A 72,089-nucleotide genomic window follows, 5' to 3' on the forward strand; every position below is an offset into this window, starting at 1 on the left:
GTGACATCTTGCATAAAAATGTAATTATGTGCATCCATCCCCTCTTAGTCAAAATGAGGCAAAAATACGTTCAACAAATTTTTTTTGTATTGATCCTGCCCCTTTTCCGCTAATAACGGACCACACCATACAGATGCATTATATTTTGTTGTTTGAATGGTGCATTCGTCGCTCAGCTTCTCGGAAGGTCGTCTTCTGATTTATTGGACAACATCTGTCATTGTCCTTAGAATTGTTTCGTCAGAGAAACAAACCTAAAATGAATGAAAAATTAGTACATCGGAGGTTATCAAGTATTTTTTAGTTTAATATTAATATTTAAACAATACCTTTTTCCAATCATCAACAGGCCATTACTGATGTTCCTGAGCTTTTTTTTCATTTTTTATGGGATTTCGGCTCTTGTTACGCAGCGTGTTAACAGGGCGAAAACTGACCGTGAACTGATTATTTGTTTCTTTCATCCCCAGTTTCAAAATTTTCGGTTTTTTTCACCACCACATGTGGGTTGCTATTCAATCTATCTACCAGTGTTAAAATAAATACGTGTTTGTCAAATTTGTCACAAGTTTCGCAAATTACGCTAGTGGTAAGAACAACCTGTCGTGGGTCTGTATATATATCACAGAATTTCAATCAAAATTCTGCTGGACTATTTACATAAAATCCATATATTTTTAGTGTGAAATATCGTCGGTTTAGTAGCAGAAAGCTTCTAGTCAAATATTGACTGTTTTAACCATTGATGTATAATACACTAGATCCGCCCTCACGTCTTATACTGGTCTCCCTTTTGGCGCATGCAAAATACATGGCGCATGCACAGTTTCTCTCAATAGGTAGGTAGGTACCGCTGCAATAGGGAAAAAAACCCAACTTCCCCGCTAGTTAAACCCCTCGCACCCCTCAGTTAGTGAAGACAAGATCTCCGACCAAAATCACACATCAGGGCCCATCTATGTGTATTATACATCAATGGTTTTAACCTACATGATAATGCAACTCGGTAGAAAAAACAACATGATTCATAATCGATTTATTTAAAAAGATTTCAAAAATACGAATTAAATTATTTATATCCTCAATTGTTACTAGTGAAATGCTTTAATACATTTCATATAGTAATTAGTTTGATGAATAATGATTTAGGTCACAAAATAGAAAGCTTTAAACTTCTTAATATTCGAAAAAGTCGACTTTCTCAGAACAAAGATTTTTGACTTGAAGCTTTCTACCACTAAATCGACGATACAAACCGAGATATTCTATTTTACAAATTTTAATATACTATTTATAGAAATTCCAAATACATCACTCTCAATTTCATTTATATAAACAAATAATCAAAAAAATTTCCCATTGATAAATACAATATTCGTATTCAAAGTAATACTTTACTTTCTAAGAATTGTAATAATTTAAGATATGATCAAAAGATAGATGACTTCACAAAACCGAATTCAAGTCACTTATATTATTAAACATACAAGTTTTGATTCGATAATGCTATTTATGAACGCTTAGTAATATTCTCAATGGTATTATGTACATGTATTAAAAAACTGGAATACGGTATGTCCTAGTTTTGCAAAGAATACAATTCGACATTAAAAAAAAACGAGTAAATTGGTTCACTTCCAATAAACATGAAATTATATACTACACTCGCTAGTATTATAAATATATATTATTTTAACGAATTATACATTGTGATGATTCCGATTGTTATTGTTACGTCAAATCATTCCGTTGAAGAAGGAAATCGAAAAGTTGGCGGCTTTGGCACACCTCCAGATATCGGTTGATTTGTCTACAATTTGCTTTATTTACGCGCTCGTAAGTTTACCCGTCCTTAATTCACATTTTTAAAATTCGCAAACTCGGAGATCGCGCTCGCGACCCGACCAACCCAATCCGCTACAACCTCGCAATTCACAATTCGAATCGGAAACCTCATCTTGGAAAAGAACCGCATGCAAATTCTTTCAGGCCATTCATTGTCTTTGATTTTTTGCTAGAGAGAGAGAGAGAGCGGACACGCCGTTTAAAATTGTGAGTCGACAGTGTGATTATATATCGCGGTTGATGTTTGGATATTGGGAAAGGAAATGTAAACATTTACAAGATATCAACATGACGCTATTTTTAATTGCACATCTGAGACACTTGCGGACGCTTTTAGCCGTGCCGTCTGTACCAAAACAAAAACACTAATCTAATGCCAGGAATTGTGGTTTTTCCTAATCTAAACAATACGCACATTACGATACCCGCTGCTGGGTATCGCCGAATCGAGCCAATTATAATGATATATAAATCTACCGCATTGTAATTCGTAAAAACTTTCCTCATTCAATCTTATGCAGTGTCTATTTCATGCTGGCGTTAAAATTCTACTGTAAATGTTCACGTCATTGTATATAAACCGTATGCTAAATTATTCTTGCTTGGGCGACGCCGGGTACATCGACTAGTAGCTAATTTATTTTATTTTTACATAGATATATACCGGGAAGGCTTGACAGGAAGACTCCAATGCGCCTTCCTGTGGACAATTAATTACAAACGATGCAGCATTTTATTATTACATACATCACTGTATTTCCAGAAGTTGAAGGAAACGAAGTAACAGTTAATTAATTACAGAATTAATCCATTGAGACATCTATGGATTTAGATTTTGTACATAATTTTTACAAATTATACGCACAATAAATACAGAAGATTTATGACAGCAGGAAAGATGATTTATTGCCAATTTTGAGGAACCGTTTCAACAATGATCAGATAAACTTGGCATACTCTGAAAAGAAACGATCGATTTGGATTCACTAATAACCCCTTAATCTAACCAGCAGTATGGCGGATCGAATCCGCTAACCACTTGGTGCTAAACATGCACGCTACTATGCTGCCGAGCCAGATTGTGATATTTTCCACCTTAATGATCAGATTATTTTAATCTATATGTCTGGTAGTCTGCACTCATCGTTATTTTCTTAATTGGATGTGATGTATGAGTGAATTTTGATCTTCTCTCTTCCATTTGGGCCTTACGGGGATGTTTTGTATTCACAGGTAATTCTCGTACATATGTAGTACATAGATTGGTGCTGACTGTTGAAGCAAGATATTCCCAATTATTTAACTATTATTATAATGTATTTCGTGATTACTTCTATTATTATTTGAACTTTTCGTGCTATTATTTTTTATTTCTGTATAATTCTTATATTTTCGACTATTGTGACGCATTAGAAATTCCCGTAATGGCACAATGGTCTAAAATTTTAATGAATAAATGGTCCAATATTATAAATGTATATGGTTTTAACCATTTCCTGTCTGTGATAGTTGACTCATTTAAATTAATATGAAAAATAATCATTAAAATTTGATGCCAATTTAATTAACATACAAATATCTTAAAGACATAACTTTGCTCGCTAAATAAAGTATATAAAATTATATCTATATTAGTTTGAATTGGGTAATTTCAGTCCCTAAATGAATTTTCCCAAATTTTAAACCCAATTTAGACTAGAAAAAGGGGGGGGGGGGGATGAAAATTTTCGGGAAAATCGTTTCAGTCTAGTTTATGATATAAAAAAATATTGACTAAATATATCTATACAAGATTAGCTTGTTTAATAGTATAGGAATATAAAATGAATACAGAAATTGAAATCAATAATTCGCAAAAATTACATATATTTATATATAGATGTATGTATAATTTTAAGAAGCTAGAAGAACGGACCAAATAAGTGCCCGAATGGTACCCGAGAGAGTAAAAGATTGCAAGGTAGGCCACAAGGCAGATGCATGGATGCAGAGATTAATCAGGCTGTAGTAGCTCATTTATAATACCAGTGATCAAATGAAAACAAAAATAGCATGCATATGTACTCTACTGGGAGGCTGCAACCCGCAGACCATGTGGACGGCATAAATAGCATACATTTGTACTGTACTGGAAGGCCTGCAGCCCACAGCCCATATGGACTAGCCGACACTGTTGAAATTAGAATAATGTGTGGGATGAGATGAACGAGAGTTGCCCAAAACGGAGATGAATGAACGCTTGTTGGAAAAGCCTTTGTCCATCAGTGGATGGCGAATCGTTATTGATCGCAATTGATCATTCATGTCAAAAATGGGGTCTGTCTATTAATATCAACAAGACAAAATCAATGGTCATATGTAAAGAAAAGACGGATCCATTAAACCTGAATGAGCGCGGACAAATGATTGAACAGGTCGAACAATACAGTTACCTAGGAGCAATGATCAATACGGACGTCAGTTCCGAAATGGAGATAAGAAGAAGGATCGACATAGCAAGAAATGCCTTCGGCAGCATGAAATATGTTTGTGTTGTCGAAGGTTGTCTATGCAATTGAGTCCTGCTCTCCTATGTTTGGTCAGTGTTGCTGTATGGATGCGTAACGTGGACGCTGTTAGTGGCATCCATGAACAGGATAGAGTCCTTTGAAATGTGGTGTTACCGGAGGATGCTAAAGATCTCGTGGAAGGAGCATGTAAGAAACGAAACGGTCCTCCTGCTTCTTGACACGGTGAAGCGCCGTAAGATGGAATGCTTTGACCACATTATTCGCGGCCCCAAATATCGCCTTCTACAAACAATCATAGAAGGGAAAATAGAAGACAAACGTTAGCTTGGGAGAAAGAAGCTCTCTTGGCTCTGGAACATCAGGTCATGGATGGGACTCGGTCTCGAAAAGTTATTTCGGCTTGCCCATGATAGGGAAGAATTCACACGGGCCATAAACAATGTCTGGCCATGGTAGTCGCTTACGTCCGAATACGGATTCGGCATTAGAAGAAGAAGGATGGCGAATAACTCTAAATGATAATGATGATATCATGTTAAGCCTAAGTTATGCTCCTCAAGTCACGACAAATATGTACATACATATATACAAAATCTTAATATAGCTTTAATATAAACCATTATAATAATTTCATTAGTTGATCTGCAATTTTATTATTATTTAACCTAAACGATTATCCTACATACATTATGTGTTTAACATGTACATTCTGATAATGCCTAGTTGCGAATGAAATAGTCATACGTAAGTACTGTAAATTAATATCGACATTGAAAATGATTTCAGACGATCAACCGATCGATCCGTACGTTTCCATCGACGCCGACGAGCATCACCTGGATAGATCGACGACCAAGCCCAAGACCTCCGATCCGGTATGGAACGAATACTTCATCCACGACGTGCACAACGTCGCCAGGTAAATACATATATATATAAGCTCACTCGCATTCGACAAAGTATGTATAATATGCCGTGCAAATATTTACTCACCGTGTTTGTGTTGTGCTCCTTTTTCCTCAGTTTGGGCCTCACGGTGTTTCACGACGCGGCCATACCCCCGGACGACTTTGTCGCCAACTGCTACATACCGTTCGAGGATCTCATGCACAGAGACAAGGAGGCCGGTGATTTTTGGGTGAGCTAGCTAGCACACGTCACATCACTGATTTATCTGGCGACGTCGTCGTGACTGTTTTCGTTATCTCGTTGCCGTTTCTAGATTGTGAAATAATAAGTATTTTATGCCGTCTCTCTCTCCGCGCTATCTTGTTTACGTACCGTTGGGAAGATTTGCAATTGTGCTTTATTTTATTGCCGTATTAACGGTAAGGTGATTCAATACACGGTGTTTCCGATTTTCTTGCTACGACTACAATTCGACTGATTACCGAGAGTGTTGGACGATTCATTGCATTTTAGTATCGACGTAGATCGTTAATAATTTGTATGATTGTCTTTTACTGTTATATTTTATAGATAGAATAGCTATTAAATAACCAATTAAAAATCATATACAACAAATTGATTTACACCGACTATTTACTTCACACTCTCCTTTGAATGTTGTGGAGAAATACATAGACGATGAATCCGACACTCGGAGCAAACCTTCTGATAAATTGTTTTCTATCACCATGTACGTAATAGCATCGATGTCTTTGAACAAAAAAACGGTCATGCAGTTCAAGTTGTATCTACGTTCTATTTAAACATATTCTATGTTGTGGATTCGCGCTCGGCGAAGATGTTTTTCGCTCCTACTTCCATGAATTATTTGAAACGCGAAAACATCTATAGCAAACAGCCCAAGAACAAATATTTAACCTTACACAACGAAGTATTCAGAAGCTAAAACGATTAATCATCGAGTGTAAGTGTGTATAATATTACATCATTTTTTGCACTTGATTTCAGGTGGACTTGGAGCCTGCAGGTAGACTGCACGTCCGCATAGATTTAAAATGGAACTCACAAGGTATGGATTAGTATATGAAGGTCTTGTTTTTTTATTACTAAGAATCGTCTGCAAATATAATATGTACTAACAACGCAAGTTGACGCTTTAGAATGCCACCTGGTCGGGAACTTGCCTGTGATGCTGTCAGTTTAGCTCTAATTATGTTTATACAGTATCATAGAGACATATATGGACAAATTCGACTATACTGTTGCGTAGGGGTGGGTTCAGGGTCCAAATGAAAGACCAAAGTCGCTTCACAGCGTTTATTCAACGATCCGAGAGGTCCACACGGAACCACCGCTCACTCCAGAATAATCTGATCTATCATGTGTACATCCTTATGAAGGCACAGCACAGTTTCCCTGATCCATTAATGTGTCTATTGTCTAGGCACTTAAAGGTCTACCCTGGCGAGTATATTGTTTACTCAGGCGCTCGCCCAGGTCTGTGAGAACTCCAGCGTATCCTTTGTTCGGGCACTTACTGAGGTCTCGTTAGCCTAATTCGGGGTCTCTATTGTTCACACACGAATGCACTTAGAGAGTGGATACTCTCTCATGTTCCCTCGTTGCAATTTATAAACATACGTTTTTACAGAGTGGGTAGCATATTTATAATATCGGCAAATTCGAAATGCTATAAACTCGAATTCGCAAGAGACTTGTTCCATCTGGTGGAACTGTTTCAATGAAATCAAATAAATTTGCAAACTCTGATAGTAAACGATCGACCTGGAGTCCAAGGAATGAACCCATGACTATTCAGTTGAAAGCATGACTCACTATGCACTGAGCTATGTTGCTGGTTAAGATCTTGAATGCCGTGGATTTTATTTTTCAGTAGCATTTCATTCGCCACGTCAATTTCGCTTATTGAATAAATACTCGGAAAGAAAGCCATGTTCTGCTTATTCTGCATAATTTTTTATGGGGAGACTCCCCGTAGATTCTTGAAATTAAATGTAGATTCTGTCCCCGTATATTCATGAAATTAAAATCCGTATACATATTTGGCAGTTTTAGTTCGTACTTTATTCGGATCTGGCAGGCCGACAGATCACGAACAATATACGCATACGGATTTCAGAAACCCCTTTACACGTCCAATTGTAAAATTTGATTTAAAAAAGCTAAATTTTTGTAAAAACAATTATGTAGGATCAGTTAGTTATCAGAAGACATAGGCGCAGTGAAATTAAACGGTTTTAAAACATTGTTTATTACTCGGAGAGCCACAACGATCTAGGCTCATCATTCATTTTTATCCAGAATGTCAACCTAATCATTCTTCTATGTTATAAAACCAAATCCCACAACTGGATACATAGCCAGCAGTATGACTCAGTGGTAGCGTGTATGTTTAGCACCAAGTGATTATTGGGTTCGATCCCGCTATACTGCTGGTTAGACTTGGATATTAGTGATTCCAAATCGATCATTTCTTATCAGAGTTTGCCAATTTTATCTAATCATTGTTGAAACGGTTCCTCAAAATTGGCAAAAAAACCATCCTACCTGCTGTCACAAATCTTCTGTATTTAATGTAAAAATTATATACAAATCTGAAATCCATAGATGTCTCTATCATCAATTAGTTAATTAATTAATTGTTAATTTCGTATTCTCCAGCTTAATGTGATTTATGTAATAAAAAATGCTGCATTGTTTGTAATTAATTGTCTAGGAATGCGCATTGGGGTCTTCCTGTCGAGCATTCCTGGTGTAAAATAAATAAATAAATATCAATTTTCGTCATTGTGCTCTTCAAGTAGCACAGACCCCGGAAATTTGTCCCCTTTCCCAGATACATATCAGTTTTCGTCAAAATTGGGCTCTTCAAGTAGAAACAGACCCTGGAAATTGGTCCCCTTTCTTTCACCCAGCTCTGGTGATGATGTCCGACAAATTGTAATCGTCTGCTAAACATCTTCGATAAGAAGATCGTCAAGCTTGTGTGTTGGTATCAAAAATGCTGATTTCAACGGAGACTTTATTGTAAAATTGCTGGAGACAAATTTAGATCGTAAAAACAAAACTCTTGGTTGACAATAAATTGTTATCAGTTTATGAGAAAACGATTCTTGTTAAATAACACTCTCTTATATTTATTTATTTTTATTTTTAAATGCTTTTTATTATTACGATATTATGTTCACAATACATCTTATATCTATTTTAATAGCTACTGATCTAGTGATCATTTTCTATTTTACAATTTAATTTAATTTGGTTAGTTATCATAGTATTATATTATTCTAATGTTAATCTACAGCATAATAGAAAAAAGAGCTCAAAAACCTATTTACAATCCTTATAAATGTTCATAATACATCTAATACATAATATTAATTAAAGACTCTCTTAAGTCGATGACTTAAAGCAGATTGTGTTTAGGTAATCTGTGTGTTATACCTGAATGGTATAGACATTTTGTTGTAATCACCGAGACTCTTCACAAGTGTGTTAGTATGGTTATTAGTGATTCTGTCATAGAATCTACTGGTTAGTTTGTTAGTAATGTCTGTAACAAACGGAATATTATATATGGCATGCAGTTTTTTCAAGTTAGTATATATGGGTGTATTATAAATTATTTTTAGGGATTTATTTTGTATTACTTGGAGCTTGGAAAGATTAGTATTCGAGGCGTTATTCCATAGAGGTGAAGCATAGGTTAATAATGGTAATATGAGCACGCGATATAATTTTATTTTATTTTGAGTTGATAAAGAACTATGGCGATTCAATATTGGATATATTGAGGATATACCCCGCATCGCCTTGCATTTCGCTGTCTCAAACACTCTTATATGAAGAATTTCATTTTGACGATTGTTGGATGCTGTTCTGATTTATCGCCGGTTTGTTTTCAGCGGAGAACTCACAGTCGTCGGGAGTCAGCTCGACATGTGGTTCAGGCGGGGGAGGGACGGGAAGCGGTGGAGGTGGAACCACGACAAGCACCAGTGGAGGAGGAGGCAGGGAGTTCAAGGAGCGGGCGGGATTCAACCGCCGTCGGGGCGCTATGAGACGACGCGTCCACCAAGTCAACGGTCACAAGTTCATGGCCACCTTCCTACGTCAGCCCACCTTCTGTTCGCACTGTCGAGAATTCATTTGGTATGTGTCTACGTTTCGTGCGTTGATAGGCTATTTTTCATTTGTTGTTTTTTTATTTTATTTTTTTTTGACATTGAAGTATTTTACATTAGTCAGTTAACAAACTTGGGTGATTTTTCAGAGGTGTGCTTTTTTATATATATATATATAGTAAATATGGTCACTAATTTGAAATGAATTGTTTTATTATCTATTTGATTGATTCTGGGGGGTCAGTTTCGCTTTGCAATGAATGCTGGTGCAGGTGACTAATAATAATAGCCGATGAATACTTTGAATTGCGTAAGGGTGTTTAAATTGAATTTTTACTGCATTTTTCATATTATATTTCATCGTTGTATTGTATATACAATATTATAATGTAATGATTTCATTTACATATCGGATGTGACATATATTAAAAAAAAAAAAAAAAAAACACTTATTATTTAACTAACCTTTGTGTGTTTGATTGATTTTTCATTTTTGTTTTATTAATTGCATGTTTCGAATTATACATAGTGTCCTATTTACATGTAAATGTGTCATTTTTTAATTGTATAATTTGAATTGTGTTCTGAAAATTATGAAGTATATACATTGAATATAATATTTATTGTGTATTTTTAATACTGTGTGTTGGGAATAAGCATGCTCTGGGAAAAAGCAACAGTAATGACTTGGGGCTTTTATTTTTTTCTGGTTTCAGGGGTTTGGGCAAACAAGGTTATCAGTGCCAAGGTATGTAACATTAAATATTATCGTTTCATGTAATATTATTGTATTATAAAATCGACAATTAATTCATTGATTAATTCGACCGTTTCACGAATTATCTTCAATCTCATCCGTAATTGCTTTATTAAGTTTTTTACTAAAAATTGTAATATGTATGTGGATAGTTTTGTTTCTGGTCGTTGTAAGTGCATGTCTAATGTGTCTGATATCATGGTTTAATTGCGGGAAAGTTGTCCCGAGGCGCAACGAGTGTAATTGCAGTATAATTGTCGTTTTATATGCATTTATTCACAGTGATAGTTTGATCAGTAGACAGTTCAGGTCTCGGATGTTTGATCTGGAATTCTTATAGAATCTGTCTCATCTCAAATTGACTAATCTTTCATATATCTTGAAAGCAACCTATTCAATTTTATTTCAATATATCTATCAGATACTGAAAATGCTTTCCATGATGAAGTCTAGTATGTATTCAATATGCAATAAATTATATCTAAATTGTAATTATACTCCTCTATTAAGTTATAATTAAATTTAGAACTTTCATGCCCTATTTTAGCAAATATTTCACATATCTAATGAAATACACACAATTTAAAAATAAAAAGTAATATAATTTATAATATAAGACGGTATATTTTAAAATGCTAAAAATACAGGTCTTCACTCGTCAGCATGCTGTTTTACTTTATAAGATTTAAAAATCGTTTAAAATTACTTCGACCTAAAACAATACTAAAAATCTCACCATTCATAAAATAATAAACTTGTAATATCTGCACTATTATTTATTATTCATGCAATTAACTATAAAACGATATTGTTTTCGCTTATGAATGCACTCATTCTTATCATTTGGTTGTACATACTGTACGTTAACACTTTCATTATTGTCGAATTTTTTTAAACTAGCATTCAATTCAATGAATTTTTAATGATTATAAATGTTGATACTAACGATTCCTTAATTTTTAGTGTGTACATGTGTCGTCCACAAAAGATGTCACGCCTCCGTGGTTACCAAGTGTCCTGGAATGAAAGATGAGGTAATTGAATCGATGATGATGATAATGTTGCACTCTGGTCGTGTACTGACTCGTGTGTGTGTGTTTGGATTTTTAGACGTCGCAAACATCCACCAGCGGGCAACGGTTCAGCGTCAATATACCTCATCGGTTCGTGGTGCACTCTTACAAACGCTTCACGTTCTGCGATCACTGTGGCAGTTTGCTCTACGGACTCATAAAACAGGGATTACAATGCGAAGGTATGCGCTTCCTGCTCGAACTTGTCGATTTGATTTGATTGGCGTGAGTCGGTGGTGCTGAGTGTTTTTAATTCCGTTGCAGTGTGCAGCATAAACGTTCACAAAAGATGCCAAAAGAATGTCGCCAACAATTGCGGTATCAACACCAAACAGATGGCGGAGGTTCTGAGCGCGATGGGAATCTCTCCGGATAAACAGACGCCTCGGCGATCGAAGGTGATCACGCTGTTTATTGCCCTTTGGCTGTTTGACTGTTGCATGGCTTTTTAGGTTTCTAACGTTGATATTGCAATTTTCAGTATCTGAATCAGGGTGCTGGCGGCGACGGTGATGGTGCCACTTCTGCAGAACAAGATTCCTCTAAAGACGGCGATAAAAGAGATGATAAAGGTATTCGTCGGTGTTTTCAGACGCGTCGTTTATATATGAATTTTTTGAATGTGCTAAACAATGAATTGTTTTTATATTTTTTTTAAGGATCGTCTGAATGTGCTTTGGAACGTAGTGATTCAGGAAAAGCTAATAAAGTAGGATTGGACGATTTTCACTTCATCAAAGTGCTAGGCAAAGGTTCATTCGGAAAGGTCATGCTTGCCGAAAAGAAAAATACAGACGAAGTAATGACATCATATTTATTTGCTATTAATTTAGAGACCCGTATTTTTACATACCTTCTTTACGTTTCACTTACGAGTACAATTCAGGAAAAAGTTTGCCTCTTATCCGATCGTTTTCATACTTTGCCATATTGCTCATTTTGGTCATCAATATAAGTAAATGGAACGTCCGCCATTACGATGGTGCAAAAATATCGTGTAAGACGCGTTTGAAATCTGCCCGGCGAGATAGTCGTTAACGTTTATCCACCGTTTGTTCATTAGTTTTAAACATAGATGGCGGTAGTAAAATAAAATTATTGGTATTTTTATTCAAAATAATAATTTTTAGTTTATTTGTTGTTTGCTTTAAATTGTGTGTATGAAATTTATTTTTATTTTTCAAATTACATGAATATGAAGTCGATGCTAAAACTAAATCATTCTATTCGCTATAATGAAAACTAAAATTTAAATTAATAGATTCTAATAATAAAAAACCTTGTAAAAATATGGGTCTTTTACGTGTATTGTTTATTTTTTTTTACGGACAATGGGGATTGCACTGTCCGAATTGTCCCCATTGTTCGAAATAAATTTATATTATATATTTTTTATATTATATTATTATTTGAAGATCTTGTGGATTGATTTTAATGTGATTTTGTTCGATTCCATTTTAGGTTTACGCGGTGAAAGTATTAAAAAAGGATGTAATTATTCAAGATGACGACGTAGACTGTACGATGACGGAAAAACGAATTTTAGCATTAGCAGCGCGTCATCCATTTCTGACTGCTTTGCACTCGTGCTTTCAAACTCGAGATAGGTTATTTTTTGTAATGGAGTACGTCAACGGCGGCGATCTAATGTTTCAAATACAGCGCGCTAGAAAATTCGACGAACCTAGAGCTAGGTTAGTGGATTGAATCTCGAATATTTTACTGGTCTGTGGAAATAGTCGGCAGTAAACGTATGGAGATGATATAAAAAAACGAAAGACGTCTGGATGAATGAACATTGTTTCTGAATTTTGTATTGCGATGTGCTTAAAAAATGTTGTTAATATATTGTATGTCCATTTTTGAATTTTAAGATACAAACGTTCGATATGAACTTAAAATTCGATACAAATTCAAAAATGGACATACAATATTTGTGCACCAAGCCATCGATGTATATATACGCTTGAATAATAATGAAGATGATCAAAGTAGCCGATTGAAGAATTCGAAATAGTTTGTAGAATTATATGGAGCAAGTCGAATCTGATGAGGATAGTGTTTTGATTTGGATCTGTGAGTATGGTGAAGAATTCAAGGATGGTTGTGTGAATGATGGATATATGAAATAAAGGAAATATATGGAACACAGTGGATGAAGTCTTGAAAATGAAATGTCGAATGTAAAACGTTGACCAGCTAATGCGGGAATTGTCTCAAATTATACATTGATTGGGGTTAACTTAAAGTTCCGCTGAGGAATCGAAGCCAACTAACTGGTCAACGTTTGAGTTGGATCTCGTTCAAATGCAAATATTATTATATGCTTGATTGTGTGCAATTTCAGATTTTATGCAGCGGAGGTGACATTAGCTTTGCAATTTTTACATAAACACGGTGTAATCTATCGAGATCTAAAACTCGACAACATACTCTTAGATAACGAAGGTCATTGTAAATTAGCCGACTTTGGTATGTGTAAAGAAGGAATAAAAGGTAATTTAAATTGTTTCCTTATTCTATTTTTTATATATGTATTTATAACGCGCACAATTACACGATTCAAATGTGATTTCAGACGGAATTACAACTACGACATTTTGTGGAACACCGGATTATATAGCGCCTGAGGTTTGTTCGTCTTTAATTGATCCCGTTCTCTATTGTTTTTATTAACCCTTTGCCCGCGGCAATAAATATAGCGAACAAGCCCTGTACGCGGCACCTTTTTTTGCGAATTTGGCAATCGAGTTTTCGACCTTAAATACAGATTTTAATATTTACTCAAGTAACCAGATATGTTAATTAACACATAAAGTATTATTTTAAATAATAGAATACATAATATATCTCGTAGTTTTGGCTTAATTGTCAAATAATCATTCTTCATACAATTGAGACGTATCGTCGTCATTGTTCAACAGACGTGACGTCACATAAACGAGGTTTCAGTGTGGTTCCAAAAAAAACTAATTTTGACTGGTATATATTCATTTTAAGCAAATTGAATAGATGGCATTCAACTCTCAGTAATATATTCAACCAATTTTGAACCTTAAAACAGTTGAAATAGGCGCATATAAGCCTCAAAATCCCGTGCAAAATTCAGAAATTCTATGGAAGACAGCCGCGCTACAGACTTGTCGCCCAAAGCTTCCATAGAAGACGGCCGCGGGCAAACGGTTAATACTGTGTTGTTTATAGATATTACAAGAACTCGAATACGGTCCGTCGGTCGATTGGTGGGCGCTCGGCGTGCTGATGTATGAAATGATGGCCGGCCAGCCTCCGTTCGAGGCCGACAATGAAGACGATCTCTTCGAATCTATTTTACACGACGATGTACTCTATCCCGTGTGGTTGTCTAAAGAGGCCGTATCTATACTCAAAGGTTTCATGACCAAAAATCCTGCCAGACGTCTCGGCTGTACCGGGAGCAATCAAAGCGGAAGCTCGCCTTCCGGAGAGGCTGCAATCAAAGCGCACGCATTCTTCAAAGACATGGAATGGGAAGCGCTGGAACAACGCCGCGTACGGCCTCCTTTTAAACCAAAAATTGTACGTACTATGTGTATTTTGTTGTGCAAGTATTAAAAAGATGAGTTTTGATGGTATATTTGTACGTTTTTATTTTCACAGAAAAATAAGAAAGACGCTTTGAACTTTGATGCGGAATTCACGAAAGAAGACCCAGTACTAACTCCTGTATCGGCTGACGTTCTTCGATGCATAAACCAGGTGAAATTTTCATACGAGATGAACCTTTTGCACGAGTGTGGTGCAATTTTATTTGACCGTGTGTTTTTTTTTTTTTTTTAGGATGAATTCAAAGGGTTCTCGTTTGTAAACAAAGACTTCTGTCCACCTCGAAGTACGCCCGATAAGACCCCTCAGGGTTAGAATGTTGTCATCAGTGCAGTCATCGCACATCATCACTCATAATATTTCTCTAATTGTAAATGTTGAGTTTCGATTGAGTCTACACTTTGATTCTTTGATTTTTCGATATTTAAAAAAAAAATATTCAGTTTTGAACCTGAATGTTGTAACTGTGTCATATATTTTACACTGTCTCTTTCTGCAAGGATTTATATAGTTCTTGTAATAATAATATACTAACTTTTCAATCAGTTCAGTTTTATAGGAAGATTTATATATATAAACGGAAGGTTTTTTTTATTATTATTTTGAGTATTTAACTCGAAAGAGTAAAAAATTATAGTTTATATATATATATATATATATATATATATATATATATATATATATATATATTTATTTAAAAAATGGTTAATGCGTATTTTTACTCGTATGGCACTGCTTTTGTGTTTTGTATGTAATTTTGAAAATTAACTTTAAAATATCCTCACCTCCATACAAAAAGGGCTATATAGTTTCCAGCCTGAATCACTAGTGGATTATACGACGTTTATAAATTAAAGGAGAGAAAAAAAAATAGTGTCCACATTACGTGTAAAGTAATTTTAGCTTTTGACCTGTTGTGTATTATTATTTTTGCATATTATTCTTTGTATATATATATATAAAGTGTGTGTTATTTATTTACGTGTACCGTTACGTATTTGATTGGATTTACGACACCGTCATTCAGGTTTTAACGTTACAACGTAGTTTATGATTGATCTTACGTGCACTTTTCGGTATGCAATGCAAGCTTGGTCATCGGAACTGTCGATTGCTGGTTCGTTCGTTCGGTAAGATTAGAAGAATAGATGTCGTAATGTGTAAAAATTATGGGTCGAAGTATTATTGTGTCAAACTAGTGAATATTTGAGAATCAATTATAGTTCTCGTTCTCAATTTTAGCAGGAGTTCTCGTCGCCGAGCGTGCAATGTAGTGAAATATATTTTTTTATCTTCGTCACAAATTTTCGGTGATACTTTTTCCTAAGGAATGATTTATTCGGTTTTATTTTTTATGTTTTTAATTTTTGTTGAACATTTCGAATGTGTAAAAAAATCAATTTTCATATTGTTTCTACCATTAAAAGGAAAAAAAAATAAAGAATATTCCATCTTTGTATATATGGAAGAATAATAACCCCATTATATCTAGTAAATAGTAAAAAAATGTTATTGCTTAACGAGCAATGTCAGTTTTAAGATGAGTCCAGATGGTATATTGGTGATGATGGATATTAACAATATGTTATTTAAATATATTTAAATAATGATAATCTTTAAAATTCTCTAACTAAAGATGTAAAATGACACATTTTGATTATTGTAAGTAGCTCGTAAGGTGTACTTGTTTCCCTTAGCAACAAGTGTATATCAAGAAAGGTAAAACATGGTCTCACTCGTGTCTCGAAGACAAAAAAATATATATATTATACATAGAATAATTATTCCTGAAACTATAAATACATATATATATATATATATATATATTTAAAATGGGACTATCAAGAAATTTAACTGGCTTAATAATGTATTTATGTAAAGCTTATTTTATATTTTTTGCCGTGTTTATAGAGATTCGGCCGGCAATTCATCATTGTCATCGAATTAAAGTTTGAATTAATAAATCCGCGTTGAGATTCATGCTGCGTATTGTATTTTATTCTTGGTTTTTTCGCTCGCATTCAACGTTTGATAACCGTGAAATTTTTGATAGTCCTAAGCTGATGTTACTAATAGCTAACTAGAAGCTTTCTCTACCCGTTACGATAGTATGTGTAATAGAGGAAAAAAAGGGCCGTTATATTAATGAAAATTACTAATAATGGAAACAAATCAAAACAATTGATTCAATATGGCCAGGCCGTCCTGAGCCGCTGCTCCACATTTTCATGTGTTTTTTGTATTCATTCAACTCTTATGTGGATCTCGTAATGTTTTTCTTTGTTCTTACAGTATTATTTTCTTCGTTTGTTATTATTCTCTTATGTGTTAATTTATTTTTATGATCGTTATTGTTTTATTTTTGATACGATACCTGCTTTATACTATTAGGACTTGCACACGTGTGAAACGATCTGTCGTACGATTGTTCGGTCGTAGCATCAAATGAAGGACAAAACTGTAAATACTGTTTAACTTAATAGTCCGTATGGGATAATATTTAGATTTAATACCGATCTTGTGTGGCCAACGGGTTCATTGGTGTATTTTTCCATTAATAATTTTTAATAACAGTTTTTAACTTGTAATACAACCTTCAATACGAACGAATATACTCTAAAAAGTCTTTCCGTCAAAGAATTATGTAGATTTTAAACCTTTCTAACCACACCTCTCTTCATTGATTTCTCCTTCTCAATGCCTTGTTCAAATCCGGACGTTGGAGACCACCTCGTCCATTACTTGAAGATCGATCGGTCGGTCTTCAGCAGCTTGGAACAGCTCTTCGGCGCTCATATCAGTCCACATGCGCATATTTCGAAGCCAAGACAACTTCATCCTGCCAATCCATTTTCTATCTTCTATTTTTCCATGGTTATCAAACGGAGAAATTCGTATTTTGGACCACGTATCATGTTGTGTCCGAGGTACTCCATCTTTCTCCGCTTGATGACAGAATCAAGTTCCCTGCGTCTCTCTATCAGGCTGAAGACGGCTTCATTTGATATTTTCTCGGTCCACGGGATCTTCAGCATACGCCTGTAGACCCACATCTCAAAAGCTTCGATGCAGCTGATCATCGTGGTCTTCAGAGTCCACGTTTCACATCCATGTAGTAACACTGTCCAGACGTAGCTCTTCGCGAATCTCAAACGCGTATGAAGATTGAGATGCTTGTTTGTAAGCGCCGCTTTAAATTTGATAAACGCTGTTCTAGCCATCTCGATGCCGATTCTTAGATCTTCATCTGGGTCCATCGCTTCATTTAATGAGGTACTCGGGTATTTGAATATTTGGACTCTTTTCAACACCTCTCCATCCAACGTTAGATTGATTTGCATATTAGATTGAGTATTAGAAGGGTTTAAAATTATGTATTTATGTAACAAGCGACTAATTTTTCATAAGGCTCTCCTAATATTAAACAAGTTGGTCACCATTGATATGTAATGAAAATTTTGATTTTTTTTAAGTTTAGAGATAATGCATTTCCATATGAATATGTTTGACAATCTGACCGTGCAAACTGTCCGTTTGATTTCATTTGGCGATTGTTTATATAACAAATTTGAGACCGCTATAAGTGTACGTGTCCGAATGGGCACGCTTGATGCTGCCTTAGACTTATAGTCGGAGTGAGTCAGCTGCCTTCTTGAAGCGACGAAACAGTCGTACGACAGCTTGTCGCAGGTGTGCATGATATCTTCGTTTAGTTTCTCGTCGGATCTGTGTTGAGGCTGGCCGACCGGGCGAATTGTGCACTCCGACTGCGTTGTATCGGGTCTTAAATCTAAGAGTGATAAATTTTTTTCGGGACATGTAACGCAATCGACCTGTCCACGATTTGCTCGGAAGGCCGACTCCGAACCCCCCATTACATCGTTCTGACGACACTCGAAAACATAGAAAAAAAAAACCAAAAAGTGCTCATATGTATTTATAATTTGAAAGAGAAAAGAAAAAAAATGAATCAAATAAACAAACGAGTATATTTTTCGATGAAGATTACACAAATCATTCACTTTTTTTATATTTTACAAATTGAAATATAACCTAGTATATTTTATTGAATGTTTGATCGTTCATATTATTATATTATATATTACAATATAAATAAATTTTATAAAAATTTCCCTCCCCCCCCCCCTACAGAAATAAACTGCTGTATATTTCGACTAAAAATGGAAACATTACATAATAAATCAATTCTATGTCAAATATTGTATATATATATATATATATATTTATTCTGCAAATTTGAATCAATTATTTGTTGTACATGCAATTTTATTGATTGTTGTCAAATGAAAAATTTTATTATTACAAAAACAGCAAAAATATTCATATATATATATATATATATATATATATATATATATATATATGTATGTATTAAATAAATATAAAATATATGTATTTATGATTGAAAAATAATAGGGAATCTCGTATAAAATTTAATTTTACGACATTGCGAGTAAAAATAATAACCTTGTTATAGTTAGTAGTTTTATGACGCTGAATTGAATTGTGTTACTTTATATATAATAATATATGAAGTTCAATGATTATTCACAATGTGGAAATTTCAACCTGAACTATGCATCCGGCTCAGGGTGAGCATTCACATAGAGATTTTTGTGCAGATAAGCTGTAGCCGTTTCTAAACGACTGTCGAATTGTTTGCCAACTGATTAGGCTTTTTGCCACAATCGGTCAGGCAATTCCAGTTGAATTCGTTATTTTCACTGTCACGATGAATCGGATGTGACGTGGCCGTACCCAGGGAGAAATGATAATTCTCTCTTTTAATTTTGTCGGTGAAACTAGACAATGGTTTTTTTTTTTTTAAAAAATCACGAATTCGAGACATTGCCTCGTAGCCTTTCTAACTACACATATTACGTAGCCAGGCACTATGCGAGAGACTTACATGCAGATCAATCTCCCTATTAATGCTCATCGATGCATAGACAGAAAGAAAAACAACTACATTGTAACTAATCAGTAATCCGCCTCCTCCTAATGTATATATTAATATATGATATATTGTGCTTGTTTTACACTCGTCAGTTTTGGAGCATGCAGTCGGTCTCCCCCCCCCCCCCTCCCCCCCCCCGAGTATAAAAATAACAAATATATAAAATCACACGCAAACAAACATACGTTTAGATAATATTTTTGTGTTTAGCGTACGTCTATATATATATATTGAAAAAAAAAATAGTATTGGCTTTTATGAACTTTTTTAATAAGGATAAATTATGTACGAATGAAGAAGACGTGCGAACAAATACGTACACACGAACGCAAAACGATTATTATTTTTCTTATATTATTGTTGTATATCTTTGAAAAGGAAGAACACGCGTAGACGTTAACGATAGTGATTATATATATATGTATATGAAAATGAAAAAGAAAAGCTGTATAATTTATTGGTTGTAGCTATTTGCAGGTACTATATATGCAAATTATTGGCTATTTGCAGGTACTATATATGTGAATTATTGGCTATTTGCAGGTACTATATCTGCGACAGGCGCAAAGCCTTCTGCGCATGCGCGTGAACTTATAATCCTATTATAATTTTCGGCATTTAATGCACGCTAGACTTGTTTAATCAATTGTTCATTATATTATTCTCTTATGTGTTAATTTATTTTTATGATCGTTATTGTTTTATTTTTGATACGATACCTGCTTTATACTATTAGGACTTGCACACGTGTGAAACGATCTGTCGTACGATTGTTCGGTCGTAGCATCAAATGAAGGACAAAACCGTTTGTTTAACTTAATAGTCCGTATGGGATAATATTTAGATTTAATACCGATTATTGTGTGGTCAACGGGTTCATTGAAGTATTTTTCCATTAACCTTACCACCGCGTACGACTACTATACATATCCTAGCGAACATGCCCTCAGCGCGTGAGACACGCATAGATGTCTTGGAAGTTCCAACCTGTATAAGAGCCGTCTATTGTGTTAAAATTTTATAACTTGGTTGAAAATATTACTAAATGTATACTTTACCAAATTCAATAGATGGCAGTAGTCAAAAAAAAATTCAATATAGGCTAAAATAATTTATAAAATATTACAACCTATATTTATAGTCGAAAACGCGATAACAAAATCCGCAAAAAAGCATCCGCGTACAGGGCATGTTCGCTAAGTTTGGTGACGCGGGCATAGGGTTAATAATCTTTAATAACAGTTTTTAACTTGTGATGCAACCTTCAATACGAACGAATATATTCTAGAAAGTCTTTCCGTCAAAGAATTATGTAGATTTTAAACCTTTCTAACCACACCTCTCGTCATTGATTTCTACTTCTTCTCAATGCCCTGTCCATATCCGGACGTTGATTATTTGAAGATATCCTCATCGGTCTTCAGCAGCTTGGAACAGATCTTTGGCGCTCATATCGGTCCACATTTTCGAATATTTCGAAGCCAAGACAACTTCTTCCTGCCAATCCATTTTCTATCTTCTATTTTTCATTATTTCTTGATACATGAGGCGAATAAATTTCGCACGTTATTATAATAGATTTATAGCATTTAGCTATGTAGTTCGCGGCTTGTACTTGTATGTGGGTATCATATACGTTGTATATGATGATAATTTTCTAACAATTGATAATATTAACTAATTTGGATCATATTTTTTACTCTACGTTCGTTCGTTCGAGTTCGAACTAAATTTTCAAGTGGTTTAAAACAAAATTTTAACAGTAAACATGCTGACAGTGACAATTCACGCGCATGCGCAGAAGGCTTTGCGCCTGTCACGGATATAGTACCTGCAAATAGCCAATAATTCGCAGATATAGTACCAGCAAATAGATAATAATTCGCAGATATAGTACTTGCAAATAGGCACAACCTTATTATTTGTATTTCGAACGAAGTGTGTCGTCGCAGCATAATCTGATAAACAATACAAATTAGCGTAAGAAAGTTTTGCACTTGCCTGTAACGTCACCTAGATTTTAATGTTTCTAATTAGGTGTTCATTTATAAATTCAAATATATTATTATAAATATGTATGCAGGATTTTCTAGCCGCACGCTGTGCATTACTTAAAATAATTAAGTCATTGATGCGTCTAATGTCTAATGTCAACTTAACCTTAGTGTTTGTTTTTACGTAGGGCTCGAGTGAAATTTCAACCGTTGTGTTTTTAGTCAATGTTGTATGAATACCATTGAATAGTGGCAATATATTTTTCTAGTTACGTTATTTATTTGTTAGCCGCTTGATCGATTCAAACTCGTCGAGGGATTAATCTCCACGAACGCTATTCACAGAAAGTGTATGCCAATACTTGTCTAGTCAAATTCTTTATTTTTCGTCTTACTCTAAATGAATATCGCCTAGATCTATTTTTTTTTTGTTGATTTTAAGCGTCACAAATCTTCCGTCGGCCGATTTGCAAGGTGCGGATCGGATAATAGGAGAATTAATTGAAAACGGACAAATGTTTATTTTTTATTATTGAATTATTTCGTTGATGTTATTAACTATGTGTATTATTTAGTGCTAGTTTAATTTTTTTTAGTATGAAACGTTAGTGCCAATAAATTAAATCATAATGTTTTAACTGGAAAATGTACAAATTTGATACATTTTTTTATATGTGTAAGCGTATTATTGTTTTTTTTTAACAGGTGTTCTGTTGCTTGTTGTATCTTTTAGTCACGAAACTTTTGTATACTATGGCATTGCTTTTATGTATGTAGATCTACCATTATGTGTTTAACCTTTCCACCGCGTACGACTACTATACATGTCCTAGCGAACATGCCCTCAGCGCGTGAGACACGCATAGATGTCTTGGAAGTTCCAACCTGTATAAAAGCCGTCTATTGTGTTAAAATTGTATAACTTGGTTGAAAATATTACTAAATGTATACTTTACCAAATTCAATAGATGGCAGTAGTCAAAAAAAATAGATATAGGTTGTAAAATTCAAAAAAATATTACAACCTATATTTATAGTCGAAAACGCGATAACAAAATCCGCAAAAAAGCAGCCGCGTACAGGGCATGTTCGCTAAATTTGGTGACGCGGGCAAAGGGTTAAAGAACCGTCGATAAAATGTACCCACTACTTGCTATTTGAACCATTTGTGCTATTTACAGCTTATCTTCGCTGTAAAACCTTATATACTAGTCTATTTAGGAATTCATAAGTTAAAAAATATATATTTTAGCATATTCTGATGTGTTAAGCGGAAGTTGTTGAACTTTTTAAAACAACCGCAAGATGGCGTGACGTACTTTCTGTATTAATTTGCATTTACAGTAGAACCTCTATTATCCGGGGATTAAGGTAGTCCGGATAATCGAAAAAAATCACAATTGACAGGGAAAGACGTATACATTCAGTATGAATAATTTTTAATTGTCTATATTTACATATATAAGATCAATATTAAGATACTAAGATCAATATTAAGAAATTCAATTATGGATTTTTGCTTAAAGTTAGCTGTTCTTTTTGAAGCTGCCAAATCGCGAATACTATCAAAAATGGACCAGATATTATTGGCTGTCCAGACGATCGTCTTTGAATGAACCACATAAAAATACACTCTTCGACATCTCCATTTTCTGATTTTTTCACAACCTTCCACTCTGAGCTTTAATGTCTTCTGACATTAAAGAATCAGTAAACTTCATAATTTTTATTTCACTTTGTATTTTTTTTTTGTATCCCAGATCGTTGACGATCCAACACCATATTTATTTGACAAAAACCTCCTAAGACACCGCCTTTTAAAGCATTGATTATATATAATTTGTCTTTGAATGATAATACAACACGCTTTCTTTTCCACATTGGTAATATTAAAGGTTGTGGCTATTTGCAGGTACTATATTTGCGACAGGCGCAAAGCCTTCTGCGCATGCGCGTGAACTTATAATCCGATTATAATTTCTTACATTTGATGCACGCTAGACTTGTTTAATCAATCGTTCATTATACATGAGACAAATAAATTTAGCACATTATTATAATAGATTTATATCATTTAGCTAGTTCGCGGTTTGTACTTGTATATAGGTATTATAAGTTGCATATGATAATAATTTTCTAATAATCAATAATATTGACTAATTTGGATTATATTTTTTACTCTACGAGTTCGTACTAAATTTTAAAAGGCTTAAAACAAAATTTTAACAGTAAACACGCTGACAGTGACAGTTCGCGCGCATGCGCAGAAGGCTTTGCGCCAGTCGTAGATATAGTACCTGCAAATAGCCAATAATTCGCAGATATATAGCCACAACCAATATTAAAAATAAATATTTAAATAGCGATCAAATTTTCAAGACACAAACGTCCTTTTAGTATTGAATTTTGAATACAACTGACTCATTATGGGTATGCATTTTAAAATCGTAAAATTTGTGTTTGTTTTTTTAACAATTCGGATAATCGAGGTTCTACTGTATACAGAAATGAAAATGAATAGTCCGCTTTAACTTTTGATATATAGGTAAACAAAATTCTCATACAAATATATGTACCGTATAACTAAACGTGTCAAAAGTCTTTTTAATTGATTTAATAAGTCTCAAGATGATCGATCAGCTTTGCAGGTATATATATATATATATATGCATAGACGAGGTATTAAAATGCCAGAAATGAATTGACAATGTTTAAGAGCAGCGGTACAATGTTTATTTACAGCTTTTATCGTTTTTCTAGATGTAATGGTGGATCTATTTATATATGAAGTGTCATTTTGTGAGCGGAATTTTCGTTTGTTATTATTTTACTTACATACTACATATGTATATGCATAGCATTATTAATGAAATACATACATAGTATCAAATTAGATCTGAACTATATATATATGTATAGTATTATTTTAGATTGGATTATCAGTATTGCCCAAATATTAACTAAATATTTCGATACGGAATTCACTTAGCGTTAATGCAATTATTATGCTATCTACTGTTTATGTTATCCATACGAAATTAAATGAAATGAACCGAGTGTACATTAGAGTGGTCTTGATTTTGCCAGTTTATTTTTATTTTTATTTTGACACTTGGTATACACAAGTCTCGGTGAAAGTCTCACGTTTTAATTCGCTCCTTTTACGGTAATGGAATGAGCGTGATTTTTTTTCTTTTAAGCTTATCCTGCATCCTTAGAAGGGGAAAAACAATACAATGCAACGATTAGCATTCGGATTATTTGCTAAAGTACGGGTATACATTATCCGGAAAGGATTCAAATGTAATTAGGGAACAATAATGAGTACAAATCATTCAAATTCTTTCACGAATGCTTCATCTCTTCTTATATAGATATATAAATATATGCTGCGAGGTTTTCAGTGAGACTTATTGTAAAATTAAATAAAATTCTTCAGCATATATTCGGACCACTCCGATATCTGATTTGTATTTGTCGCCATATTTTTTTTTATTATTTAGTATTGTAATATTGTGCACAAGATGTATATTTTTTTGATATGATTGGAAATTTAGTCGCATTATATATTGTATGTGTGTTTATTTATTGAAAATTATTGACCATGTGCTTCATTCACTTCATGTGAACATTCTGTCAAGTTGTGCAATTTAATTCAAAACACTATTATTATTTTATTGTTAATGTTTAAGATGCGCATTTATATTTTGTATTATTGATTTTGACGATGAGAAATTTGTATGATATGAAAAAAAATTGTACCGAACGTGAAGTGAATCGATGTATTTTTGCTCGTCTGCTTAATTACATTTACAAGTGTTGGAATTTGACCACTTAACCCTTTGCCCGCGGCAATAAATATAGCGAACAAGCCCCGTACGCGGCGAATTTGGCAGTCGAGTTTTCGACCTTAAATACAGATTTTAATATTTACTCAAGTAACCAGATATGTTAATTAACACATATAAAGTATTATTTAAAAAAAAAATGCATAATATATCTCGTATTTTGTCTTAATTATCAAATAATCATTCTTCATACAATTGAGACGTGTTGTCGCCATTGTTCAACAGACGTGACGTCACCTAAACGAGGTTTCAGTATGGTTCCACAAAAAACTAATTTTGACTGGTATATATTCATTTTAAGCAAATTGAATAGATGGCATTCAACTCTCGGTAATGTATTCAACCAATTTTGAACCTTAAAACAGTTGAAATAGGCGCATATAAGGCTCAAAATCCCGTGCAGAAATTTCAGAAATTCTATGGAAGACAGCCGTACAAAGCTTCCATAGAAGACGGCCGCGGGCAAACGGTTAAGAATATGTTTTTGTTGTGCTCGTCGTCCGTTTACTGTCACCGGACTACGTTACGTGCTGAAGACCGCTCGCTATATAGCTAGTTTTGAATTTATCCATTGATTCATCTCGCAGCTTGAAGAAGTTCTGACGGAAACCTCGTTGAAAGACGGTTTCTGTTATTTCTAGGGTTTCTATATACATATGTATATTCACGCGTGAACGGCATATGAAATGATATATATATATATTTTAAAAGAATACTTGTACGGTGGTGTGCCGCTCTAAAACCGCGTTCTCAAAGATTCGATCGGTTTCGACTCGGCCCCCCGTCTCTCACATGTGACGTTTATTTTTGTAACTACTCAAAAGCTTTATTGTAATATTGTGCCAAAGGGTAATTACACCGTTTACGTTTATGTAATACTATATATATATTTATGTATATCGAGTGCAAAATCGCAGGTGCTTTGAAGATGTTGTTTATTTATATTTTCGCGATCATTTCCTAAAATGTATGATGAAATACACTGTTTTTGGATTAGAGATCATCAGAATCGATACGACTCGCTTGTGCTAATCAATCGGTGGGATGAAATTGTAGTTTTGTGTGTGTGTGTGTGTGTTTTGAACTTTTATTAGATTTCAAAGTGTATGCGTATATTTCGATGCGGTGCAAACGATCGACAAGCGCCAGACAGACTGAACCACAGATGCGTGCGCACTGCTCGCACTTACACTAAGCGAAATCTACCCAAAGTCCCGACATACCCCTACCCTGTATACGTTCTGTGCTTCTGATACTTTAGTTCCGAATTTTTTCCTTATTAAACTCGCCAGAAAGATCCAACTCAATTTTAATAATTGCATCTGTGCACATCTCGAAAGGTTACTCGTCATCTGATGTGCAATCTATCATTCGTGAAGTCGAGAATTGCGTTTAAAGCAGCCATCCAGTTAATCTGTGGTTCGGTCTGTCTGGCGCTTGTCGATCGTTTGAACCTGTATATTTTTATCTATTGATTGTCTGTATGCAGAAATATTTACAAAAGAAAAATAGTGCACATTCACAATTATGCAGTATGTTGTGTCGGAATGATTATCCTTTTTTTTTGTTATTTAAGTGTTCAAAGCTTTCATATTTTATTTGAAGATTTTAAACATTGTTGAGTAGATGTAAACAAAATAATCCTTTCTAAGCAGCCAAAGATTTAAAAAAAACTATATTTATATGTTCATTTGAAGATGAAGTAAAAAAATAGTTTTAAATTATATATGAATGTTTGTCCTAATTAAAGTTTCTCAAGTAGTAATAGGTAGGTAACACAGTCCAAGCGAAACAGTAATATATATATATATATATATATATATATATATATATATATATATATATATATATATATATATATATATATATATATATATATATATATTATTAAAATATAAATAAAATGATAGCCGTCAAATTAAATACAATGTAATCATACGCGGCATATATTATGTATCGTCTAATGACTACTTGAGCGATTTTACGTGACGTTTTATGATTTTGTGTTCGTTGACGACGTAAGGGCTCTCCGTCGTCAATAGTCGAATGTTTTGTAAGTGATACGTTGGCAGAATTTCACGTACGTATTCTTTTTCCCGTTTACTATTAATAACAAAAAAAAAACCGATGGATCGTATACTTTGTTAACCAAAAATCATTTACAGACCATTGTGTGTATGTTGTTTTTATGTATATATTTAAATTATATAGATACATATTCACAAAACATACATCAATAGATGTGTAAGAGAAAGTATGTGTAATCTTACGTGTATTAAAAAAAAGAAATTAGGTAACTGTGGAATTGATTTTTATTTTGACATCCTCAACCCTCGATTCGTGTTCGTTTAATGCTCCCAATACATCCTGATGCAGAAGAATCTTCTCTATAATTGATTTACTGTCTCCCCACCGTTTAATCAACTATCATAATAATAATAATAGCTTTTATTCCAGACGATGAGGAGAATAGTGCAATCCCCAACGCCCATATAAATAATATATAGATAATAAAAAAAGTATTGAAAAACAGTAAACAAAAAATAAATAAATAAATACATAAGTAAATATATAAATATTACTAATAATAAATAAATAAGTCTAATAATAATAATTTAATGTCTATTCAAGGCGGTCGGTGTAGCAGTTCCATCCATCGAACATACAATGAAGAATGCAAATGAGAAGATGCAGCAGCAAGAAGACAATTAGGCGATAAAAATATACGAAGACGTAGAGAGGCCGCTCTCATCCTGAGAATGGCTTCAAAGTGAGGCACATGCCCTTCTACAAACATTTGTGACGCGCTACAGCTCCTAGGTAACTCGAAAAGAGCACGGTAACAGTTGTTGTATTGTACTTTTATCTTCCTCATCGTCTCCCGCTTGTATCTGGTCCATAATTCACCAGTATAGAGGCTAGTACAAAAGGACATAAATAATTGTCTCTTAAACTCTACACTGGAGTGGAAAAATCGTCTAGCCAGCATATTTGCCCTTACACAAATGGCTCTTCTTTGTCTTTCGATGTCACGGTCATCAGATAGATCCTCCGTCAGCAAGTGTCCCAGATACTTGACTTCCCTAACAGTTTCAAGATTACGCCCATCTAAAATAATGTTGGGGACGAAATGAGGACCTCGACCGTATCGGAAAATCAATACCATGGATTTACTCCGCATATTATGTTCTGCAGCATAACTCGAGCAAACTTCCAGGAGGCGATTCAGAGCTGACCGAGAAGGCGCCAAGATCACCATGTCATCTGCATAGCTGATGTGGTTACTGCATATTCCTCCTATGTGGCAACCAACTCCAGTCTGTCGAAGGCGATGTGAAAGTTCATCCATGTAAAGGTTGAATAAGCCAGGAGACATTGACCCACCCTGTCTAACCCCGCACTTCAAAGAAGCGGGATCAGAGTATGAATTCCCCCAGCGTACACGGCTGAACTGATTCCGGTGCCAGGATGCTAAAAACCTCACGATTTGACTTGGAGCTCCCCTCATAGTAACCTTGACACTGTTGACAATGTATTTCCACTCCTGATTTTTCAGTTTCTAAAAGACTTCATACACATAGATGGATGGATGAACTCTACCTTTATCCAAATACATAAAAATAACAACAAGTGTTGTTGGAGACGGATGTTAAAATCCCTAACTTAACTTAAAATCCCCTGGATGGCGATTTTAAGCATCCGTCTGCTTCCGAACTGCAAGAGCTGAGGGTTGGCGATGGGCTATCATCAATTTATCTTACTAAGCCCGCTTTAAAGGTCAAGGAATTTGACCCTTAAAGTCCTCAACATGAGGCCACCCCGGCTCGGAGGAGTGAGCGGGCTGAGCTCCTGAATCTCACTAGCACTTGGGGATGATGCGCCTGTTTATATACTATTTGATTGTGCAACGCGTAGCTTGGCTGGTGAGATCATATTCTGGAAGATTCCTACAGGGTCGAGGATATCCTTAGTGTACCTGTGCCTCAAGGTTTGTTTGGTGCGTAGGTATGTAGTGAGATCATCGTCTCCGATGGGGGGGGGGGGGTCCATGTACTTGTGATTGCGTATTTGGAGTGAGTTGATGTGTCTTTGCCCAAGTTCGAATGAGGGTATTTTGACCAAATCAGGCAATCCTACATAGTTTAATTCATCGAACTGTTTAACCATTTAAAATAATAAGAAAAATGATATACTTGTGAATAAGATGTGTCCCTTTTAATTCTTAGATAAAGAGAAGTTTGTTATGCCTATGAATCCTAAGGCTGCCTCATAAGCAATCCTGGTTTAGTTCACTATATGAACTAGATTTGAATACCAAGTACATATGTGTAATTACATGAAGATGTATCGTAGATGATGAGATCAGTGAAGAAGCTCAATGATGATTGACTAATCTTATGCTGATCCCTGACGCTGTTTGAAGCTAGAAAAAAACAACATACAGTACTTGATTCGATCCTAAATTTTGCACAAATATTAATAAAAGGTCGTGTGTTATTGGTATATTTTTATTTTTGAACTTCGGTTTACAAAAGGCAAAAAAATGTACATTTTACAAAATCAACTCGCAAACAAAATTATAATATAATATATCTATCAACATTATCTCGGCGATGTTTAAAACTATCATCGGAAAAAGATCGGTCTTTCAGAACTTTTCACGAAGTTAAGAAATGACTACTAGAAGTTTCCTTATATTATATTATTTATATGCATTTAAATTCACACAATTTATTCATATGTATTTCGTTCGCCAAACATTTTTATTTTGCATTAGAATTTGATGTAACATCACTATTACATGCGCACATGAAAATATATACACGCTTTTAACAACTATCACATCTCTACGTTGTGATCCGTGTCTACGGCAGACGACGACACTTCGCATTCGTTCTCCTCGACTTCCGGCTGCTTTTCAGCTTCGGCGGGCACTTCGCCCGGATCTTCACCGGCGTTGTCTTGCACGTGCTGAGACGATTCATCCATGGAATGATCTTTCGCTTCTTCGGCTACGGAAACAAAAGCAAATTAGTACAGGCAATGAAAATTGAATATGATACGGGTTATGAAATGTTACCGTTTTCGACGGAGTTCTCGTCTGAAGACGAATCAGACTCTTCTCGGTTCCACCTCTCGCCGACAGTCGCTTTTCCGTTTTCTATCTTTCTCTCCGTCGCGTTGACTTGCTTCTCCTGTTTGACCTGTATCGCCTCACTTTTCACCGTGACGGGTTTTCCTTCCGAATCGTCCTTCTCCTGTTTGACGGTCAAACTTGAATTGCTCACCCGATCGATGTTTTCGTCGTTTTCTTGGTTCTCCAATTGGTCGTCGACGTCCATGATGTCGTCTTGGCTCATGATGGACGTCTGCGAGATGAGCGAAGTCGGCCTAAACTGTGAACCGGGCGGTAATCTCATATTCCGCAAACATCTTTGTTCGATAGCGTTCAACTCGGACGTAACATCTTGTTGTTTCTTTTCGATGATTTCTAAAAGCGACACAAATTCAAATAAACAATAAACAATATATAAAATATATACAAATCGAACGCAACATACTTTCTAAATTCTTTTTACTAATATTTAATTTTTCTTCGGCTCGTTCAGTCATTTTTTTAGGTTTCCAAAAAATATGCGGTTTACCCTTAGTTTGAATAAAGTTAAGCATCGTTGTGTGCGCCACTTCCCACTTTTCGAATTCACGCATCCTCACCATCTTGGCCTCCAACGCTTTGATGGTCGCTTTCTTAATCTCTCTCTCGGCGAAAAGATTCTGTCTCTCCTTTTTTTGATTCTCCTTTTCCTGTTTCGCCTGCTCTTCGATTCTCTTCTCTACTTGCGCTTTCTTGTCTTCTTTATTCTGTAACACGATGGCTTCCTGTTTGAATTTTTGCAACGTGCCCAACAGAGATCCGAACATGCGTCTATTTCTAGCCTTGGATTCTTCATCGCCGCTCTGAGCTTTCAGCACTTCCTGCTTCGTCGGCAAGTCTCGAATAACTTGTGAAGACAGGCGAGGTTTCTTATTGAAATTTGTTTCGTCTTCGATATCACTATCTCCACTCGGTCTCGCCGATAATCTGTAACAAAAATTAATCAAATCATTAAACATTCCCATTGTAAATGTATTCGAGTTCAAAATTTCATCAATAAACACCTGCTGAAAACTGTTTTGGTTTCTTGAGGTCTCTTTTTTCCTAGTCTATCGTCGTTGTTGAAATTTCTCTGATTGTTCGGTGAGTCTTGGTAAAAGTTGCCTTTGCCTAATCGAGGACCTCCGCGTACATTATTAGGTGAACCTTGAAATCCACGTTCTAAAGGCCTGAAAATTAAAAAAATGCATTTCATCAGAAACGAATAATAGAATATATCCAAACGGTTTTGAATTGAACCAAACCACTTAAAAAATTACTCATTGAACCAAAAACAATTTGCAATTTCGGCTCAGTTAGCTATTTCTGAAAAATCTATTTATTTTCGTTAATATATTATTCTAATTTGAATCCAATAGTACATATAATATTATTGTTAAATTTTATACTATTTATTTTTACGTCAGGATATCACCAACTAATTTTTGAGCTCTTCGTGCAATCTCCTTGATGTCCCTATTCCCATTTTTAAATTGTATATACCACCGATGACACTAATTTAGTTTCAGAATATCCCCGTGAGTAAGTATCAGTGATTCTTTTCACCGCTTCGTTTGCCTTCATTGTTCGGTCTAAAATAAACAACATAAAATGACGCAAATGCCCTTCCTCTATTATCAGTCTCGACAGTCTTCCTCAGGTAGAATTTTTGTTTTAGAAGTGATAACCGAACCGTGTCTCAACACAAACTGACTGCGAAAGAGCTCGTCGAATGATTTCGATTACTTTTCAATCCCCCAAATAGATTTTTCACATAAGCAAAAGTTACACCATACGTTAAAGTTTAACTGGAAACTGGACGCTGCAAAATTACTGCGAATTATTAGTCTATATGAAAACTTTATTTGTACAACATTAGTATACATCCACTAAATCTCTATCTATCAAACTTGAACTTGAATCCAAAGACACTTTCTTCGACTGCTTTATAAGGAGCAATATGGGATTTACCCATATTGCTATTTCCTTCACAATTCGTCATGGATATGGTCGGCTACACTTCTCTCGAACACAGGAGGAGTGTTGCCCTCATCAAGTTCTTGTTTTCCATATTTAGAGGCTTCATCTCCTGTCCGTCTATGCTGGCCGAGTTGAGCCTTCATGCTCCGGAGAGTGTGGTATGGACCCGCCATTTCACACTCCTCTGGCTAGAACTGTGGCTTATAGTAATTCTCCCATTCCTCGTGGCCTACGTTTCTTAAATTCACCGGATGGTGCCATTGACATTTGTCACATCTCTCGTCATTCTCTGCACCACTTCCTAAGTTACGGAAGTCGCGACCAATTAGAACTTCTTCTTCTTCTTCTAATGCCGAATCCGTATTCAGATGTAGGCGACTACCATGGGCAGACATCGTTTATGGCCGGTGCGAATTCTTCCCTATCATGGGCAAGCCGAAATAGCTTTTCGAGACCGAGTCCCATCCATGACCTGATGTTCCGGAGCCAAGAGAGCTTCTTTCTCCCAAGCCACCGTTTGCCTTCTATTTTCCCTTCTATGATTGTTTGTAGAAGGCGATATTTGGGGCCGCGAATAATGTGGCCAAAGTATTCCATCTTACGGCGCTTCACCGTGTCTCTCTTTTTATGAAGAAGCTGGAGGACTGTTTCGTTTCTTACATGCTCCTTCCACGAGATCTTTAGCATCCTCCGGTAACACCACATTTCAAAGGACTCTATCCTGTTCATGGATGCCACTAACAGCGTCCACGTTTCGCATCCGTACAGCAACACCGACCAAACATAGGAGAGCAGGACTCTTAAACGCAATTTCATAGATAACCTTCGACAACATAAAACATTTTTCATGCTGCCGAAGGCATTTCTTGCTATTTCGATCCTTCTTCTTATCTCCATTTCGGAACTGACTTCCGTATTGATCATTGCTTCTAGGTATTTGTATTGTTCGACCTGTTCAATCATTTGTCCGCGCACACTCAGGTTTAATGGATCCGTCTTTTCTTTACATATTACCATTGATTTTGTCTTGTTGATATTAATAGACAGACCCCATTTTTGACATGAATTATCAATTGCGATCAATAACGATTGTAGGTCTTCGGCACTCTCAGTCAATATTGCCGTATCATCAGCGAAATTACCAACTAGAACGGTTGAGTTGATCAGTTACGAATTTTTATGTCATGTTTATTTATTTCTTTTCTTCCATTTATGTATTTGTTTTACTTGTATTTTCATGTACTTTTTTCCATTCTTTATCTGTTTAGCACACTCGTCGCTTTGGAGCAATCTGTTAGACACGAGTGTGCTTGATTAATTGATGTATAATAAAATAAAATAAAAATTAAGGCTATTTAAACCGATGAAATATTTAATGAAAAAAGATAATAGATAATAAGCAGTCAATCAATTGAAAATCGAGTATGGCCACCATCAGGCAGATTAGGAGTGATCCAACTGTCACTTGAAGCGGCTGCAATTACACCAGTGCATAAACATGGGTCGGGGGATTTGAGGTTATTCGATAGGTGAGGGGTTTCGGGAGTGAGAGGTGAGAGGTGTCACCTGTCAGCGGTGTGGAATCTCTTGTTGTTGTGGTGCTGTCGGCGAATGTCTCTCTCGAGCCGCTGCAGACCGAGACGAGCCGAGTCGAGCTGCGCGCGCAGAGACACGCACGAGCCCGTCGTCACCTCCACCGACATCTTCGCCACTTGGACGCAAACTCGTGATCGTCGAGCTGAACCCTCGATGACGTGGAGACGGTGAAGAGCTGGAGCCGTGGTCACTCCGGCTGTATGTAAAGTCGGCTGTCAGAGGACGCGGGCATGTCGTGCCGCACCGAGCCAGTCGCATTACACACACCACCTAGCACCACTCTTTACGACCATCTTCATTTGCTTTTTTTTATTATCTTATAAACATCTTTTTGAAATCAGATACGGGTTATTTTCAAAGTTTTGTGCAAATCTAGTACCAGTAATAATATGCCAAATTGCATAGTGTTGAGATAAATACTGTAGGATTGTTATGAGTGGTACGCAGTGGCGACTCGTGAGAATTCATATGGGGGGGGGGGGGGCTGCAGAGATGTCTCGGGCTGTAGTAGTTCGTTGACTATACCATGGTGATCATGAGCGCCCACAGAAAATTTTCGAAGGGGGGGCAAAATATTTTTAGTAATTTTTTTTATTAATAGTTTTGGACCATTGTGGCATTACAGAAAGAACCTAATGCGCCACAATGGCCTACATTTAACAAAGATACAATAAATACAAGTCAAATTAGTAAAAAACAGAAAAATTAGAAAGCAGAAAACATGGTAAAATAAAATAATAATAAAAAAGTAACAAAAGGAAAATAATAATACAATTAAAATAGTACATAAAAATGTACAAAGGAGAAAGAAAAAGTAAAATAAATCGAACAAAATATGAATAAAAAATAAAATCACAGCGAGGCCCAAATGGAAGAGAGTAGATTAAGATTCCTCTCATACATCACATTCAAATTAAGAAAGTAATGATGAGCGCAGGTTACCAGATAAATATGTTAAAATAATATCCGATAATCTACGCTCCCCAAGGTGGAAAACATCACATTCAGGGATGGCAGCAACGATTTCATTGATAAGTCGAATAGCTCTAGGTATAGGAGCAATTCGAAAAAGAACTGTGCGAGCAGAAGGTACAACCATTAAATTATGATATCTACCACGCATATAATTATTAGGTACATAAAGTCCCAATTGTTCCAGCAACAATGGGCATGACGTATTACCACGCAGTAGCTGGAGAACGAAACGAATTAACGAGAAGTTTCTCCGAAGTTCAAGGGAATTATACCCAAGCATGCCCAAAAGGAAATGAGTAGGATAGAGATATGGGTAATACCCAAACTCTTTCTTATATAGAAAACGAAGAAATGCTTTTTGCACTTTTTTGATAATAACAGAGTGTAACGCGACGTTTTCCCATCGTCCCATAGGGCAACACTCGCCCTTTATTTCGATTGGCCACCCAGGGAAAAGTCTTATAGGCGCGCGCGCATGTGGAGCGCGCTCTCTTACCCGCCAACCGCCGCCGAAGAAAGATCTCTCCTGTGCACGTCTCCAGGGGAAGACGGGGCCCAGAGATCCATCACCATCAGTGCTGAAGAACCGCTGCGAGGTCAAGTGTAGCATCACTCCCTCCCCTGAGTTCCAGCACAACTTCCCCTGCATTCCTCACGCTGTTTCCGGAGATACCTCAGCCGTGAGACGACGAGGAAGCTGTTATCAACGAAGAAGACTTGCAGTCAGGAACCTCCCCGACTATATACATATATATATATATATATATATATATATATATATATATATATATATATATATATATATATATATATATATATATATCATCATCATCATCATTTACAGCCACTCGCCATCCACTGCTGGATGAAGGCCTCTCCAACACGCTTCCACCCGTCTCTGTTTTGCGCAACACTCATCCATCTCACCCCGCACATTTTCCTAATTTCGTTCACCCATCTTCCTTGCGGTCTTCCTTTTACCCTTTTGCATTCTCTCGGGTACCATTCAAGCAATTCTTTTGTCCACCTTTCGTCCATCCTCCTAGCTACGTGACCCGCCCATTGCCATTTCAATCTCTTCACTCTATCCACTATGTCCACTACTCTTGTCATACTTCTCACCCACGTGTTCCGCTTTCTGTCTTTTCTCGTTATGCCAAGCATACAGCGCTCCATACTTCTTTGAGTGCATTGGATTTTATGTAGCATCTTGGTGTTCAGTGTCCAAGTTTCACATCCATACGTCATCACTGGCAAAACGCATTGATCAAAGATCTTTTTCTTCAGGCAGAGTGGCATTTTTGATTTAAAAACAGCATTCATCCGTCCAAATGCACTCCATCCTAATTTCATACGTCTCTTTATCTCTTCATCTTTATTACCAGACATGTCAATTATTTGACCTAAATATAAATAATTATTTACTACTTCTACTGGTTTATCATCTAATGGGATGCTATCAGGCATGCAATACCTATTGAACATTAGTTTGGTCTTATCTACGTTAATTTTTAATCCTACTTTTCTACTTTCCCTGTCCAGCTGTGTTAGTCTGTTAAGTAGGTCAGCTGAATCACGAGCTATTAAAACTATATCGTCTGCGAACCGAAGGTGACTCAAGAAGCGACCGTTGATGCTTACTCCGGCTTTGTCCCATTCCAAGTTCCTGAAAACTCCCTCAAGCACCGCATTGAATAACTTGGGCGAGATTGTATCTCCTTGTCTTACTCCTTTTCTTATGCTAAATCTATCTGAACCTGAAAAAATTTTAACCGAAGCTGTGGCATTCTTATATATTGCAGCTAACAGCCCCACATAGGGTTCCGGTACTCCCTGTGTTTGTAGAGCGTTAAATACTGCATTGTGGCTCACTGTATCGAAGGCTTTCTCATAATCGACGAAACCTAGGCACAATGGCCGTTGATATTCGTTGGCGCTTTCGATTAGTTCGCCAACTACTTGGAGGTGGTCCATTGTACTGAAATTTGCCCTAAATCCTGCCTGTTCTATAGGTTGGTTCTCGTCGAGTATATTCTTCAGCCTTTCTGTAATAACCTTCGTGAAGAGCTTGTAGACCGCTGAAAGTAAACTAATGGGTCGGTAGTTCTTGATATCGCTTTTATCACCTTTTTTGTGTATTAAGATGATGGTTGCGTTATTCCATCCTTCTGGTATAGCTTGGTTCTGGATGCATTTGCTGAAAAGCCTAGCTAAGATATTATTTAGGGGGGAGCCGCCACATTTTAGTAAGTCAATGGGAATATTATCTTCCCCTGGGGTTTTACCGTTCTTTGCAGTTTTTAGCGCGGCCTCTACTTCGCTAGGCAATACTGCAGGAACCCTTTGGCCGTTTGTCGATTCCAGAGCGGGGGATTGGCCGTTGTCGTTCTCGTATAGTTTTGCATAGAACGTGTAAACTCTGTCTATGATTTCTTCTCTATTCCTAATTATTACTCCGCTCTCTGATCTGATTGCGATCAATTGGTTTTTGCCTAAGAAAAGATCCTGTTTGCACTTTTTCAGGCTACGGTTATTCTTAATGGTACTTTCTATTAACTTGCTGTTAAAATCCCTGACATCCCTGACTATTCTCTTTTTAATTTCCTTATTTACTAGATTGTATTCTTGCTTATTATTATCCCTATCTAAACTCCTTTTATGCTTAATTAGGTTTTTTGTTTCCGCTGAAATTTTGCTTAATTTAATCTGTTTCCTGAATCCACCTAATTTCTTACCTGTTGAGGTTAGAACCGAACTAATTACAGTGTTCAATTCCTCGATGTCTGCTTCTGGGTTTAATTTCTCGTATCTATTTCCAAGTTCGAGTTCGAATTCCTTTTTCCTAGACCTTAGTTGAGCGAAGTCTGGAGAGCTACTGCATCCTTTTATTAGTTTCCTACGTTCGCAATTTATATTAATGGCCATCTTGGCCCGGACTAATCTGTGATCGCTACCTATATCTACTTTACTTAAAACACTAACGTCTTTAACGGAGTGCAGGGTATTTGTTAGGATGAAATCTATTTCGTTCCTGTCTCCTTTAGGACTCTCCCAAGTCCACTTATTGTTTGCGTTTTTCCTGAAAAATGAATTAGTGATAAAGAGCCTGTTGTGTTCTGCGAATTCTATGAGGCGATCGCCTCTGTCGTTTCTTTGGCCGGTACCAAAATTGCCTACTGCTCTTTCTGTGTTTGCCTTTTGTCCTATTTTTGCGTTAAAGTCGCCCATGATTATTTTTAAGTGGTGGCGGCTATTATCGTATGCGCCCTGTAGTTTTTCGTAGAAGTCTTCTATTTCCTCGTCTGGGTGGCTAGATGTGGGGGCGTACACTTGGAAGATTTGACAAGTGTACCTGCTCGAGATTCTTAATACTACATAGCATATACGTTCCGATATGTCGCTTATTTCTATAATATTTCTTTCTATTCTCTTATTGATAAGAAACCCTACTCCTCCTATTCTACCATTTGGTAGCCCTCTCCAGTAGAGACAGTTACCACTTTTTAGGATTATTTGGTTTTCCTGTTTTCGTCTTACTTCGCTAAGTCCTACTAAATCCCATTTGATACTTTCTAATTCATTCTCTAATGCAAGCTCACTTCCTTCACTCGATAACGTTCTTACATTGTACGTGGCTAAATACAGGTTTCTATTAGCTAAGCTATCATCCATCGTCACTCTTGCCTTGTTGGAGGTTTGGATATTATTTTTCTCGCATTTATCCAAGATGTGTTGAGAAAAAGGCGGTACTTGAGAGAGATTTCCATTCAAGGAGTGAGTTCTTACCGCCATAGACTCTTCTCTGTGGTCAGCTTTGTCTGATAGTCATCCTAGGTATCACTTGGATCACTTATGAGTTATTACATGCCATTTAACAGGGTTACTTTGTAAGTGAAAGTAGTTAGTTATGATAATAATAGATTAGCAATTGTTATACTACTTTCTTTACAGATCTTTATCGTGAGACGCCTCTTTGGAGACAACGGATTTATATATGTGTGAGTGCGGTTTGCAATTATATATTTTAATAATAAATTTAGTAAAGAATATAAAATTACACGAATTACTTTAATATAAATTAAATATGAAAAAGAACTATTAGACAGTTGGGAAACACCGTTTCTGTTTGCTATTATTCTATTAAGTAAAGTTCGTTAAAAATTTTTGTCTGAAAGCAATTATGTGGAAGATTTATTGCTTCTGTGGGACCAAATTTTGGCTGACGAGCAGGGACCCTTATTTTTTTTTTGTATTCAGGTAGGGAGATGTATCTCGTTCGTATACGCTTTTGTAACTGACACAAAATTAACACAAAATTTTACGCAATCACTGATATTAAAAAACGCTGTTAATGGCCGATCATCTGTTTATTTTTACACTTAAATTATACTAGGATGCAATTAGTTAAATAAGTGAGTAGACGGTTAGTTTTGTAGTGATAGATGGGTGGGGAGTCCGAGTATTTCGAAATGCAAAGTGAGAGCGAGAGAAACGCGCGCGGACACGGTGACAGTCGGACTCGGACCATATATATATATATATATATATATATATATATATATATATATATATATATATATATATATATATATATATATATATATCTATATATATATATATATATATATATATATATATATATATATATATATATATATATATATATATATATATATATATATATATAGTTATATATATATATATATATATATATATATATATATATATATATATATATATATATATATATATATATATATATATATATAACTATCCCAAGGTTAGTCCACGTTTCTACATAACCCGACCCTTGGAAGAATAACGACGTATAACGCCCTTTGCATCACGCGCGCGTAAATACGTTCGTCACAATAGTAATTTGCTTCATGCGGATTCCACAATATCGCATTATACTCTAGCTTACTTCTAACAAGCGAGAAGACATGGGGTTGGAGAATAATGTTTTAATGTAGTTAAATTTTCTTTCTGTTTTCTTCAATAGTTCTTTTTACAGAATTATCTATCTGACAAATAATATTCTTATTTGGATCTCTAATGGTTGACGCAAAGTGTTCAGCATCTTGTTGAGACCCACGATGCCATGCTGAGCTGGTATGGTTTCTGGCACATTCATTAAAATCTTTGTACTTTGTACAAGGAGTAGTAATGAAGGCACCTTGAATTTCTCTTTGAACTGGTTGCGGAAATAAAACAGAGAAAATGCAAAAAGCACCTTTTAACCTAGGTGGATATGATAACCATGGAGTATACTGGGTTAGTCAAGATTCCCTGAAACAACGTTTTCCACTTCCTGACATGTCGCCTTCAAAATCATATGACGGGTGAGGCTTGTATGGATCAGTTAGCAAACGATACTTAAGCTTAAGATCGATAGGAATCTTCGTAGTAGATTTTACATAGAGTCCAATGTCATAGGTAAACCTAGTATCTCCACTTTCAAGCTTGTCTGGGTCTGGTTCTTGTGATAGCGTTGCTGCTGCAGATGAACAAGCAACAGCATCCGTTTTCCGTTTTTTACTGTGGATGTGATTGCTGTGGCTGTCTGAGAGGTTTTAAAAATTTCCGGATATCCATGACGCCTAAAAGTAACAAGGAAGACAAAGATGTTGCTCCAGGCTAGCCAACGTTCTGTCTCTCCACACTTTCTTTATGCTAACACGAAGTGATTTAAAATAAAAGTAACATTATTTGACTATTTTCAATCAATCCAGGGGGGGGGCAAATGCCCCCCCCCCCCCCCCTTGCCCCCACCTGCAGGCGCCCATGCCGGTGATCAAATGCAAACAAAAATAGCATGCATATCTACTATACTGGGAGGACTGTAGCCCCGCAGCCCATATAGACGAGCCGCCACTGGTGGTACATGATGTAGTGTTGGTATTGTTTCGTAGGGGTAGGTGGAGGATCCAAGTAAATGGCCAAAGTCGCTTCACAGCATTTATTGGAGATTAAGGAGATCCACGCACTTCCCGTGCTCCGTCCAGAATTTCTTGTTATGGTCTCAGTCAGTCTCCGTGACGGGCCTGAATGTGAAACGCCCGAAAACGCAAATATCGGAAGGCAAAGATCAAAAATCGAAAGATCTTAAGTCGAAAGATCAAAAAAAAGGGTACCTGGTAAACGGTACATACTCACGTACATACTCAATTTGCGCGAGCAGGATACAACAGGAACAAGAGGAACAGGCTTTTCCTCCCGTATTAATGTGCGCGCGCAGAATACGGGAGGAAAAGTCTGTTCCTCTTGTTCCTGTTGTATCCTGCTCGCGCAAATTAAGTGAGTATGTACCGTTTACCATGCACCCTTTTTTATCTTTTGACTTAAGATCTTTCGATTTTCAATCTTTGCCTTCCGAAATTTGCGTTTTCGGGCCCGTGAGGTAGACCCGGTCAAAGTATGTACCTCCTTATAAAGGACAGGTCGCTCAGGGCATCTTCGACGTCCGGTTACTTCCTCATTGTTTAGTCACGTACTAGATATGCATTCCCACGACATTCAGTCCCACGCTATCGCTGTCAGTTCTGAGAAGAGACAGGGTGCCGTTACTAAGCCAATTCAGTGGTCATTGCTTAGCCTACTTGCACTTAGCCTGGAGATAATCCTCGAAACCCAATTATAACGGCGGCTCCTTTTAGCATACGCTACAGTATGATTGGTATGTTATTTATTTATTTTTATTTTTACATATATCGCTGTCGGATCCCTCATCAATGAGGATCGTGACTATGATGTCCAGTCAACCAGCTGTCTCCGTTCAGTTCTGAATACGGCCAGGCGAAGACTTGCTACCATGGAAGCGGCCGTCGCTGCAGATACTTGGTCAATCCAGGGGGATACGGGAGATCTGCCTCTGGCTCTTTTGCTTTCGACGCCACCAACCACAACCAACCGCTACCAACCAAAACTCTCCTCACCTCTTCGTGCAATGTGGCCGAACAAATGCAATATACGTTTCAGGCATATTGTTGACGGTCTATCCTTGACTTTTATTTCTTCAAGGATATACACATTTGTGCGATTGTCGGTCCAAGGCACGCGCAATAGCCGTGTTCCGACGCCAGGGGCTGTAGTTGGCCGGCTGGAGGGCGGAGACGCTGGGGTCCCCCACGGTGTCTTCCGGTCGTCGTCGTATTTTGTTATATCTCAGGTTTCTCTCCATAGATGTCTCTGTGGATGTTTATTGTACCTATATATAAATTCGTATTTTTACATGAAAATATCATTGACGTATTGTATATGATGTTTATTGATCGTATTGTATACGATTTTTGCAATGTCTGACCATAGATGTCATGTATGGTTTCGATTTATGTAATAATTATGGATTAAATATGTATAATTTCTTGTGTCTTAATCTGTTTAGCACATTCGTCGCTTTGGAGCAATCTGTTAGATGAGTGTGCATGATTAATTGATGTAATAAAAATAAAATAAAATAAAATATAACTTATCGTATAAGATGCGTTTTACTTTTTTCCTATCAAACATCTTTACAAAGAATCCCACAACATTAAATATTGCGATGCTTCTGTTAAGCGTTCTGTTAGCGTCGCTAGATCCGTGCGGGGAGTGCGGTCTGCACCAGGTGACACCATTTTTGGGTTCACATTAAATTGTTCAAATTGAAAAACGCTAATTCGACATATTCGTTGTATGACGGTCCTCGAGCAGCTACACGCCTCATTGCAATTTCTGTATATATACAGCTTTATGTATCTATACAGCTACCGCGAAATCCGTCTGGTGCACCTATATATAGCATCAAATATGAGCTATAATTGGCTTTTGTTCGAATTCCCGAGAAATCAGTATACTAAAGGTAAGAAGGTTAACTAATTCAGTCAGAGGAAGATGCAATCCAGAAACAACGTGTGAACTAAGCTTCTCTTTTGGCGCTTCTCTCTTGTAAATCATAACAATTAACAAATATTAATAACTAGTGTTGTGTCAACGGGTGGTTTCGGAAAGAAATTGATACACAAATTAAAAAGTTATATGTAAGCAAGTCCGCGGCGTGATGAAGATCAGTGAAGAGGCTGTGTGGTGTGGAGCTACCCCAATGGTGCTACTATCGTAGTCGATGGTCTCCGTGATGGTAATTGGGCTAGCATCTCTCTGCTGGAAAGAACTCAGAGAAATTCTAAAGAGAAGTCGAAAGGGAGGGGGGGGGGGGAGAAAAAATGGTTTTACCGCACCAGGTGACACCACCCCTAGCGACGCCACTGTGTTGTATTGTAACATGGGAACATGAGGGACTCAGTAAGTGCCCGAATAAATGATACGCTGGAGTTCTCACATACCTGGGCGTGTTCGTGCGTAAACAATAGACTCGCCAGGGTGGACCCTTACGTTCCTAGACAATAAACACACTAACAGATCGGAAAAGCTGTGCTGTGCAACTTGTCCTTTATAAGAAGGTAAACACGGTAGATCAGATATTCTTGAGTGAGCGGTGGCTCCATGTGGACTTCCCGAATCATTGAATAAATTCTGTGAAGTGACTTTGGGCTTTCATTTGAATCCTGAACCCGATCCTATGCAACAATATTGTAAATATAAACAGTTAGTGACAATGTTTTGTTTTAATTTAGATGGCCAACAACTATATCACATATCATATATCCCAGGAGGTGTCGCGACAAAACGTTCATGGAGAAAAGCGTTTAACACCAGAGTGCTTCCGATCACATATATTAGTAACCTTTTTTGATTTCTGTCCAGGGGGCATGCCATCTCACATCTCACAACACACATAGTAGTGAGAGTGAGATGCAACATTAGTTTCCGCTAGTCGCCACCAGGCGCCTCAGCTCAAAAGCTCACGCACACTGGGGGCGAAATTACACAGCGGTGCATGTGGCACGTGGGTTTTTTTAGATAGTTTTAAACATATAGAAAAAATCTGACGTTCATGGCACGCATGCATGGCACGCGGCACGCGGCTCAAAATGACACTTACGACCTATGTCGTTGAAATTGTATGGTAGTATTTATCCTTGCTTGACAGTGATCTATACCAAAACGACCCTTTGGACCATTTTCGGTAAAATTGTATCCTTGCTTGACAGTGATCGATAACGGTGTATCCCATATTCGTTATCGATCACTATCAAGCAAGGATACTCTTGATAAAATATACTCTTGATTTTAATAATAGTTTTAATCGCAGAATTTGGGCATTTTTAATTTTGAGATTAAGTTTAACACCACTGCCTATAATTTAGCACATCACAACAATAATATTTAAAGAATATTATACTAGTAGAATACTATCAGAGCATTTACGATTCATCCCAAACTGTTGAACGGCTTATTAGACAATTGAATCCAAAAACTTATAAAAAACAGAAGACCTAAAAGAGGAGGTAGCACTTCCGCTCAATTTAAAATTTTGAAAATATATGCCAACATGATAGTGTTACGTAGGGGTCAGGAGGATCCAAGTAAAAGGCCAACAGTCGTTTCACAGCATTTATTGATGATTCAGGAGATATACGTACTGACAGTGCTCAGTCCAGAATGACATGATATCGCCTACGTACCGCCTTATAAAGGGTAGATCTCTCAGGACGCCTAATCTGTTTACCTGTTGTACAGTCACGTATTCGGATATGTGTTTCCACGACATTGGGTCTCCCCGTACCAATTCTGAGAAATAACTAATAACGGTCATTGTTTAGCCTAAATGCACTTAGAGTCCAGATATAATCCTTGGAAGTAAGTGCGAGCACTTAGTTAACCCGATAACAGATATCCGTTGGTCTAAGTGCAATTCGCTCAATCCGCTGCGTACGTAACAATAGTATAGGAAGTCCGCTGGGTAGTGGGGAGAATTGCAGGAGAGAGAGACAAGTAAAAGCGATCTCAATTCAATCTTATACGTTTATTTTGAGAACAATACTCGATGCGCGTACGCACCCGATCGCGTCAAGGCGCGACTCCTACTGTCGCTCCCGGACAAGGTTCGGGAGTACCAACCTTAACATTAATACATATGTGTATAATACCAACTGTTCGGCATAAGCCACATAATTATAATCATTTTATATTAATATCCTACAATAGTATATAATTCAGTGACTGTTAACAAACACTATTTAAAACCCATGGATCGATTTAAAATCACGAATTCGAATTTTCGTGTTTATAAACGAAAATAAAACGAGTTAGCGTTGAAGAAGTGCATTTAGTATAATATAATAGATAAGAATTTAAACCAGTATCAGCAATCGTTCTTTTATTTTCAATAGTCAGTTGTTTTTTTGTGCGGTTTTTCCACTATTGTTGAAATTATCTTGAAGAAAATACATTTTTCCGTTATTAAAAAATTCTTATTGATTGCTTCCTTTAAATTTTGGTTAATTCGGAAGTACTCCGTTTGAGTGCAAAATATGCACGGCGGATTTCAGTAGTTCATCGAATTCTATTATCGATGATCTTATTTTTAATTTCAAAATGTGTTTTATCTGTGAGAAGACGATTATTTTAATATCGGATGAGTGGTTATTTCCATGCGGTTTTTCGTTATTATTGTAAAAACATGTTTTTCTGTGGTATAATGTCATATCCGCGTAAATAATCAAGTGCTAGCCCTTTACCTGTAAGTTCGTTTCAAAAAACTCCAAAAACTATTTTTATTACTGCAAAAAATGTGAATATCGCTTTTACAATTTAATCATTGAAATTTCATAAATCAAAATCCAAATACCTATCCAGACACAATATCACTATTAAATATTTTTGTTTATTTAAAGATTACGTTTATTACAAAATTGAGAGGGAAAAATAAATTCGATCTTCTCAATGATTATGAATAAATAAAATAACTAAACGTTACTTTGTTTATTTTAACCTTATTTGAATTACCTTAAAAATAAAATCGTTGACTTGCACGTATTTTGATGTGCTTTAATATTTATTTTTATTTCAATTTTTACTCACATTTTTTATTAAATTGATATGTTTTGTGTATGAAATTCTTATCCATACACTATGAATGTACTTACTCTTTATTTATACCTATTTCACTACTAATAATTCGATAAATTGGGTAAATGGCAATTTAATTCCATTTTTTTTTCTTATATTATAAATATCGCAATTATTTTCATTTTTAATAATTTTATACGTTGGCAAGAAAAGTCGATTATACTATACTATGTATAATAATTCGAGTCCGAGTCGAATCATAGCAAAACGTCGAAGTCGGTAAATTCTGATCCGACTCCATAGCCCTGATCTAAACTTAAGTTCAATTATATATTCCCCGTATGTTGGTCATCTGCCATGGCACTATGGCATTTATGAGAAATAATTAACTTCAGTACCTAAACAATTAATATACGTTTCAATGCAACGAAAGGGTTGAGATATCCTTATCTATCGAGATAAATACGCAGAACGCCAGTGCTCCACATCATTCGCTGCTAATCTTTCCAATTGGTAAGTCCAACTTTATAATGCTTAGCACTTATAGTTATATTGTCTAATTTTCAACTTTGTTTTTCAGGAGAAATCTAGGAAAAAATCAGAAACAAGATGTTCGTAGTGAAGCCGAAGTCCAATTATGCTGCAAAACGTGTGGCATATTTGTATGCTGCCATGAAACGAAATAAGAGTTACGACACCGGATTTGATGTTCGAGACCGAATGTATCTTAATTCAAATCCAAAAATATTTAAAATCCAAATTGTTTCACAGTTTAATTATATATTTTCTTAATTGCAGATTCTACGCGCACTTGATCGTGTTAGCGACGTGCAGCGAATTCTTTGGGACAAACGAAGGTTACGTGGAGGACATCTTTTCAGAGTATGACGACGAAGTCATCGAAGCAACCCTGAAGTATTGTTACACTGGAGAAATAAGTAAGAGTTCATAAACATCAAAAGTAATCAATTATTTTCAAATGTAATAATGTGAAATATAATTTTAGGTATAGACGAAAAACACGTCGAAAAATTAATGGAGCTAGCCAAACGACTGAAAGTGAAAATTCCAGAGCAATTTAAAACAGTCGATCTCTCAAACTGTTTGAAAGTTTTGGAATCAACGGGAGATTCCGAATTATTAAAAAAGGCAATGGATTTGACTTCGGAAAACTTCGAGACGGTGAGTGTTGGATTATATAAAAAAATATGTCACTTAAATATTTTTCAATTCCACTTCTGTTTCAGCTGCACAAAACTCAAGGTTTTCTCAATCTGCCGCTCTTCAACTTGATGGAAATCTTGAAATCGAATGATTTGGACGTGCCTTCCGAAGAAAGTGTATTCAATGCGGTGAAATTGTGGGTAAATCATGATGATGCAAACCGTAAAAGTGATTTGGCACAGCTGATGAGATTCGTGAGGTTATCCTTACTCTCCATGGAGGTATTTCAAATTAAATGAATGTTGCAGTTTAGTGATAAAAATCATTCGAATAATTTGTTATATTTCAGTTTATTGTGGACGAAGTAATGACGTTCTGTCATTCATGTGCAGAGTGTTTGACCACTATTAGAAAAGAAATTAAAAACAAGAATGATAAATCTTTCGTCCCAAGAGAGACCCCTCGTAGAAAAATAAAAGGATATAAAATGGCACTGGTTGGGGGGACTGATTTAGATGTGAGTTTTGTATCACAAGTATAATATTTTGATTGGATTGTAAATTAATTATTTTATTGCATAACGTGTTTTCAGACGGCAAACACCATCGATATATTTGACGGATTAAAGAACAGTTGGACTCTATCCAAAAATATTGGAATAAATAAATCAGATTTTGCGTCTGTCCTCTTGGGAGATTGGATCCTTATCATCGGCGGAAAGAATTCTTTATGGGATACATTTACTTCAGTAACGTTTTCCGGTGTTGCGAAGTACCTGCTTAGAGAAATCGGAATATAACCAATTTATTTGTTTTCAGGTGGAATACATCGATTTGAAAAGCGGTAAGAAAAAGCCATTGAAGCCATTAAATCAAGCTCGTAGTGATTTATCAGCAGTGACACTTCGGCGCGGTTCATCCACGGATGTTTACGCCATTGGTGGTAGAGATAATCATGGCCGTTTATCTTCAGTGGAAAGGTGATTAAATTGCAATCATTTCATCAGATCGATTGAAAGAGAAGTTGACGATTATTGATTTCGATTAGGTGGAGCAGCAACACTGGGGATTGGGAGATCATCGCTCCATTGTTGGAGGCAGTTACTTGGCATAGTGCTTCTGTCATCGCCGATAAAATATACATAACAGGCGGGGAAACAAGTGAATATATATCCACGAATAAAGTGCAGATGTATTCAGTGGAGACCAATTCTTGGACTTACCGCGCTCAGATGATTCAGAGAAGAGATAGTCATTCGGTGAACATCAATTAATTTTATTGACAACTCTCCAAAATAAAATACAACTCTTCAAAATAAAATGAACTAAATTTTCATTTCACCATTTTAGAGCGTAGCATTCCAAGGAAAACTTTATGTCGCTGGTGGACATGATTGGGAAACTTCTTCACGTTTAGACAGTGTGGAGCATTACGATCCGAATGCAAATGTGTGGACTGCATTCACCAAACTACCGCAAGCTGAATTTGGAATCAGTCTCGGCTGTTTCCAAAATAAACTGTTTAGCATGGGTGAGTTTTTTTACAACTTAATTTGGATTTATGGGTCTCGAATGTAGAATTAATTTATTGTTTTGATTTTCAGGTGGATTTACAAGTGATGTTTGGGAATACGACGAGACGAACAAATCTTGGAACGCTTCAACAAGTCTGAGCAGAACGAGAAGTGGTGCAGTTCCACATGTCATTCCATATGATTCGATTATTTGATCGACTGCAGTTTTTTTGTATTATTTGAAAAAAATGTATTTTGAAATAATCATTAAATGTACTTTTTGAATTTTGAATTTATCCAAATGTTTGAATAAATACATAATATGCAACAACTTCTCAAAATATATTTAATTTTTCCGTCAATATTTAATGTTTATTTACTCATGAATAATTAATATTATCTAAATGAACTGAAAAATCAGAGAATGGCCAAAATCAAAAACATATACATAAAAATGAATTCAATTCAATTCAATCCAGAAATGTTATATTTCATTTCTAATAATTTTTCTTGTTTAAATAATACGTCTTTAAATTCGTGAAATTAATTCGAAATTGAAAATAAATTTTGTATATTTCTTTAAATTTATTTCAAACAGTGGCTCTCAAATATTTTTCACACTTTTCGTCGATTAAATAATACTTTTCCATTATTCATTAAGTGATTCTCAAACTTTTCATAATTATTACTTTTATTTAAAAATCAAGATGAATTTCATATATGTTTTTGGAATTTGCTGCATTCCAACGGCTCTCAAATGATTTTACGAAGGTTTCTCAAATACTTTTACACTTTTATTCTGTTATATCGTGGTTTTTATCGAATTGTGAAATTTTCTAGTATTGTTAACTTTTATGAGAAATAGTCAATATGTTAATGTCAGTGGCTCTGAAACTTTTATTTTATTAATATGTTTTTATACTAAAGTTAATTTCCAAATAATGTTACTTTACAAATTCAAATGATTTCACAGATTTCCGTCCGTTTATTAAATTCCAGTTATTCTCAAACGGTTTGTAGTACCAGAGATTCTCCAATAAAAATTTTTGATGAATACATATTTTTGTGTTTTCAATAATTTTCGACTGATTTTAAGATGGTTTTTCACACTTTTATTAAGTTTAATAGTATTTTTATGGGATAATTTTATTCATCTATGTTTTCAGTAATTGTCAACCATTTCAAGAAACGTTTCTCAATTATTTACATATTTTTTATTTTTATATTTTCGTAATTATTTATTCAAAGTAATCAAAATATTTCCTTTAATTGTCTTTATACCAGCGCTTCTGAAATGTAATATGTAGTGTATTTTTTCACATACAAATTTGAATTATTTGGATTTTCACTTAAAGAATTGGTATGTCTTTTGATTAATCGTTTTTTATTTCATTTTTAAAAGTTCCACTCTTTTTACGCACGGTAGAGTGAATTGGTTTTATACGGCTAAAGGTGTCATGACATTTTGAACGAAACTGGAGTGAGATGACTACGATTTAAATTGTAAGTATATAAAAATTAATAAAACGTGTGTAATGCAAAATTAGCAAACATGATACAAACGAATTTGCACAGCAATATAAAACAAGGTTAATATTCAGCAGCTGGATGTAGTCTCCATAGCAGTAGCTTAAAAGCATTTGCGGATCATCTTCTTCAATATACACTTGAAAAGGTTGCACATAATTTAATAAACACTGATATTTGATTTCGATTAAATTATAAAAATTAATTTTGAAATTCAAATTCACTAACAATAAAAAATTAATTCGTTTTTCACACGCGAAGGAAAAGTATTACAAAAAATCACTTAATGTCACAATTTAATTGATTTTTGGGTTTATTCGCGAACGACATATTGATAGATTTTAATTGATAATGAATTGAAACGTTAAAAATTCGCGATCAAATTGGCGTGAGGTTCGACCATTTTTCTTCGACTGAAATCGAATGAAAACAAACAAGTGAATAAACTTTTTAAATTCAAATTCAAATATTTTTGCCATTTATTTTAACTCTATTCATTCAATGCATTCAACTTATTTTTACTTTATGTTTTGAATTAACACCAACACCAACACACTCTCTTTTAGAGGACTGGATTTGACATCTTTTACTATTTACAGTAAAATATTATTACTGAGATCTTGATTCCGCAATTGCATACATTGCTCAATAACGGAATGTGCTGAATTTCGTTTCGTGCTTCAGAGCCTAATATAAATTTAGCAATTATTACCATACACATTGTTTTACCAATTCCTCGGCTATTTCCTTAGCATACAGTTATGCCACTTGATGAGAAGCTCCTAACAAGGGCTTTTGAATTACTGCGACGCTAAATTTTGTAATAAGATCGCTGCTGTCACATCGTGCCTTCTTAGACTTCAAAGTGCTAAAGCTACATACATACATATGTCCTGAAGCTTCCTGTAGCAGATCGTAATACAAACAATCGTGTAATTATGTTCAATTAAAATAGAAGGAACTAAAATTTACAAAAAAATCTATCTATAATGAATAAAATCTATTTAAATCTGAAAAATTAAATCACATGTGTGTATTATCATAATTTACAGGTATTCGCCATCCACTGCTGGACGAAGACCTCTTCCATTCGTCTCTGCATTGGGAAAATCTCATACATTTATCTTATTTCATCCACCCATCTCCCCTATTTTTCCACTTTATGAAAGTAAAGTTTATTCGTCCAAGGTAGGGGGGGAGGCATGGAACCCCCCTCGGATCCCCCTTTGATTTCTTTGTTCGTTATAAATTGGCAAAAGTTATTAACTAAAATCGACACAGTGACGCCGATAATGCACATCATCTTTAAAATATATATACATATTAATATTTGGGGATCCTCCTGGGGTAGGGCTGCCAGATTAATTCGGATATTTTAATCCCCCCCCCCCGACCCCCCGGGCACCGATATTACAAAAATGATAAAAAACTTTATAAAATCAATCCTTTTATAAACTAGTATAATTAATTACATATTGCCAAAAAAGATTGAAAAAAAATCAATCTCAATCTCGCTTTTTTTCGATTGTTACGCAGATTTTAGAGCTGCACAACCAAACTCTTCATATTTAATTTTTATTGCCATCAATAATAGCAATATATCCGGTGTGGATTCACTTTTTACAAACCTCTTTATGTTTTTATATTCTCTATTAATTGTCTAAAAAAGTGCTGATATCCTTCCAAACATTGAGCCTCTGTTAATACATTAAACAATGGCAAAACTGTTTCTTTAACATTAATATTAGATTTTGAACCTGCCACAGATGGATTGAATAGTTTACTCATTTTTTGGACGAATAGATTTGTCTCATTTAGTCTTGAGTGTGAATCTATTTTTTAGAGGCTTTTTTGAGCAGCACTTTGGATACACAGCTCCAACTGTCTTCTTTTCTTTACAGTAGTAGACAAAAGCAGTTGCTTGGTTTCGACAGGAAAATCACCGTCTATGGTAAACTGCAAGCTCTGTTTTATCCCCTCTATTTCTTCACATAATAAATGGGCAAAGGGATAGGAAGACCCTTCTAAATTTTTTATTAATTTTAAAAATTTTATGCAAATTTCACTTTTGTTTGTTATTTTAGCATCTATTCGCGTATTTTACGAATTTAGCATCTATTCCGAATTTTAGGATCAATTAAGCATTAATAGCAAAATGCCCAAAATACGTGTCTCTAGTCATAACTGATCATCATATACTGAAAAAAAAGCATCATGGAATCGTTTTAACATGCTTTCAACGTCCGCTCAATTACATGATTTTATTTGTTTATTTTCAGCTGTGATGGCCTCAGAAGACAATGAAGATATTCCGTCTACATCTGGTGTGGGAGCACCGACTCCGGGGACTAACATCGTGATCGACCCTCCTCCACCTTCTGATCCTGGCAGTTCCAGGAGTGCTGGTTTGCTTAAAAGTTATTAAAATGTATGGAAATGATTCTTTTTATACATTTTGAAAAATTTTCTGCTAAAAATCATATAACTTAATATTTTTTTTATGATCGCAGAATTTGGGGATTTTTAATTTTAACATAAAATTTACAATAATTGACAATAATATTTAAAGAATATTATACTAATACATATTATATGTGTGTATATGCAACCTATGTATCTTAACTTTTACGATTCATCCCAATCCGTTGAGTGGCTTATGAGTCAATTAAATCAAAAAACTTAAAGTAAAAAGAGAAGGTGTGTACCACTTCCGGTCTGCCTAAAATTTTGAAAATACAATTCAGTGACAGTGAATTTAAAAACCATGGATGGATTTAAAATCTCCAGTTCGAATTTTCGTGTTTATAAACGAAAATCAAATGAGTATGCATTTAGTAAATAATATAATATTATAGATAAGGGCTAAAACCAGTAGCAACAATTCTGATGCTATTTTCAATAATCAGTTGTTTTTTTGTGTGGTTTTTCCACTATCATTGAAATTACATATCTCGAAGAAAATACATTTTTCGCTTATTAATCAATTATTATTAATTGCTTACTTTAGTAATAATCGATGATCTTATTTTTAATTTCAAAATGTGTTTTATCTGTGAGAGGACAATTATTTTAATATCGGATGAGTGGTTATTTCCATGCGGGTTTTTCATTATTATTGTAAAAACATGTTTTTCTGTGGTTTAATGTCATATCCGTGTAAGCAATCTAGCGCTAGTCCTTTAACCCTAAATTAGTTTTAAAAAACTCGAAAAACTGTTATTATTCCTGCAAAATATATGAATATCGCATTAACAATGGAATCATTTGAAATTTAAGAAATCGAAATCCCAATACCAATCCAGACACAATATTTTAGCTCAGATTGTTCATTTTAGCCATCACTCGTGAATATTTTTGGTTATTTAAAGATTACGTTTATTATTAAATTGATCAATAGAGGGAAAAATAAATTCGATCTTCTCAATGATTGAGAATAAATAAATAAACAAAATAACTAAACGTTACTTTGTTTGGAAAATTTACAGTTTTATATTGATTATAAACGATAACAAAATATAATTATTAGAAAATAAACCATTTTACAATTTTCACATATGAGAACGAGAACGGGAACGGGAATTGCATGCCGGGGTTCAGCTAGTTTTAAATAAATATCAATTTTCGAATATGTAAATAATCGCAATCGCTTTTGAATTTCAGTTTGGAAAATCAGCTCGGTGTGGAAATGAAGAGTCGAAGCTCGGCATCGCCATCGGAAATTTAAGTTTCAATGTACGAGTATGATTATTTAGCAATGATTGACAATATTCATAATTACAATCACTTTTCTTTCAGGTCCATCACCGAGACACCAACGTCATCAAACGAGTAACTCATTTATATATTGTTTCTGCATTATTATCAATTCTTGGATATTTTAATAATCTCAATCGCTTATAAATTTCAGCTCAGAATCATATTATACGGAACGTAAGTTGTAACTGCTTATATCTATTATACGAATGATTATTTATAGTAAATCACATCATAATTTACAGCCATTCGCCATCAACTGCTGGATGAAGGCCTCTCCAACACGCTTCCACTCGTCTCTATTTTTCGCAACACCCATCCATCTCATTCCGCACATTTTCCTAATTTCGTTCACCCATCTTCCCTGCGGTCTTTCTTTTACTCTTTCGCCTTCTCTCGGGTACCATTCAAGCACTTCTTTTGTCCACCTTTCGTCCATCCTCCTAACTACTTGACCCGCCCATTGCCATTTTAATCTCTTCACTCTATCCACTATGTCCACTACCCTTGTCATACTTCTCACCCACGTGTTCCGCTTTCTGTCTTTCCTCGTTATGCCAAGCATACAGCGTTCCATACTTCTTTGAGTGCATTGGATTATATTTAGCATCTTGGCGTTAAGTGTCCAAGTTTCACATCCATACGTCATCACTGGCAAAACGCATTGATCAAAGATCCTTTTCTTCAGGCAGAGTGGCATTTTTGATTTAAAAACCGCATTCATCCGTCCAAATGCACTCCATCCTAATTTTATACGTCTCTTTATCTCTTTATCTTTACTACCAGACATGTCAATTATTTGACCTAAATATAAATAATTATTTACTACTTCTACTGGTTTATCATCTAAGGGGATGCTATCAGGCATGCAATAACTATTGAACATTAGTTTAGTCTTATCTACGTTAATTTTTAATCCTACTTTTCTACTTTCCCTGTCCAGCTGTGCTAGTCTGATAAGTAGGTCAGCTGAATCATGAGCTACTAAAACTATATCGTCTGCGAACCGAAGGTGACTCAAAAAGCGACCATTGATGCTTACTCCGGCTGTATCCCAATCCAATTTCCTGAAAACTCCCTCAAGCACCGCATTGAATAACTTGGGCGAGATTGTATCTCCTTGTCTTACTCCTTTTCCTATGCTAAATCTATCTGTACCTGAAAAAATTTTAACCGAAGCTGTGGCATTCTTATATATTGCAGCTAACAGTCCCACATAGGGTTCCGGCACTCCCTGTGTTTGTAGGGCGTTAAGTACTGCATTATGGCTAACTGTATCGAAGGCTTTCTCATAATCGACGAAACCTAGGCACAATGGCCGTTGATATTCGTTGGCGCGCTCGATTAGTTCGCCAACTACTTGGAGGTGGTCCATTGTGCTGAAATTTGCCCTAAACCCTGCCTGCTCTATAGGTTGGTTCTCGTCGAGGATATTCTTCAGCCTTTCTGTAATAACCTTCGTGAAGAGCTTGTAGACCGCTGAAAGTAAACTAATGGGTCGGTAGTTCTTGATATCATTTTTGTCGCCTTTTTTGTGTATTAAAATGATAGTTGCGTTATTCCATCCTTCTTGTATAGCTTGGTTCTGGATGCATTTGCTGAAAAGCCTAGCTAAGATATTAATTAGGGGGGGGGCGCCACATTTTAGTAAGTCAATGGGAATATTATCTTCCCCTGGGGTTTTACCATTCTTTGCAGTTTTTAGCGCGGCCTCTACTTCGCTAGGCAATACTGCAGGAACCCTTTGGCCGTGTGTCGATTCCAGAGCGGGAAATTGACCGTTGTTGTTCTCGTAAAGTTTTGCAAAGAACGTATAAACTCTGTCTATGATCTCTTCTCTATTCCTGATTATTACTCCGCTCTCTGATCTGATTGCGATCATTTGGTTTTTGCCTAAGAAAAGATCTTGTTTGCACTTTTTTAGGCTACGGTTATTCTTAATGGTATTTTCTATTAGCTTATATTGTTATTAATCGAATTAATTTAAATTTCAGCTCTGATAGCGGTTCTGAAAACAAAAATCGGGGCTGGGCCATGCTATCTGAAATGTAAGTAGTAACTGCTTATATTATTTATCGATGGTAGACAATTACAATTACAATTACAACCACTTTACTTTCAGGTCCAATGGAGAAGCTGCGTCCTCAATAACTGAGTAAGTCACACCGATTAACATACACATGTATATTATTCCCATAATATTGTCAATTCTGAGCTGTAATTTCAGTTTCAGCTCAGATAGCTGGATAAATGGATAAATGGATTTCATCGTATGCTGATCTAACAAATTCAAGTCGATAAATGTTTTAGATCTTTGCCCGTTTCTTTCCTGCTCATTTCATTTAAATATATAGATATACAATAGCTACCAGATATGTATGTTAGCGTCAGTTATACTTTTTTGAAAGGGCTATCATAACTTTTATCTATCATAACTTTTACGATTCATCTCAATCCGTTGAGCGGCTTATGAGACAATTGAGTCCAAAAACTTAAGAAAAGACCTAAAATTTAATACACATTATTTAAAATATCCAGTTCGAATTTTCGTGTTTATAAACGAAAATAAAACGAGTTAGCATTGAAGCAATGCATTTAGTATAAGATAATATTAGAGATAAGAGTTAAAACCAGTGTCAACAATCCTTCTTCCATTTTTAATAATCAGTTGTTTTTTTGTGCGGTTTTCCACTATCATTGAAATTATCTTGAAGAAAATACATTTTTCGGTTATTAATCAATTCTTATTAATTGCTTACTTAAGATTTTATTCCTTTTGAGTGCAAAATATGTATGCATGGCGGATTTGAGTAGTTTGTCGAATTCTATTATCGATGATCTAAATTTTAATTTCAAAATGTGTTTTATCTGTGAGAAGACGATTATTTTAATATCGGATGAGTGGTTATTTCCATGTGGTTTTTCATTATTATTGTAAAAACATGTTTTTCTGTAGTATAATGCCACATCCGGGTAAATAATCAAGTGCTAACCCATTTGCAACGAAAGGGTTGAGATATCCTTATCTATCGAGATAAATACGCAGAACGCCAGTGCTCCACATCATTCGCTGCTAATCTTTCCAATTGGTAAGTCCAACTTTATAATGCTTAGCACTTATAGTTATATTGTCTAATTTTCAACTTTGTTTTTCAGGAGAAATCTAGGAAAAAATCAGAAACAAGATGTTCGTAGTGAAGCCGAAGTCCAATTATGCTGCAAAACGTGTGGCATATTTGTATGCTGCCATGAAACGAAATAAGAGTTACGACACCGGATTTGATGTTCGAGACCGAATGTATCTTAATTCAAATCCAAAAATATTTAAAATCCAAATTGTTTCGTCAGTTTAATAATATTAGTGCAGCGAATTCTTTGGGACAAACGAAGGTTACGTGGAGGACATCTTTTCAGAGTATGACGACGAAGTCATCGAAGCAACCCTGAAGTATTGTTACACTGGAGAAATAAGTAAGAGTTCATAAACATCAAAAGTAATCAATTATTTTCAAATGTAATAATGTGAAATATAATTTTAGGTATAGACGAAAAACACGTCGAAAAATTAATGGAGCTAGCCAAACGACTGAAAGTGAAAATTCCAGAGCAATTTAAAACAGTCGATCTCTCAAACTGTTTGAAAGTTTTGGAATCAACGGGAGATTCCGAATTATTAAAAAAGGCAATGGATTTGACTTCGGAAAACTTCGAGACGGTGAGTGTTGGATTATATAAAAAAATATGTCACTTAAATATTTTTCAATTCCACTTCTGTTTCAGCTGCACAAAACTCAAGGTTTTCTCAATCTGCCGCTCTTCAACTTGATGGAAATCTTGAAATCGAATGATTTGTTCGTGCATTCCGAAGAAAGCGTATTCAATGCGGTGAAATTGTGGGTAAATCATGATGATGCAAACCGTAAAAGTGATTTGGCACAGCTGATGAGATTCGTGAGGTTATCCTTACTCTCCATGGAGGTATTTCAAATTAAATGAATGTTGCAGTTTAGTGATAAAAATCATTCGAATAATGTGTTATATTTCAGTTTATTGTGGACGATGTAATGACGTTCTGTCATTCATGTGCAGAGTGTTTGACCACTATTAGAAAAGAAATTAAAAACAAGAATGATAAATATTTCGTCCCAAGAGAGACCCCTCGTAGAAAAATAAAAGGATATAAAATAGCACTGGTTGGGGGATGGAATATTGATGTGAGTTTTGTATCACAAGTATAATATTTTGATTGGATTGTAAATTAATTATTTTATTGCATAACGTGTTTTCAGGAAGCAAACACCATCGATATATTTGATGGACTAAAGAACAGTTGGACTCTATCCAAAAATATTGGAATAAATGAATCATATTTTGCGTCTGTCCTCGTGGGAGATTGGATCCTTATCATCGGCGGATGGAATTCTTCAAATGCAACAGTGACTTCAGTAACGTTTTCCGGTGTTGCGAAGAACCTGCTTAGAGAAATCGGAATATAACCAATTTATTTGTTTTCAGGTGGAATACATCGATTTGAAAAGCGGTGAAAAAAAGCCATTGAAGCCATTAAATCAAGCTCGTTATGGCTTCTCAGCAGTGACACTTCGGCGCGGTTCGTCCACGGATGTTTACGCCATTGGTGGTTTTGGTGGAGGCTATTTATCTTCAGTGGAAAGGTGATTAAATTGCAATCATTTCATCAGATCGATTGAAAGAGAAGTTGACGATTATTGATTTCGATTAGGTGGAGCAGCAACACTGGGGATTGGGAGATCATCGCTCCATTGTTGGAGGCAGTTACTTGGCATAGTGCTTCTGTCATCGCCGATAAAATATACATAACAGGCGGGAAAACAAAAGAAAACGGAAAAACCATATCCACGAATAAAGTGCAGATGTATTCAGTGGAGACCAATTCTTGGACTTACCGCGCTCAGATGATTCAGGGAAGAGCTAGTCATTCGGTGAACATCAATTAATTTTATTCACAACTATCGCAAATAATATACAACTCTCCAAAATAAAATGAACTAAATTTTGATTTCACCATTTTAGAGCGTCGCATTCAAAGGAAAACTTTACGTCGCTGGTGGACTTGACTATCAAACTTGGACTAATTTAGACAGTGTGGAGCATTACGATCCGAATGCAAATGTGTGGACTGCATTCACCAAACTACCGCAAGCTGCACGCGGAATCAGTCTCGGCTGTTTCCAAAATAAACTGTTTAGCATGGGTGAGTTTTTTTACAACTTAATTTGGATTTATGGGTCTCGAATGTAGAATTAATTTATTGTTTTGATTTTCAGGTGGATTCGATGGAAAAAGTTATTTAAGTGATGTTTGGGAATACGACGAGACGAACAAATCTTGGAAAGCTTCAACAAGTCTGAGCAGAACGAGAAGTGGTTCAGTTGCACATGTCATTCCATATGATTCGATTATTTGATCGACTGCAGTTTTTTTGTATTATTTGAAAAAAATTTATTTTGAAATAATCATTAAATGTACTTTTTGAATTTTGAATTTATCCAAATGTTTGAATAAATACATAATATACAACAACTTCTCAAGATATATTTTATTTTTCCGTCAATATTTCATGTTTTTTTACATCAATAATTAATTTTATCTAAATTAAATGAAAAATCAGAGAATGGCCAAAATCAAAAACATAGACATACATATTTTATACATAAAAACGAATTTAATTCAATTCAATCCAGAAATGTTATATTTCATTTCTTATAATTTTTCTTGTTTAAATAATACGACTTAAATTTCTAAAATTAATTCGAAATTGAATGATTTTTATTTTTTTTATTAATTATTTATTCAAAGTAATCAAAATATTGTTACGTACGCCGCGTATTGAGCGAATTGCACTTAGACCAACGGATATCTGTTATCGGATTAACTAAATGCATGCACTTACTTCCAAAGATTATATCTGGACTCTAAGTGCATTTAGGCTAAACAATGACCGTTATTAGTTATTTCTCAGAATCGGTACGGGAAGACCCAATGTCTTGGAAATACATATCCGAATACGTGACTATACAACAGGTAAACAGATTTGGCGTCCTGAGAGATCTACCCTTTATAAGGCGGTACGTAGGCGATATAATTCATTCTGGACTGAGCAGTGGCAATACGTGTATCTCCTTAATCATCAATAAATGCTGTGAGACGACTGTTGGCCTTTTACTTGGATCCTCCACCCACCCCTACGCAACAATATTTTTATTTATTTTATTTATTTTACAAAAATCAATTAATCAAGCACACTCGTCGTACAGATTGCTCCAAAGTGACGAGTGTGCTAAAAAGATTAAGAAGTACAATAGTAAAAAATATAAGTTAAAAAACAAATAACATATACAAATATACAATTTAATTAAGGAAAGGATAACTAAATAAAACATGAATCATAATAAAATCATAATTAAAAACACTAACTTAACCTTTCTAAATGGTCGCGACCTCCATAACTTAGGAATTGGTGCAGAGAATGAAGAGAGACATGACAAATGTCAATGGCACCATCCAGTGAATTTAAGAAACGGAGGCCGCGAGGAATGGGAGAATAACAAAATGCCACAGTTCTAGCCAAAGGAGTGTGAAAAAGGGGACGATGGCGGGTCCATATCACACTCTCTGGAGCATGAAGGCCCAACTCAGCCAGGATAGACGGACAGGAGATACAGCCTCTAAATATGGAAAACAAGAACTTGATGAGGGCAACACTCCTCCTGTGGTCAAGAGAAGTGTAGCCGACCATACCCTTGACGAATTTTGAAGGAAATAAGTATGGGTAAATCCCATATTGATCCTTATAAAGCAGTCTGAGAAATCGTCTTTGGACAAGTTCATACTTCACAGATAGAGACTTAGTGTAAGGATTCCAGATCATAGAGGCGTATTCCAAGATACTCCCAACTAGAGTACAGCAATCTCAAAACAGCGGGATTATGGTAGTGTCGAGAATTACGAAAGACAAACCCAAGCATTCATGAGGCAGAGGAACACACAGAGTCGATGTGAACAGAGAAATTTAGGTCACTCTGGAATGCAACCCCAAGATCAACAGTTGAATCGATCCAGTTCAATAAAAAGTTACCAACAAGATATGGAAAGGACTTGGAGACTGCATTTGGAGACATTAAGAGGCAATCAGTTGGTTAACGACCAATCATGAAAAGCATTAAGATCATCTTGTAAAAGCTCACAAGAACGTTCAGAATTTTTCAGTTTCCTTTAATTGTCTTTATACCAACGCTTCTGAAATATAATTAGTGTATTTCTTCAAATATATTTTTTCACATACAAATTTGAATTATTTGGATTTTTACTTAAAGAATCTTTTAAAGAAACTTTTGATTAATCTTTTTTTTTCATTTTAGAAAGTTCCACTATTTTTACGCACGGTAGACTGAATTGGTTTTATACGGCTAAACGTGTCATGACATTTTGAACGAAACTGGAGTGAGATGGCTACAGTGGGATTGGAAGAAGAAGAAGATTTAAATTGTTTATAAAAATGAATAAAACGTGAGTAATGCAAAATAAGCATACATGATACAAGTATTTTTAAATGAAGTTGCACAGCAATATAAAACAAGGTTAATATTCACCAGCTGGATGTATGTAATCTCTATAGCAGTAGCTTAAAAGCAATTGCCGATTATCTTCTTCAATATATGTATGTACATTTGAAAAGGGTACATAATTTAACAAACACTGATATTTATTTTTGATATCGCTTAAAATTATAAAAAATAATTTTGAAATTCAAATTCATTAAGAATAACAAATGAATTTGTTTTTCACACGTGAAGGAAAATTTCAACACAACTAAATAATTAAAATTATTATAAAAAATCACTTTATGTCACAATTTAATTAAGTTTGGCTTTATTTGCGAACGACACATTGTACTTATTGATTTTAATTGATAATGAATTGAAACGTTAAAAATTCGCGATCAAATTGGCGTGAGGTTCGACCATTTTCTTCGACTGAAATCGAATGAAAATAAACAAGTGAATTAACTTTTTAAATTCCAATTCAAATATTTTTCCTTGATATCAACACATTCAATCATCGACATCAGTCAACTCGTCCAGTTGAATACTCTCTTTTAGAGGACTGGCTTTGATATATTTTACTACTTACAGTAAAATATTATCACTGAGATCTTGATTGCGCGATTGCATACATCTTTCAATAACGGAATGGGCTGAATTGCCTTTTGTGCTTCAGAGCCTAATAGAAATTTAGCAATTATTACTAATTCACATTGTATTACCAATTCCTCGACTATTGTATGAGGCTTTTTTCTTGGCATCCAGATATGCCACTAGATGAGAAGCTTCTAACAAGGGCTTTTGAAAGGCCTTAAAAGTAAACTCAGCACTCCTCAATGGGGCATGCTAAACAGTCAATATTATTAACAGATTCACGCGTATCAAGATCCGTATTAATAGTGTAATACCCCCTAATATGAGTAGAACTAAATTTAAAAATTATGCCAAATTAAAATATTTTTTACAGAGAAACACACACATTGGAAGTGAGCCTATTTTTAGCCGTTAGAAATTAACATTAGTGCAAATATTTAAATGTATTGTCTCATATTAGGTACATACATACTATTTGTTTATCGCACGTATATGCCGTCTTTACGATGGTATTCTTCAGTCATCAAACCCATATAGATCGTTTAGAGACAATTCAGAAGCGTTTTCTGCGCTATTTATCCCATAAGACTGGTCTTGTGAGATTGCTGCCAACTTATAATGACAGACTCTCTTTTTTCAAGATCGCTAGTTTGTCTCATCGCAGAAGGGTTTCTGATTAGTAGAGGTAGGATAGTCACAGTGCTATCCATTGTTCCATTGTTGTAAATCCTTTGTAAAAAAGGTTCGGCAAACCTTTAACAATGCATTTACAACCTTTGAACAATACGCGGCACCTTCTGGGTCCGGTGACTACTGATTAGTATTGTTACGTATACTAAAAAGAGCCGCCGAGTAGTTGGAATCGGATTAGGCCAGGTAGCATCCCAGAGACCGTGCTACCGTGATAATTGGTTTCGAGGATTATCTGCAAACTAAGTGCTGTCGGCTAAACAATGATTGCACTTAGCGGCGATAGCGATACTCGGTCCCGTGGAGTTCTCAGAAGTGACCGTTACCTTGGTACCGTCGACCGAATGTCGTGGGAATACATATCCGAATACGTGACATAAAAATAGGCAAACAAATTAGACGTCGAAGATGTCCTGAGAGATCTCTCCCTTATTAGGCGATATTTAGTTATTTATTTATATATTTATTTACTTATTAGGCGATATTTATCAAGCCATTCTGGACTGAGCACTGCCAGTGCGTGTATTTCCTTAATCATCAATAAATGATGACGACTTTGGCCTTTTACTTGGATCCTCCACCCACCCCTACGCAACAGTATCATTGAACGAAATTAATTTTAATGTTAATGCCCGATTTACCAGATGTAGAAATCTGTTCTATACACCAATTTGTCATAACAACACTTCATTTAATAGTACAATCAGTGCCGGTTTTAGGGAGGGGCTGGGTCGGGCGGTGCTCGAGGGCGCCAAAAAAGTTAGGGCGCCGCTCGATGCGTCAAAGGCGCTTTAAATTTTAAAATTAGAGCGCCAAAAGCCATACAAAATTTTAGATTAGAGCGCCGAAGGCAAAACTTTTTTTAAGGGTGCTTAGAAAAAATTGCCCGAGGGTGCCATTGGGTGTAAGGCCGACACTGAGTTCAATCGCACATATTATGTATATGTATATGCCGTCTTTACGATAGTATGGATGATTGTCCCGACCTTTTTGGCTGACTCTTTCAGTACTTTTAGGGCTAAGGTTGACTTGCTCCTTCACTTTCATTGTCTTTATTTTTATTTTTTTTTTAATATGTTTTTGTAATCACTGTATGTACATGGAATATTATATTTGTATATTTTTTTGTCTCACTGCACTGCGTTTATTTTTATATTTTATTCTGTATGTGTGCCAATTTACATAAAATAAAATATAAATAAATAATAATTGTCATTTATTTGTTAAATTGATTTGGCTTTAAATTGTATGTATTTTACAAGGTTTTTATTATCAATTTACATTGTAAGTATTGAAAGTGGTCTTAATTCTGAAAATTATGTCTAAAATAAATAGATGCTAAAACTGAAAATTCTGTTCACCAAAAGGAAGCATAAATTGAAAAAATATATATACAATAGATATGCCAAAACAAATGAAACTTTTGAAAAATATCAAGTACGCAAACCAAGAACATAACATAAAAGTATTTGTACTACTGTATGCTTTTTAAAAAACTATATAGATGGCGGGACTACTTTTTTTTATTATATTTTATCTTGAAAAACTTTTCACAGGAATAGTTTAAACTTTCCAAATTAATTTATAATATATGGGTTATATACATAATTAATATCGTTCAAATTTTAATCCCCGATTCTCTATAGGGTAAAATACAGACATATACAACAATGTAGAACTGACCATCCCCTTTTTAGAGAGATAGGCGGTGTTGAAGTGATGACAGTAGCGATTGGAAATAGACCACATGTGAAGTGGTCGCGGTCGATTTATCAGAGCATCTCCTTTATGACGGTCCAATAGCAGCACGTGCGCCACACGTGTATCCTGGACCACCGGTCTAGATGCATCAAACACATTTTTACACTTTCCAATACACAAAACTGACCCATCCTAAACAAGAAATTTTTTAATATACAATTTTCATCCCAATCTTCGTCATATGCATAAATTATATGATACATTTTTACTGTATCTATGTACGTAGAAACAAAAGATGAAGTTTTGTGATCATGCGAAAATTCGAACTCGAGATTTTGACTGATTCGAATTCAGAATCGATTACTGATCACGTTTTCACGATCTAGAAAAAATGTGTCTGTCTGTGTATTTTGGGGATTTTTTGAATATCGTTAGTCCTATCGAACTGAAACTTAGTATCGGTTACTGAAATTCTTATCAATACGACGTAAATTTTTGTCAAATTTTTAAGTTGACCGGAAATGGTATCTCCCCTTATATATACATAGGTGTCCTCTATTTTTTTAAGTTTTTGAATTCAATTATCTCCCAAACGGCTAATCAAATCGGATTGAAATTTTTTTACATGTAGTAGAAATTGTAAATTTTATACCCCAATATTTTTTCCTAAGCCGGAAGTAGTACTTTTACTCTAGAGAATCGTGGTTTTTTTTATGTTTTTCCCAGAAACCTTTTGATTAATTGAACTGAAATTTAATATCTAGAAGTTTAAGCTTAATACCAGGTTATCTATAAAATTTGGTAAGCGTCCGTCAACCGGAAGTGGCAATTTACTCCTGTTCGATTTTTCTTCCACTAATTTTTATTTTATTTGTGTACTAAATACATATATTTTTACTTTATCTATGTACGTAATAACAATAGATGAAGATTTGTGATCATGCGAAAATTTGAACTCGAGATTTTCACTGATTCGAACTCAAAATCGATCACTGATCACTAGAGGTAGGACCGGAAGCGTGCCGTTCATTATTAATTGTTCCCGGTGCTTTGTTCATTTTTATGACGAACTGTGTTTTTGCACTCTAGCTTTGTAAACACACCCAAAACGCCCTGATTCCTGGAAAAAGCACGCTTCCGGTCCTACCTCTACTGATCACGTTGTCATGATCTAGAAAAAATGTGTGTGTGTCTGTGTATTTTGGGGATTTTTTGAACATCGTTAGTTCTATCGAACTGAAATTTAGTATTGGTTACTGAAATTCTTATGGACACGACGTACATTTTTAAGTTGACCGGATATCGTACCTCCCCTTATACATAGGTGTCGCCTTTTTTATATAAAAAAACGACGTTTCAATTCCAACAGGCGGACTTCAAAATGAAATTATGTGCAAGAAGCGAGAGAGTTAATTCGAGATATAAAAATTTTCCAAGATGGCCGTAGGCGGGTACCTGCGCGCATGAGCGCCATTTTAATTTCACGCCAACTTGCCGCGCCGACACACAATGGCCGCTCCTAACCCAATTTCGATGCCGGCGAATTAATCAAAAGGCGATAGTGTCGAATCCAATTAACGCGTCGCAGCTTCTCAATCTTTTTTTCAGTGGCATCGCGGACTTTTTTTGTAAGTACGTACATATGTACATATGTTGTGCGTTCTTTTGGCGTTTCACGGTTGGTCGACAGTGCGGCTTTCGGATCGTCTTGGTGTCGCGTTCACTCGAGCCGAAACCAAACAAAGGATAGACAAATTACAGAAGGACAGACAGTCGTAGCCGCATAAGCGCCGATATACCGACCGGAACGCTTTTCTGCTACCGATCGGCTCGTATAAATAGACGGAAAGGAGCGTAAACGCTCCACGCGCCATGTAAAAACACTTCAAACATCTATAAAAGTCTAAACCAAAACACACAAAACACACAAGAATATGTTCGTATTGATGTATAGATCCGCCGTTATATACTATTAAACAAAACAGCTAGTAAAACTATTAAAATGGTTGTAAAAAAGCAAACGCTGACAGACACACACTTCCATATCTGAGTATGAAAATATAATTTGTATCGACTATTTTTTTCCATTGTTTATTATTGCATGGGATTTTCAAAAAATTTTCCGATATTCTAATTGATCGTTCCAATTGGATTGGAAAAATTATATTCTTCTCTCAATTGTAAATAGGTTTTTGAGCTCTTTTTCCTATTATGCTGTACATTAACATTAGAATAATATAATACTATGATTACTAACCAAATTAAATTAAAATTGTAAAATAGAAAATGATCGGTAGATCAGTAGCTATTGAAATAGATATAAGATGTATTGTGAACATAATTTCGTAATAATAAAAAGCATTTAAAAATCAAAAAATATTCTTCTTTGAACTATGTATGTATGTCGGAAAATAATGTGCAGTAATCATATAGTTATTGAAGCAATTTATTTTGATTTTTTTAATATAATATATTAGGTAGGTATACGTTATACATATTTATCAGGGGTGTGATGAGCCAGAATGTTAAATTACAGAAAACACAAATATCGGAAGGCAAAGATCGAAAATCTAGAGGCATGAATTTTAGGTATTTTTTCAGGTGCAATAAAAAAAACCAAAAATAATTTTAGTAAACATTATTTTACCAAATATTTATTAATGTTTGAAGAATACAAAGAAAAAAAAATCAAAGGAAAAAATTCAAAATTCAAAAAGTTACAGGCTGATGAAGTGAGGGGTCTCGAAAAAATGGTGCGCCCTGGTTGACACGATTCCAACCCTCCTAGTATTCCAAAATCAAAATAATTCTTAATCCAAACAAATGCTGCTATGGCATGAACTACGGAAAAGTCAAACAATTTTTTCGCAAAATAGCGGCTGTTTGAAATAAAAAGTTTATTTTTTACCAGTTTTTTTGACTTTTCCGAATTTTTTAAAAATAGTAAAAATTGGAATTTTGTCATAGTTCTAGTTCATGCGATAGAGGAATGTATATAGAAGGCTTACACCAAATTTCAAGTAAATTGGTCCAGTAGAACTTGAGATATCATGTCAACCGTCTCGAAAAAAGTAGTTTCGAGAAAAACGCGTTTAAAGTTTCAGGTTAACTTACGTGCCGGTCAGATGCCACGTCACTAAAGCAGCTATATCTCCGAAAATAATTTGAATTTTGAAAAATCCTTCTTTAAAGGACATATTCTCAAAGGCTTAAGCTTTGAAAATATAAAAGAAAAAAAATCGATTTCTTCAAATTTCTAGACTAGAATACCCTCTTAAGTCGAAAGATCAAAAAAAAAAAAGGGTGCATGGTAAACGGTACATACTCACGTACATACTCATTTAATTTGCGCGAACAGGGTAGAACAGCAACAAGAGGAACAGGCTTTTCCTCCCGTATTCTACGCGCGCACATTAATACGGGAGGAAAAGCATGTTCCTCTTGTTCCTGTTGTACCCTGCTCGCGCAAATTAAGTGAGTATGTACCGTTTACCATGCATCCTTTTTTTTGATCTTTCAATTTTCGATCTTTGCTTTCCGATATTTGCGTTTTCTGTAATTTAACATTCTGGCTCGTCACGGAGACCGATATGTATGTATCTACCTATTGATAACTATTTTATTAGTGAAGCAATTTATTTTGATTTTTTAAATATAATATACCTACATATGTACTATTAGGTACATACATACATATCTACCTATTGATAATTTGAACAAAAGTAGGACAACTCAAAATTTGTAAAGGTACCTGTAGTACATAAGCCACAGCTTTCCACAAAGCTATTTTTGTATTTCTGAGTCTTAATTTTGTCAAATTATTCTGGGATAATATTGCAAAATAGCTACTTGACATATTTGGAAAACTTTGAACCCCTTAGAAAAAAGAAAAGCAATGTAAAATTGTGTTAACAACTCTATGGCAAATTGAATTGCCTTAACATTTGAATTAAATAGAAAATATAAATAATAATACTAGAGATGAGTGTGGTTTTTTAATACATCTAACTACACATGTATTAAAAACTTCATAATAATAATGTTTTGATAAATACGGCAAATTATACGTAGCTATATATATATCATCATCATCTACAGCCATTTAACATCCACTGTTCGATGAAGGCCTCGTCAACACGCATCTACTCGCTGGTTAGATATATGTATGTATACACTTGACATACGAGTGTATACATATATCTAACCAGTAGAATAGACTATTGTTTTGAACAGAGTGGTCACGGGTTCAAATCCCGCTGGTTTCTGCAGAGTTTGCCAATTTATCTGTTTTCCATTGAAACGGTTTTTCCAGTTTCCGTTCCCGTTTTTGGACGGTTTTTTTTCAAAGTAATCTTCCCGGACATGCATACAACAAATACTGAAAGTAATCGTAATCGGTTCGGGGGTTTAGGAGCCTATTCTAGACACACACACAGACATTCATTTATATATTATATATATATGTATATACTCGTATATAGATAGATAGATAGATAGATTACATACAAAATTTAGAAGACGTTAGTTTTAAAAAAGCTTTTTTTTTACTAGTTCTTTTTTCCAGTATTAGATGACGAGAGTTTGAAATTGATGACGATGATTAAGATTGAAGAATATCAAAGAGTTGAATATACAATATTTTAGGGGAAAGCGGCATGTTAAGTCGGCTTCTTCTGAGCGTGACACTTCCGCAGAATAAAGGGACTAATTTAGGATAAAAGTGGAAACACATGGTCTTTCAAATCTGACGGAGGCAGATGTACATATGTACATAGATACATCACTACCATTGGCGATCAAAATTCCCGCAAATCGAATGCCAAATTTGCGATACCAATCTGCAACTTTTGGAATGAAGTATGTATACCTCGCAGACTTCTTTTATTGTTTTGTTCTCATGTCAGCACTTGGCCACATGTCTCATCGGTCGATTACATTGTAACCGGTTCGGGTTCGAATCCAGCCAGCGGCCATTTTTCCGTCATCGACCATTACGTTGGCATTTGTCCCGCGAGCCTTGCCGATCGCTTTCCTGGTTCGTCGCGCGCCAACTGTTCAGAACCGCTCGCTAATTTCTGAGTAGCATGCGAATAAATTATCTTGCATAATTACAACGGCTAAATGGTTTCCTACTTATTGCGCAATGCGATGTCGTTGTGAATTACTCGTGCGTGGTATATAATTTAAGCTGGAATTTTGATTCGACACGATTTTCCCAATCTAAATATAATATAGATATGATATATGATAATACGAAAGCATCTGTTTATTAATTCACTGATGCTAATTTGATTAATATCATAAATCATAATAGCACTATGTATATATATTTTTAAAACAATTTGCTTAGGACAGTACTATGCATTTACTTTTTGATAGATTGCAAATGAAATGTTGTACATTACTTCGTTTTATTATACAAGGCTTTTATTGTTACCTTTTATATTATAATATTTTCATAATTTGAATGTGATGTATGTACGTGTGGAATCTTAATCTACTCTCGTCCATTTGAGCCTCGCAGGGATGTTTTGTATTTGTAGCTTGTTATTATTTATCGGAACAGGCTGCAGGTGCAAAACATTCCCTTATTTGTATTTTACTTATTTTAATTTTAATTATTACTTACAATAAATAATTGATTAATTATATGAATAATAGTCGAAATAGCTATTATCTTAATAATTTTTTTTAATTTAAATAATACAGCATTTATTATGTTAAACTTAAATTTAAATTTAAATAATACAGCATTTATTATGTTAAATGCTGTATTATTTTTTACTTTTCTTTTTTTTGTAATTTTTTGCTTTTGTTTTTTGTTTTATCTATTATTATTTTTTTATTTTTTGTTTTCTGCCTCTCTTATTTTATTATGTAGGCTATTGCGTCGCATTAGGTTCTTCCTGTAATGCCACAATGGTCAAAAACGTTAAATAAATAAATAAATGTATGGTTTCGATTTATGCAAAATAATTATGTATTAAATATATATACCTAATCTCTCAAGTCTTAACCTGTTTAGCACACTCGTCGCTTTGGAGGAATCTGTTAGGCGAATTTGCATGATTAATTGATGTAATAAATAAAATATAGTGGTAAGTAGCCTTATACGTTTGACTTTCTGTCACCCACTCGATTTGTCAGATTTTATTTGTTTAAACGCCTATAACTTTATCTTTTTCACACTATATCTTATAAAATTTGCATTATAGGCTATCATTATCTCTCATTTATATATTTTTACTTCATACATCTAATATATAATTTGGAAAGAGACTTTGTATGTATGTATGCTTCGTTCGTTGGGTCGTAAATCCGTGACGAAGTCCCCGGGGGCAAAGGCGCCGAGGGCGAAGCCGCCTTCGCACGGGAGCACAGACGCTGGGGGCGAAGCCCTGGGGGAGCGAAGCCTTAGGGGGCGTAACCGCAGGGCGTAGTCACCGGATTCTGGTTTACATATAATTTCGGATACATATAATTTTTTATAAGAGACATACTATATATATATATATATATATATATATATATATATATATATATATATATATATATATATATTTGTTTGTTCGTGACAGTCAATTTAATAAAAAAAAAAGTTTTTTTAAAACAAACCTCTTTTTTAGTTTTGTATATAATATTAAGATAAATAAATTATTATTTTGAATAAAAATAATAATAAAAATACCAATAATTTTATTTTACTACCGCCATCTATGTATAAAACTAAAGACTACATAGACGTCACCCAGATTTCAAATTTGCAAACTTCAAACGCGTTTTAAACGATATTTTATCTCTATCGTAATGGCGGAGGATCCATTTATTTATATTGATCACTAAAATGAGCAATATGGCAAAGTATAAAAACGATGGGATGAGAGCCAAATTTTTCCTGAACTGTAATCGTAAGTGAAACGTAAAGGAGGTTTGTAAAAAAAGAAATGAGTATTCAAATAAATTTATATAAAATAAAATTATTCAAATAAATTTATATAAAATAAAATTATTCAAATAAATTTATTAATTTATTTATTTATTTTATTCTAAACAGACCATTGTGGCATATCAGGAATTCCTAAAGCGCCACAATGGTCAAAAAATATTACACAAAAAAAAACAAAATAACAATTAAACATAAATTAATACATAACGAAAATAATATACTCATTATACATAAAAAAAATACATTTGAACATAAACATAAATACATCCATACATAAAAATAGCATTTAATAATAACAGATAAAGTAAAAATATCAAATAAAAAATATAGCATAAGGAA

The 72,089-nt window shown here is 35.1% G+C and overlaps 5 protein-coding genes and 1 long non-coding RNA gene across 8 annotated transcripts in view; 3 read left to right on the top strand and 3 right to left on the bottom strand.

The window, feature by feature from the left end:
* The window catches only part of LOC143920823 (uncharacterized), a 239,899-nt gene extending 237,556 nt beyond the window's left edge, over window positions 1–2,343 (bottom strand). Inside the window, exons 1-2 of the long non-coding RNA XR_013261369.1 lie at window positions 330–2,343; window positions 1–254 (exon numbers count right to left, since the gene is read on the bottom strand). The exon at window positions 1–254 is cut by the window's left edge and continues 233 nt beyond it. This is a non-coding gene — a long non-coding RNA (uncharacterized LOC143920823). The remainder of the gene's footprint in view (window positions 255–329) is intronic.
* Window positions 1–5,549, bottom strand: part of Arl2 (ADP ribosylation factor-like 2) — an 18,770-nt gene extending 13,221 nt beyond the window's left edge. For both annotated transcript variants that reach the window (XM_077443798.1, XM_077443800.1), the window contains exon 1: window positions 5,349–5,549. The gene's annotated coding sequence lies outside the window, so the exon portion shown is untranslated. The remainder of the gene's footprint in view (window positions 1–5,348) is intronic.
* Pkc98E (Protein kinase C) overlaps window positions 1–15,448 on the top strand; it is an 18,451-nt gene extending 3,003 nt beyond the window's left edge. The window contains exons 2-17 of one of the 2 annotated variants that reach the window (XM_077443787.1): window positions 5,142–5,274; window positions 5,379–5,493; window positions 6,273–6,333; window positions 9,191–9,437; window positions 10,126–10,157; window positions 11,130–11,200; window positions 11,277–11,421; window positions 11,504–11,637; window positions 11,721–11,811; window positions 11,899–12,038; window positions 12,701–12,933; window positions 13,587–13,735; window positions 13,818–13,870; window positions 14,444–14,797; window positions 14,879–14,977; window positions 15,059–15,448. In XM_077443787.1, coding sequence (XP_077299913.1) covers window positions 5,142–5,274; window positions 5,379–5,493; window positions 6,273–6,333; window positions 9,191–9,437; window positions 10,126–10,157; window positions 11,130–11,200; window positions 11,277–11,421; window positions 11,504–11,637; window positions 11,721–11,811; window positions 11,899–12,038; window positions 12,701–12,933; window positions 13,587–13,735; window positions 13,818–13,870; window positions 14,444–14,797; window positions 14,879–14,977; window positions 15,059–15,139 — 2,138 coding nt within the window. In that variant the 3' untranslated portion in view covers window positions 15,140–15,448. Of the gene's footprint in view, window positions 1–5,141; window positions 5,275–5,378; window positions 5,494–6,006; window positions 6,196–6,272; window positions 6,334–9,190; window positions 9,438–10,125; window positions 10,158–11,129; window positions 11,201–11,276; window positions 11,422–11,503; window positions 11,638–11,720; window positions 11,812–11,898; window positions 12,039–12,700; window positions 12,934–13,586; window positions 13,736–13,817; window positions 13,871–14,443; window positions 14,798–14,878; window positions 14,978–15,058 lie in introns of those variants that run through there. The other variant, XM_077443788.1, reaches the window with a different exon arrangement.
* Window positions 15,449–30,132: 14,684 nt separating this feature from the next.
* Window positions 30,133–34,651, bottom strand: Pnn (desmosome associated protein-like protein pinnin). Its single transcript, XM_077443678.1, has 5 exons — window positions 34,325–34,651; window positions 31,804–31,968; window positions 31,206–31,726; window positions 30,725–31,135; window positions 30,133–30,656 (listed from the first exon to the last, which is right to left on the bottom strand). Exons 1-5 carry the CDS (start codon window positions 34,459–34,461, stop codon window positions 30,484–30,486), a joined length of 1,407 nt encoding a protein of 468 aa, XP_077299804.1. The 5' UTR covers window positions 34,462–34,651; the 3' UTR covers window positions 30,133–30,483.
* Window positions 34,652–46,858: 12,207 nt separating this feature from the next.
* Window positions 46,859–49,316, top strand: LOC143921294 (kelch-like protein diablo). Its single transcript, XM_077444540.1, has 8 exons — window positions 46,859–47,001; window positions 47,078–47,217; window positions 47,286–47,461; window positions 47,527–47,724; window positions 47,793–48,191; window positions 48,262–48,422; window positions 48,491–48,555; window positions 49,120–49,316. Exons 1-5 carry the CDS (start codon window positions 46,889–46,891, stop codon window positions 47,982–47,984), a joined length of 819 nt encoding a protein of 272 aa, XP_077300666.1. The 5' UTR covers window positions 46,859–46,888; the 3' UTR covers window positions 47,985–48,191; window positions 48,262–48,422; window positions 48,491–48,555; window positions 49,120–49,316.
* Window positions 49,317–57,391: 8,075 nt separating this feature from the next.
* On the top strand, window positions 57,392–59,804 carry LOC143920819 (kelch-like protein 23). Its single transcript, XM_077443797.1, has 9 exons — window positions 57,392–57,707; window positions 57,776–57,951; window positions 58,017–58,214; window positions 58,283–58,450; window positions 58,526–58,681; window positions 58,752–58,909; window positions 58,978–59,197; window positions 59,289–59,469; window positions 59,543–59,804. Exons 2-9 carry the CDS (start codon window positions 57,805–57,807, stop codon window positions 59,680–59,682), a joined length of 1,368 nt encoding a protein of 455 aa, XP_077299923.1. The 5' UTR covers window positions 57,392–57,707; window positions 57,776–57,804; the 3' UTR covers window positions 59,683–59,804.
* The last annotated feature ends 12,285 nt before the right edge of the window (window positions 59,805–72,089 follow it).

Source organism: Arctopsyche grandis, chromosome 13 (genome assembly GCF_051622035.1).
Source record: "Arctopsyche grandis isolate Sample6627 chromosome 13, ASM5162203v2, whole genome shotgun sequence".
Lineage (NCBI taxonomy): Eukaryota > Metazoa > Arthropoda > Insecta > Trichoptera > Hydropsychidae > Arctopsyche > Arctopsyche grandis.

Bases quoted from the DNA above. Each gene is read 5' to 3' on its own strand.
- Pnn (XM_077443678.1), bottom strand. From the start codon at position 34,461: ATGTCGGTGGAGGTGACGACGGGCTCGTGCGTGTCTCTGCGCGCGCAG. The intron at 31,969-34,324 runs GTGACACCTCTC...TTTAATTTTCAG, and splicing joins AGATTCCACACCGCTGACAG to GCCTTTAGAACGTGGATTTC. The intron at 30,657-30,724 runs GTAACATTTCAT...TTGTTTCCGTAG, and splicing joins CGAGAACTCCGTCGAAAACG to CCGAAGAAGCGAAAGATCAT.
- LOC143921294 (XM_077444540.1), top strand. From the start codon at position 46,889: ATGTTCGTAGTGAAGCCGAAGTCCAATTATGCTGCAAAACGTGTGGCA. The intron at 47,002-47,077 runs GTATCTTAATTC...TCTTAATTGCAG, and splicing joins TTTGATGTTCGAGACCGAAT to ATTCTACGCGCACTTGATCG. The intron at 47,725-47,792 runs GTATTTCAAATT...GTTATATTTCAG, and splicing joins TATCCTTACTCTCCATGGAG to TTTATTGTGGACGAAGTAAT.
- LOC143920819 (XM_077443797.1), top strand. From the start codon at position 57,805: ATGGAGCTAGCCAAACGACTGAAAGTGAAAATTCCAGAGCAATTTAAA. The intron at 58,451-58,525 runs GTGAGTTTTGTA...ACGTGTTTTCAG, and splicing joins TTGGGGGATGGAATATTGAT to GAAGCAAACACCATCGATAT. The intron at 58,682-58,751 runs GTAACGTTTTCC...ATTTGTTTTCAG, and splicing joins CAAATGCAACAGTGACTTCA to GTGGAATACATCGATTTGAA.